Below are 72,089 nucleotides of genomic sequence, written 5' to 3'. Positions count from 1 at the left end.
ATCAACCTTAGGACACAACTTTAGCTTCAAGTCACAATGATATCCTTAGTTTGTGGAGGGAAGCAGCATGTTTGAAAGACATATCTATCTAATTGACAGGCAAAGGGACAAATCAGAGAAAGACTTGATGCAATTTGTCAGACAAAGGATACAACCAACTCTCAAGAGAACAGTCAGGGAAAGAATCTATTTAAGGCAAGTGCAGAGAAGGAATTCAGTCAGTTCTGTTCAGTCGGTTGAGTTAAGGTCAGTCAGTAGACACAGGAGGCAGTGTAGTGGATTTGATATCAGTTCTGCAGCAGAGTGCAGCAGAGACAGTTCAAGTCAGAGACAACAAAGGATCCCAAAGATTAGAACAAATCCACAGAGTTAGTATGAGGTCAAGGAGTACAATTCAGTGAGAACCTGAGAGAAGACAGACTGAATTAATCATATTGCAGAAGAGTCTGAGGCCGGATATCTGACTTGAACTAGCTAGCCACTGTTCCAAAAGAACTAGCAAAGGTGACCTGCTTCAGTAGTAAGCCTCTAGGACAATACTTATGTCAGGCAAATAAACATTGCTGTTCCATGTAGTAGAGTCTTTTGAATTGGGCAGAAGAGTGAAAGCAATTAGCACAAGTTTAATTTTTTTAAAATCCACACAGGAATATAACTTACTCATGACAAACGCAGCAAGATTTATTTCTTGGAACAGAGCTCATTATTTAACAAGCCTATAAAACTCAGGTTCACTTACATGTGTTTGGCTGATATAATATCAATACAAAGAAAATCACATGCAATAGATGATCATTTAATATTTTTATTGAAATAGATTTTTTCATAAAATGTATTCTAACCATGTTTTCACCCTCATATCTCCCAATAACTCCATACCTCCAAACCCACCCAAGTCCATACTTTTTCATACTAGTAAAAAAGGAACAGGATGATAAAATACAGGCCAGAATATAATGAACAACATACACAAAACCCATAAAAACAGAAACTTCGAAACAATAATAATCACAGAAAATACCTATGTGATAGAAAATCCAAACAAAGCATTATGAGACAAACATCTTCCAAAAATACCATTTTGTGTTGCCATCTACTGATGGGAATGGAGCTTGCCCTTAAGTGTTATTTGAATATGCAGTGATGCTCTGTTAGAAAAGATAAATTGTTCATTGTGAGTGGATACTGATTGCAGCTAGCTTTTTTACTTAGGATGGGAGCTCATTCTACTGTCATCCTCAGTAACAGAAACCAGTTTGATGTGCACTTGTGCAAGACCTGATTATGATGCCACAATCTCTTTGAATCCATATGTGTGTCTGTTATGTCTTAATTATACTTTTTCATTGTCATATATTTCTCACTGTTTCTTTGAATTTTCTGCTTTCTTACCAATTTCAGTCCCTGAATTCTGAGTGAATGGTTTTGATGAAGGCATATCAATTGGAACTGAGTATTCGAAGGTCTCTAACTCTCAGTTATGAGATTGTCAAGTTTTAAGTCTCTGTATTAATTCTCATCTTCTAAAGGAGGAAGATTTTCTGATGATGGCTGATAAAGTAGCTCATCTATAAGTATAGTAGAATCTAGTTAGGAGTCTGTCTGTTGTTACATTCTCATAGCAGAAAAATAGTTTACCCATAAATCCAAGGCCTTTCTAGTCTTATGTTCTTAGCCTCACAAAAGGTGTCAAGAATGTCTTTCTAATCAGAGAATGGGCTTTAACTCTGGTCCATTAGTGTTTGGATTCTTCTGCAATTTTTTACCACTATTGTACCAGTCCATGATGCAGATAGTTCATAATTTTAAACCAAAGGATTTATAGCCAAGTTGGTGTTTAGTTTTCTCCTCTGGTAGTGCCAAAACACCTTCCAATACAAGGAACAATAATCATATGGTTTGTTCTTTATACAATTGAGAAATGGTAATCATAATACCACCCTACAAGTCTTAAATTTGGAACCTGGGGAAAAAAGAATAAAAATTAAATGGATGTAAGTTAAGAAAATTTTGTATTTAACTGTGACTTTTTTACCTTATTGAAAAGGAAAGGCTTGTTTCAAAGTAAAGAATATCACAGTTGCAAAGCTAAGATGCATATGTATACTAGAGAGCCCAAATAAGATCTAGTTCATAATTCCTTGAGAATAAGAGAAGCATTTCTAGAACAGTAAATCTCATGTCCCTGAAGTAAGTGGAATGGTGAAAGAATCCAGTATGAGAGTTTTTAAATGTTTAAAGAAAGGGCTGAAGGAATGATTAAATAATTGTCTAATCAGTTGATAGACAGGTATTTTACATTATTTTAATCTCTACCCACTGCCAAAGCTGTCTATTCACTTGACCCAGGGAAAAGCTGGCTGTTATTTTATACATGTTTGCAAAAGAATAATGCATAAGCAGTCAGATAATACTATTTCTTACATTACTTAGGTTGGCATCTGACATCTCTCTCAAGATGATATTTTTCCCCTAAGACAAGCCAGAAACAAAACATATTATATAATTTGCTTTAGAAATACCCAAAACAACAACAACAAAACCCTGAATACAAAAATCTTCTTAAATGAAAAAAAATCACTGTGATAAGTCACTGAATACAGTCTCAACACTGTACCAACACTCCTAAGATGTAGTCTAGCATAAACCCTATTGCGTTCAATCACTTGTCCACCTCAAAATATCTACTTTAAGGACTCAAGTTCAGACTTGAAACTCTTTACCAGTTTTGACTCTTTCCTGAATCCTTCCAAAATCACCCTCAGACTACTGGACAGATAGTTTTACTGGTTTTATCTTTGTCTTTTATTAGGTTTCTAATGACAATCTGTAAGTTGAGCACAGTTTTTTTTTTTTGTTTGTTTTTTTTTTGTTTTGTTTTTTTTTTTTTCTTGGTAAACTAATGAATTTTATTAATTACCAGTGGGATTATAACTATTGTTTAAGGGACAGGGATCTTTATTACTGAAATTTTAAAATATGAAGATATCAATTTTCTTTATCACCAGATACCTTTTGATCTTATCACCAGCTGTACTGGTTTCTCTTGGAACAAAATTCATGGTCCAGCACTAATTTTCATGCATGAACTAACTCATACATTCCAGCATAATTGACAACAATAAAATAAAATAGTGCATTAAATTATCCACAATTATGAATATGATCAGCATAGACCAAAGTATTTTTATAAGGGTATTTTATTTATTTACATTTCAAGTGTTATTCCCTTTCTGGAATCCCTTTCAGAAACCCCTTATCCCATCCACCCCCACACCCTGCTTCTATGAGTGTGCTCCCCCCACACCCATTCAAGCTTGTCTCCCTTACCTGGCATTTACTTACACTTGGGTACAGAGCCTTTATAGAACAAAGGGCCTTTTGTCCCATTGATGTCTGACAAGGTAACCCTCTGATACATAGGTGGCAAATATTTAATGAAGATTCAAAGAGGATTCTTTCATTAGAATGTAAGCTATATATTGACTTCTCTAATGGTGCATTTAAAAAAAATATAATAGCCTTTGGGTGAAGACTATTATTTTTATTGCAAAAGTTTGCGATTTTCAAATTTCATGAGAGGTCACCATGGCAAAAGTATTTAAGTATTTGATGTTAAATATTAGAATTAAGGTACTAGATTATTTATTATTTATTTATTTATTTATTTATTTATTTTTTGTCTTCAAAACAAGATTTATTTTTTTTTAACATGAAAATACATGGAAAATACATTGGTCTCTTATCTGTTACAAATAAGACTCAAATTATTAATCATAACAGGAAGTGTTTCTTGAGATATTTCCATCTACACAAAAGACTAACAGCTTATTATTTTTTTAAAAAATTTTAAACATTTTTTGCTTAAAATTATACATTTTTGTCAGTACTGTTTTTTCAGACATTAAAATAAATTTTACATAAAACCATGTGAATATGTTTTTTAGTCAGTACTTGATTTTTTTCAAGGGCTTGACAGTATGCATTGAAAACGTACTAGTTGCAATAAGCGTAAAGTACATGCAAAACAAAACGCAACATGGAAATAGTCAAAGTCATCTTGTTTTGTGAATATATGTATAGTTTTTGTTTTCTTTATTTCTTGGACTTCATACAGTCGGAGAGTTGTTTCTGGGGGAGTGCAAGCCTCTAGGGTTAGCATCCCACTATCAGTGACTGCATATTATGTCTGTTCTTTTGTGACTGGGTTATCTCACTCAGGATGATCTTCTCTAGATGCAGCCATTTTCTTAAGAATTTGGTTAAGTCATTGTTTCTGGTGGCTGAGTAGTATTCCATTGTGTATATGTACCACAATTTTTGTATCCATTCGTCTTCTGAAGGACATCTGGGTTCCTTCCAGCTTCTGGCTATTATAAATAGAGCCGCTATGAACATTGTGGTGCATATATCTTTGTTGTGTATTAAAGTGTCTCTGGGGTATATGCCCAGAAGTGGAATAGCTGGGTCTTCAGGTAGTACTATATCCAATTTTCTGAGGTATCGCCAGACAGATTTCCAGAGTGGTTGTATTAGCTTGCAACCCCACCAACAGTGAAGAAGTGTTCCTATTTCTCCGCAGCCTCGCCAGCATCTGCTGTCATCTGAGTTTTGGATCTTGGCCAATCTGACTGGTGTGAGGTGGAATCTTAGGGTTGTTTTGATTTGCATTTCCCTGATGGCTAAGGATGTCGAGCACTTCCTCAGATGTTTTTCGGCCATTCGGTGTTCCTCAACTGAAAATGATTTGTTTAGCTCTGTACCCCATTTTTTAATAGGGTTATTTGATTCTCTGGTGTCTAGCTTTTTGAGTTCCTTGTACACCTTGGATATTAGGCCTCTATCTGATGTGGTGTTGGTAAAGATCTTTTCCCATTCTGTTGGTTGCCGTTTTGTTTTCTTGACGATGTCCTTAGCCTTACAGAAACTTTGCAATCTCATTTATTAATCTTTGACCTTAGAGCTTGAGCCATTGGTGTTTTGTTCAGGAAATTTTCTCCTGTGCCTATGTGTTCTAAGGTTTTCCCTACTTTCTCATCTAATAGTTCCAGTGTATCTGGTTTAATGTGGAGATCTTTAATCCACTTACACTTGAGCTTTGTACAAGGAGATAAGAACGGGTCTATTTTCATTCTTTTGCATGTTGAGTGCCAGTTGGACCAGCACCATTTGTTGAATAGGCTGTCCTTTTTCCATTGAATGTTTACTGCTCCTTTGTCAAAAATCAGGTGACCATATACATGAGGGCTCATTTCTGGATCTTCTATTCTATGCCATTGATCCACTTGCCTATTTCTGTACCAGTACCATGCAGTTTTCAGCACAATTGCCTTGTAATATAGCTTGACGTCAGGTATAGTTATTCCCGCAGATGTTTTTTTGTTGTTGAGGATGGATTTCGCTATTCTAGGTCTTTTGTTATTCCATATGAAATTGCACATTGATCTTTCCAATTCCATGAAGAACTGGGTTGGAATTTTGATGGGGATTGCATTGAATCTGTAGATTGCTTTTGGTTGGATGGCCATTTTTAAGATGTTGATCTTTCCAAAAAATCACTGTGATAAGTCACTGAATACAGTCTCAACACTGTACCAACACTCCTAAGATGTAGTCTAGCATAAACCCTATTGCGTTCAATCACTTGTCCACCTCAAAATATCTACTTTAAGGACTCAAGTTCAGGCTTGAAACTCTTTACCAGTTTTGACTCTTTCCTGAATCCTTCCAAAATCACCCTCAGACTACTGGACAGATAGTTTTACTGGTTTTATCTTTGTCTTTTATTAGGTTTCTAATGACAATCTGTAAGTTGAGCACAGTTTTAAACTGTGCCTTTTACTTTCCTTTTAGCTCTACTGTAAGGTCTGATACCTTCTAATCAAATTTCTTATGCCATTATTTATAACAGATGAGGGCATATTTAATAGTCAGTAGGCTAGCTGCTGGTGTTATCATAGTTTATTTTACATTCACAAGTGTAGATATCTTAGTGCTGATTAGTCTACTGTGATTATGAATAAAGCCTTCCAATAGACCTCTCAAAAAAGAAGGATTGTTCAGTATTATAAAGGCTGAAAGGTAAATGTGGAATTTAATGTGCAAAAGAACAAAATTCTAAATGATGTACTACATGCATTATAAACACTGAGAAGCAGAGCGACTAAACTATTATTAGTTATCATGAATAATTCACCAACGAAAGAGTCATCAACACTAGCAAGAAGTAAATTTGTGATTTTAATTAATGTTTAACAAACCAGAACTCTTCTGACTTATGGAGCATGATAAATGACAAGGATAAAAGCACAATGTTTTTAATCGTTTGACACTATTATTAAAAACCACATTCTTGAAAAGCTTTTTTTTTCATAGCTTACTCATCTCATTTGAAAAATTGAGATAAGCAAAATGCATCCCAGCACTTTTGAAAATTGAACATTTCAAGTATTATGTATGGAACATTACGCACTTCATAGCAGATATTTTTCAATAAAATATGAAAAACAATGTAGTATTTCATATAATATTCAAAATTTACAGCATTTGGGTAGAAATATTTTCAAATATAAATAAATAGAAAAGATAGAAATATCAAGTCAGTTTGCTCTGCACTTAAAATGTAATTTCCTAAGGCCAAAAAGTGGTAAAATTTCCAATCAAGCATGACCTAGAAGAACTGTATCAACAGACACACATTATAATTTATAAATATATTAATTAAAACATATAAATATAATTTATTAATATGAGGAGTGCTTGTGGAATAAATCTGTAGGTAACTGTATTGTTCATTTACTCACATTGATCTTTCACAGAGCATGGGCCACTCAGTCTTTGCTGTTTTATCACTTGCTCAGTAAACATCACCTGTTTCTATCATTTTACCTACTACATGTCAACACTGCCCAAGTCTAGTTAGCATTGGCACATCCAATTTTTAAAAAATAACAGGAAGTAATGTGTACCTTTTGGATAGAATTCAACATTAATTTGTTTCTGTGTTCTTGAAAATGCCTTAATGGTTACTTGGTGAGTCAAGAGCTGATAGCTATCAAACAATTTAAATAAACTTAGAATATACAAAAGTGAGAAACACACAGAAAATTAGTTCTAATATTTTATATTATAAATATATAGAGTATACACATTTTTAAAATCTCCATATTGGCAACCTATATTTGCATGCTATCTACATGAATTCAAATGAGATGATTTTAAACATATTTTAATATATCATACAAACTATGACATTTAAGCTCAAGAAGATATAGTTTGTTTATATTAAGAGGAATGTTTAAATGTACTCAGTTTTGGTTCAGTCTTTAGCTAGTTCTCAAGAACAAAGAGAAGACAAATGTTTAAGTTGGAAATGATAGTTGCCGTTTCGGGATTATGATCCCAGTGGTGACACATGGAGATTAAGATGAACAGTGGCACTGTTTTCAGCATTCTTTGCTGTGAAGCACAAGTTCTGTTAAAGTTTGTGTGTACACCTTTTTCAGGAGTTAAATATGGTTAGAGAAGTCTGCTCACAGAATCATCTTTAGAGGGTCTCAGTGCTCCTTATCGTCATCAGTTTTGAGGCTCTCTGTAAACCCCCAAGCTCTTCTGAAGTGACTTGACAATATAATCCTTTATCAGAGGAACAGCTGTCAGGCTCTGTCAGATGCAATCCAATACCACAAGATATTACTGTTTCAGAAATTCTGTCCCATTGCTGAAGTGTCTTAAAGAAGAATAAAATTAACACTGGATGCTGAATTTCTCAATGACTGCTTCTAGTCTGCATGTTATATAAGTAATTATTAAGTATAATCTTAAAATCACTGAAGACTTATCATTCCCTTGATTTTTTTTCTCCTTTATTAATCAAGATTTGTAATAAATATCATTACTCATATTTATATAGCGATTCACTGCATATTCTAGAATCAAATAAGTCAGAAATTATATAATGATATCTAGAAATGCCTAGCTGTTTATATGTTCCAAATATTCATTGCTACAACCCTAATAGTCAAAATAATATTACTTAGATATAGTTATTATATTTTTAATCCAATGTTTTTTAACCTGTGTATAGTAACTTCTTTAGGAGTTAGATAGGTACACATCATGTATTTACATAAAATTCATAACAATAAAAATGTAGTCACAAAGTAAAAGCAAAATAATGTTTATTATTAAGGTCAATACAAGATGAAGAACTGAATTAAAAAGTCACAGCATCAGGAGGGTTGAGAATCACTGGTTTGAACAGTTTTCTACTTTTGGTATTTTGTTATAGTAGCTCAAAAGTTTCAATCAATTGTTTAATATTGAGTCATTTTCACACTCACTTCTTTCCTTAATTGGCACAAATTTATTCCCAGGAATGAATTTCCTAGATAAAATGTAGAGTTCCAAGCAGAAAATGGTCACCCACTCCTTTAATCTCAGAAGTTAAGAGGCGAAAGCAGGCAAAATACTGAGTATAAGGCTAATCTGGTCTACAGAGTGACTTCTAGGACAACTAGGACTACAAAATATATTTCAAAGAGATAAAAATAACAAAAATGCTCAACATTTCCCCCTTCATAGTAGGACTGAAGCATCCACACTGTGGTCTTCCTTTTTGGTCTTCATATTATCTTTGAGTTGTGAGCTTCATGCTTAATTTCCACATATCAATGAGTACATACCTTTTTTGTCCTTATGTGACTGGGTCACCTCACTCAGGATGGTATTTTCAGAGTTTCCATTCTGCAAAACTCGTGATATAATGGTTCTTAATAGCTGAATAGTATTCCATTGTACAAATGAACTACATTTTCTCTATCTGTTTTTCTCTTGTGAGACATCTGGGTTGGTTCTAAATTCAGGTTATCAAAAATAAGGCTGCTACGACCACAGTAGAGCATGTGTTCTTCTGGTATGATAAGACATTTTTGAGTATATGCCCAAGAAGGTATAGCTGGGCCTTCAGGTAGATCTATTTTTAATATTCTGAAGAACTACCAGATTGATTTCCCAGAGTAGTTATACTTGTTTCCAATCTCACCAGAAATTGAGGAGTGTTCTTTTGTCCATATCCTTGTCAACATGTTTTGAACTCTCACCTGAAGTTTTGATCTTAGTCTTTGTAATTATTGTAAGGTAGACTCTCAGTGTCATTTTAATTTCTATTTTCCTGATCACTAAAGATTTTGAACATTTCTTTAAGACCACAGTAAGACCACCTACTATGAAGGGGGAAAATAATCTTGGGAAGTAGAGGAAAGAAGGGATGAAGCAAGAGAGGGAGAGAGGAAGGGGGAGAGAAGGGGGAAGAATAAAGTGTGAGAGGAGATAGTAGAGAAATACAAATGGTCAGAAGCTTGAACTAAGGTGTATACCAATGGAGGATGGAGAACTGAGGTGGGGGAAGTAGCCAATAGAAATTTCCATATGCCAGGAAATAAGAGGTTCCCAGGACCAAATGGGAATGAGATTAGCTGAAATACCCAACAAATGGAGATAGAATTTCTAAAGACCATATTTAGTGGTTAACCAAGGCTCCTGTTTCAAGAATGGGCCTACACATGGATCTCAGAAAAAAAAATTTAACCCAGAATTGCTCTTGACTAAAGGAAATACAGAGACAAAGAGTGGAGCATAAACTAAAGGAAAAGCCATCATGACACTGACCCCTTAGGGATCCATCCCATCTGCAGATACAAAACCCAGACAAGATTGCTGATATCAAGAAGCACCTGTTGACAGGAGCCAGGTACAGTTGTCCCCTGAGAGGCTTTGCCAGAACCTGACCAATACAGATGTGGATGCTCACAGCCAACCATAGCACTGAGCATGAAAATACAGTGGAGGAGTTAAGGAGAAAACTGAAGGAGCTGAGGGGTTTGCAACACCATGGGAAAAACAATATTAACCAACTGGACACTCCAGTGAGTCCACGGACTAAACTACCAACCAAAGAATCCACATGACTCCAGCTGCATATGTAGCTGAGGATTTCCTTATAAACAGGAAAGGAGGTCCTTGGTCCTGTGAAGACTTGATGACCCAATTTTGGGGAATGCTAGGGCAGTGAGTCAGGAATGGGTAGATTGGTAGGTGGGGGAGCACCCTAATAAGAGCAGTGGGAGGGAGGTTGGGATTCGGGGTTTGTGGAGGGCGAACTAGGAAGGGAGACAACATTTAAAATATATAAATAAACTAACACACACACACACACACACACACACACACACACACACACACACACATACACACACACACAATGGTGTTGTGTGTGCACAGCCAGGCTAGCATTTACAGGGATTCTTTCTCAACACTCAGTTCTAAAAGTTTCATGTGAACTTGGAACTTCATGAAAGACAGAAACAAGGCCCAAAAGATTAACAAAGCTCTTCTATGCTTCATGTACTGCACATAACAAACTAGTAATAAATTATGACACTGATAAAACTATGTAGGTTTCTTAATAATTTTTGTTGAGAAATGAAAATTACTGTTTCAACAATAATATGTGATATTTGTCATTATGGTTGTAAGCACAAAATGTGTTATCCATTTTACAAGTAAGTAGTAAGGGAAATATATTTCAATCCGAATGTAATGACTCAACTGAATTTGGATACTAATATTAAAAAAAATCACAAAAGAAATTAGGTAGAATTAAAAGTCTCTCCTATCTTCCCTCCTTCCCTCCCCCCCCCCCACAAAATCACACACACACACATATTTGTTATTTGTTACATGTATTGTTTAAAATTACAGAAGGAACAGAAGTTACTCTGACAAAGGCTACCAGTTACAAGAGGTACAGATGTAGGCAGGTGATGCTTGAGATGAGTCTGCTGCAATGATGGCTGGGAATCTATGCACAGAAGTGGAACAGGAGGGCATGTCTTGAGATACATGATATTCTTTGCAGTCATTTTCAGTTTCACTTTGGAAAGATAATATGTCTGGAAACAATTAAATTGGAAGTCAATTTTCATTTCAAATTTATGTTAGAAGTTCAATCAACTTAAAAAGATTAACAATTAAACAAATTTAACAACATGTGTGATATTTAAATCAAGCCCCCTTTCTACCCACCCTAAGCCAGGAAGCAAAATAAACAAGGTTTTCTTTTTTTTTTCTTTTTTTAAATTTTGATAACAGTCACTGCAGTTCCTTTGTCAAAGAAGTAACTTTTTTCACTTCTGTTTGAATCTGTCTTACCTTCTGATTTGCTTTCAGCATTAAATCTTATAAGAGATGAAGCTAACAAGGGTAGAGACATTACAATTGTCCTGTTTTGTTCTTGAGGCTGTCAGAATTGTTCAGTCGTTTAAGGTGTTAAGTCCTCTGGTAGTTTGTTGTATAATAAAAGGTCAACAGATAGCTTTAAGGCTTGTAGAATACCAGTCTACAAGAGCTTGGTGCGAACTGCTTTTTGAGTAGATTCTAATAACGAATCATAATAATAATGATAAACAACAATAATGATAGGTGATTGGGTTTTTTAATGAATGGAATAATGGCAATTTTATTGACAAAATGTTTAAGCTAAAAAAATGTTTTCTTAAACATTCTTTGGAGGAAGACAAGAAATTCTCTAAGGAATATGCTGAATTCAGTTGTTCTATGTCTTTTCCTAGCAAGAATTCACAGGCAAATAAAAGCTAAGGAAAGAACTGCTGAGTATAATTCTATGCAATAAAAAAGGAGGAAAACTGCATGTAATTAGGTCAGCAGGATAAGTCGTGTTACATGCAATCACTGCTTACACATGGGAAGATTATTTACCTTCACGTTCAAATTTAATTATGTGACTTGATATGGGTGGTAATTTTTGAAGGATGTGATTGGTTTATGAATCCAGAAGATGCTGTAAGAGCCCACACAGGGGTCATGCATTTATTTTTCTTGTGTCACTCTTCTGTTACACAAAAATTGCCATATATGATCTCATAATTTAGGAGACTGGAGGAAGCAGAGTGATTTTGAAGAACATGGTTTCAGATTCTTCAATGGTCATGTAATATATGAAAACTAAATGCTGATATCTGATGCTATTATATTTGAGCATTTGCTTCTTTTTCATTATTGCAAAAGAACATAAACAACTTGGATGTGTCCACAAAAGGAATAATAACTGGAAACATTTTATGGAATTACGTTATGAATATTTCCTACCATTTATTTTCTCTCGCACAATCACTTACTTTACAATAAACTAATTATACTTAAAAAACAAAACAACTGAGAAACAATGAAGTTATCTTTTAAAAATTAGTTTACAGATGTTTCATTTTTAGTTCTGTTTCCCACCATGATAATTAGTTAGTAGCTAAACTAACATAAATTTCAGATGTTTATTAGTGGAGTGTGTTTTGATTGATTACCTAGTTAAATGCAGAACAGGATAACATATATATCAACATTAGTAAACCAAAACCACAACAACTCAAAGAAACAGCTAAGTTTTGGAACTTATTGATAATTGGAAGATTCACTCAGGTACTTGTAACAGTAAATATTAAAAAATGTATAAAGTCACCATGCCATGCTATTGCCAGCTATACTCTTTACCCTGAGTCAATCTCACCACTGTGGCTAGTTCCAGCAGCAACTGCCCTTTTAGTTTCCAGGACAGGTCACTATCACACCAGCCCCGTGCAAGGACCACCCATCTCCTGGTTAACTGTCACAAATTCCTGCAATCTGGCAAAATCAAATTCCTAGAAGTTTGGAATTTATCAATCAGAATTATATCAGTAAATTCTCACCCCACAAAATGTGGACACATTAAACTCTGAGTCAATTGATACTGATATAAATTGTCCACCTAGGTAAGAAAAAGTTCCCATCTCCCATAGTTACCTGTGGCTATATAAAGCCACACAGATCTGAGTCGTCCTTCTCATCCTTCATGTTGGTTGTTCTCCCTTCTCTCCTATCTCTCTCACCTCTCAAAAACCCTCAACCTGCCGTCAATTTTTTACTGTTCAATTACAGTCTTTGCCTTATCCTGTGCCTGCCCTCACATGCATATAGACATCAATCTACAGATACTTTGTGATTTTACAATATAAAAGGGAGGTAACATAATTTAAACACGTCATGATTCAAAGAAAAACTTTTTCTTCATAAGCCTTTGAAAGATAACCGTTAAGCCAAGGAACTAACACCAAGACATATTTACATATGTCTAAGACAATGGACATGATGTGTCAGTTTGATGAGATGGTCTATACAAACAGTGGGATTTACTGTGCACCTGCCTTTCTATGCTTGGTGTCTCTTGCTATGCTTGACTACTTTGGCATGAACAGTGATATACATAATGAGCCAAGGTCAATCATATAGAGAGGCAAGTGACACCAAGGTTTGGTAATACCATCTTTATGTTTTCATACTATATAGCAATGATAGAATAATTAATGCATCCTTATAGAATTCAACCCAAACCAATTTGTACAAAATCCCTATGAACTCCATTCTATGTATTTTATTCCAATAATGATCTTAAAACAAATTCACTTAAGTAAAATTAAGTATGAATGTGATAGCTTTTTGTGTTTTCTTTAAAACCTTTTGTAGAATATTGTAGCATGTTATTTACCTATGATACCTTCAAAGGTGACATACAGGAAATATTATGTTTTAATCATTACATCCTGTTATAAACATTATATTCTGGACTGCATAGCTATTGTATGAGCAATATAACAGTTTTCTTTACATTAGCTTGGTTTAGTTAGTTGTCACTTGTAACTATTGTAAGAACTAAGAAAAAAGTAATTTATATTTTCATTTGTAAAGTCAGAGATTTTAAATTGTACAAGTTAGGCAAACACATCAGTACAGTAATGAATAATTTAACGAACTGAAAACTCTGTAGAAATTGTTAATCAGCATCATCTTAGCTTAAAATAAAGTTCTAGTTAAAATAATGAAGTAAGGAAAAGAGAGCCGAGGGAAAAACTTATTAGTGTCATAGATATTTTTGATGTTATCAAGTCTATTTTTTCTCTTAAATATTATAACATAATATAGGCATTTGTAAATTATTATCCAGATTTTAATGGAACTCTCTGGCTAACTTATAATAATTTAAAGATAAGTTAGAACTTAGTATTGAGAGATCGTTTATATTAATACCCATTAAATGCTGAAACTATAGAAAGAATGCAGAATAAGAAAAAAATTGAAAGGAAAGTTAAACTACTAAAAATTATATAAAATAAAAATAAAAGAATATTATAATTCTTTGAAATTAGTATTCCAGTGGAGGTTTGGGTTATTTTTTTCTTCTTAAAAATCACACAGAATTTTGAGTTGCATTGTTAAATCTATTATATTAGCAATATATGATTTGTTAAAAAATGTATGCACTTATTTTAGGGAACTTATTTCCTTTTTATTATTATTTCTGAAAACAAATTCTCTTCTGCAATATACCCTGAATATAGATTTTCCTCTTTCTAATCTTCTTATAATACTCTACTTCTCTACCACAGATTTCCAGTTCATTTGTCTTCAAAAAAAGAACAAGATGTCAAGAATATAAGTTAAATACAACAACATAAGTTAAAATAAGACAAACAAAACAAAACCCTCATAACAAGGCTGCACAAACCAACCCAATACTAGGAAAATAATACCAACAGCTTCAAGAATCAGACACACACTAATTTCCATTGTTAGTAGTCCCACAACACACACACACACACACACACACACACACACACACACACACACACACACACACACCTGTTCCTATTGTTAGGAGGCCCACAAAAGTACCAAGCTAACATCTAATTTAAGTATATGCAATTTCTGTCCCCTGCCTAACTACCCCAACTTTAACTTTATTCTTTTTTTATTTAGTTAAATACAATAATGCTTTTCATTTCATTAATATCACTATATTAATTACTATGTACAATAAATTTGCACTACTAAATACAGTTAATTTAAAATGTTTCAAATATTTGGTTGAATAATCAATTATAAAATCTCTTTATTATTTTGTATTATTTAAATAACCTTTTACATTTAAATATATTTTCTGTCCCTCATTTAAGTCCATGCAATTTCTGTCCTCTGTCTAACTACCCAACTTTAACATTTTTCTCACTAATTGATTGAAATGAGTAATCTCACAAAAATATCACTATAAATATTTTGTATTGTTATTCTGAGCTTTGTTGTATAAGTTTTGAATGGTAAATATATTTTCTAATGAAGATTTTAGTATGTTCATTCAGAAAATGAAGTTATATTGGTAGAGTTAGAGCTAGGATTATATATCTCCACTGACCATACTAGTGGTCATCAAAATTGTGTGTGTAATTAAAAAAAAAAAACACATCATTTCTTTTGTCTATGAATGCAGTCTGTGCTCTGGCCCCTCCTGGCTTTGCTCTGAGATAGGCTGTCTCCATCCCCACTCCCAGCTTGCCCAGAAGCTGCTGCACTCCACTGGCTCACTCTAGGCTATTTTACTCCTCACACTTAGCATCCCCATTCACTAATCAGTCTTCTCCCACTAGCCACTGTTGCTCTGTTGCTCTGGGGACCAAAAAACATTTAGACAGCAGACATCTTGTTACTTCAGAATTTACCTACTAGAATAACTGTTGGGCACAGAATCTCCTGCCATAACCTTATCAATTAGACTGTATCAAGAAGCCACTGGTTCTAGCTTCCCCAAGGTACTTCATTTTTTTATCTTATCTGCATTTACCTTTTAAATCAGAATGTGATTGGGCACTATTATTTCCATTCACAAACCTTGCTGAGTTACAAGATCTAAGGAAACTTAGGGTTCTGTTCTAGGTACTTTGGAAAACAAGCCACTAGGAGAATTCCTCTGCCAAGTTGTTTTAACTTGTGTTTACTTCTAAGACTAGTGCATGCCGAATTAACTACAGGAAATGAAAACAAATTTAAGATGAAATTTAAGCCATCTTAATTTGGCTGACTAAGGAATCCAGTTCAACAGCTAAACACTTCATACCGCAATGTTAGCATTAATAGTAGGTTATATTATGTCTTAAAACAAGTTCTATCAGCCTCTTGAGTCAACCTATAGTATCACAGTATCAAATATAAAACATTTTATCTTCCCTTTAATTTTTATGCCACACAGTTGTTTTTAATATTAACAAAAATAAACAGGATCATGAAAGATATATTATCCAAAGAAGTGAATGTAAGCATCAAACACCGTCCTGGTGAAGCTTTGTCTGCTTCTTGCATGTGTGATGTGTTGTCATTGTCTTCTTCCAGGTATGGCATTTCTTCATTTACAGAAGCACTGGTATTTTCCACAGTAAAATCATTCTCATCGATGTCTAGACCGAGATTGATCATCCTGTAGATTCTGTTAGCATAGGCCTGGGGATCTTCCAAACTGAAGCCATAGGACAGGAGTGCAGTTTCTTACAGCAAGATGAGGAGATCCTTCTCAGACTTGTCATTCTAGTCAACCTCTGTTTTTGCCTTGAAGTTTCAATGATGGAGTAATCAAGGTTTATCTCCTGGTGTTTCTTTGCTGCCATGTAACCCATTGTTGAGTTGTCCCTGATGGCTTGAGCTTCCATGATTATCTCCATCCATATGTACTTGTGCCAATACAGCATAGGGATGTCACCAATTGGTTTGACACAACCTTCTTTTTGATCTATTTCTCCAAAATATCATTCATAATTTTGTAGAGATTCTAAAATTTTGTCCTTTTCTCTTCCTGTTTCTTTTTTTCCTCTTCATCTTATAGAAGTTCTAGTCCTTGGTAACTGACACCAAGGTCTTGCCCTCAAATTTCTTCAGCTGTTGCAAACAATACTTATCAATGGGCTCAATCATATAGGTTACTTCTCAGCCATGCTTTCAGATAAATTCCGCAAAGGCTGAGTTAGCAACCTGGTCGTTGGTCTCACCTGTGATAAAATAGATGTGCTTCTGGTTTTCTTTTCTTCGGTTGCAGAAGTCCTTCAGAGAAACCATCTCATCCCTAGAAGCATATGTGTAGTACCTCAATAGCTCTGAAAGCTTCTTTTAATTTTGAGAGTCTTCATAAATTCCAAGTTTTATATTTTTTTGAGAACTGCTCATAAAACTTGTAGTTCTCTTTATCTTCTGCCAGTTCAGTAAATAGTCCTAAGCATTTCTCAACCAAATTCTTTCTGATAACATTGAGAATTTTGCATTGTTGCAGCATATTTAGAGGGAGAGCCTCAGAATCTACCACCCCTCTAATAAAATTCAGATACTCCTCACAGTTATCCATGATGAAAACTCTATAAAAATACAAACTTATGTTTTTGTTTTTCTTTCTGTCTTCAAACAGATCAAAAGGAGCATGTCTTGGGACAAAAAAAAAATTGAACTGGAATTCCAACTGTCCTTCAACAGAAAAATGCTATGCTGCCTAATGTTCTTTCCAGTCTTTGGTTAAGCCCTTGTAAAACTCTCCATAGACTTTATTCGTAATGTCATCAGAATTTCTGGTCCAAATTGGCTTTGTTTTGTTGAGTTCTTTTTGATCAATGTACTTTTCCTTTATCATGTGCTTTTTCTTCTTGTCACTATTATTCTTCTCTTCTTCATCAGAACCAACATCTTTTATTTCAAGCTTGTCATTGAACTCCTTTTCTTCTTTTTCTTTCTCTTCCTTTTCTTTTGCCTCATCATTACTGACTGCTTTATGGTGTTCCTTCTCCACCAAAAGTGTAATGGGATAGCCAATAAACTAAAAATGTTTCTCCACAACTGCCTTTATTCTTCTTTCCTCCAAATGCTCAGTTTGGTTTTCTTCCCGATGCAAAATAAGCTTTGTTCCAGGACCCATTGGTTCACCTGTGTCAGTCCTCACTGTGTAGATCACCCAGCTTAGGATTCCCAGGCATACTGCATAAAGATACTTGAACCCAAATGCAAAGCCTTCATGAAGGGGCCTGACTTGGCAATAGTGTCAAGGTTATTGATCAAGACAGTCTTGGTCATTCCAATTTCAGTATCCACAGTAGTGAGTTCTATCTTGTTTTGTTTTGTTTTTTTCTTTCTTTTTTGTTTTTGTTTTGTTTTGTTTTGTTTTTTGGGGGATGAGATTATTGTGCAGCACCTTCCCTAAGTCTAGTTTACTAAGGTCTATCAAGCTCTCCCATCTGAGTCTATCCAGGGCAACAGATGAATTAGAAATGAGATTCCCTCAGAAAAACTTCTTTGTTTAAGTAGAAACATAACCTGAAAGGCAAAACTCTTGCCCTCTTCCATTGGTGGGTTTTGGTATGGGTTTCCTCAGGCATCTTGACTGAATGAGCATGCATGATATTCATGAATCTCATTCCAAAGTCTGGTCAAAAAGTCCTGCCAAAAAACCCTGCCAAAAAGTCCTTTTTCTTTTCCTGCATATATCTTTCCTCCTGGGACTCCAAAGTCCTACCTTTCTCTTCTGCCTAGTGCTTGGCTCCTGGCCTCCTTTATTGACCAAATTACGAACCAATTAAAAAACCAGACCTTAGTATCAGCAACTTCTCCTACATAAAAACAATAAAATAATTGCCCAGTGTGTATGCAAAACATTAAAACCTTCAGTATTTGAGACATGCTTATTTCCAAGATAAAAGGAGAACGTTGTCATGAGAATCACATATATGTAAAGGCCACTTAACGGTGATAATGAAACTAAGGGGTAGATCTCAAGGCTATACAACTCTTTTAAAATGTATCCATTCTAAATGAAACAGTAAAACTAACTCAAAATATATGAAAATATAAAAAAAATGTGAAATATTTTAAGTTCTCAGGCAATAGATAAAATAGAAACAAAATACTAAAAAATACTGGATTGACCAAAATAATGTAGAAAAATGAGTAAAAGAATAAGTATAAAATTAATCAAATAAATACAGAGGATAGATTTAATCAAGATATTTTTAAAAAGTTAAGTTTTTATATTCTAAATGTCCTATTTAAAGTAGAGTTGTTATGACTTATTTCACAACAAATTTATCAGATCTTTCTGAGATTATTCTAATAATGAAGAATGAATAAAACAAGCATGGGACTTCTGTTTTTGTGAAGTTATTAGAAATTGCAGGCAGAGAGCCAAGGAGGTAAATTCTATTAGATTAATATATGGAATGTATTCTAAGGTTTTCCCTACTTTCTCATCTAATAGTTTCAGTGTATCTGGTTTAATGTGGAGATCTTTGATCCACTTACACTTGAGCTTTGTACAAGGAGATAAGAACGGGTCTATTTTCATTCTTTTGCATGCTGAGTGCCAGTTGGACCAGCACCATTTGTTCAATAGGCTGTCCTTTTTCCATTGAATGTTTACTGCTCCTTTGTCAAAAATCAGGTGACCATATATATGAGGGCTCATTTCTGGATCTTCTATTCTATTCCATTGATCCACATGCCTATTTCTGTACCAGTACCATGCAGTTTTAAGCACAATTGCCTTGTAATATAGCTTGAGGTCAGGGATAGTGATTCCCGCAGATGTTTTTTTGTTGTTGAGGATGGATTTCGCTATTCTAGGTCTTTTGTCATTCCATATGAAATTGCACATTGATCTTTCCAATTCCATGAAGAACTGGGTTGAAATTTTGATGAGGATTGCATTGAATGTGTAGATTGCTTTTGGTAGGATGGCCATTTTTAAGATGTTGATTTTTCCCATCCATGAGCATGGGAGATCTTTCCATTTTCTGAGATCCTCCTCAATTTCTTTCTTTAGAGGTTTGAAGTTCTTGTCATACAGGTCCTTCACTTGCTTAGTTAGAGTCACACCAAGGTATTTCATAGTTTTTGTAATGATTGTGAAGGGTACGTTTTCCTTAATTTCTTTCTCCACATGTTTGTCCTTTGAGTACAGGAAGGCTACTGTTTTGTTTGAGTTAATTTTGTATCCAGCCACTTTGCTGAACTTGTTTATCAGCTGTAGGAGTTCTCTGGTGGAATTTTTGGGGTCACTCAAGTACACTATCATGTCATCAGCAAAGAGTGATGGTTTTATCTCTTCCTTTCCGATTTGTATCCCCTTGATCTCCTTTTGCTGTCTAATTGCTCCAGCCAGGACTTCCAGTACTATGTTGAATAGGTAGGGGGAGAGTGGGCAGCCTTGTCGAGTCCCTGATTTTAGTGGGATTGCTTCAAGTTTCTCGCCATTAAGTTTGATGTTGGCTGTTGGTTTGCTGTATATTGCTTTTATTATGTTTAAGTATGGGCCTTGGATTCCTGTTCTTTCCAGGACTTTTAACATGAAGGGGTGTTGGATTTTGTCGAATGCTTTCTCAGCGTCTAGTGAGACGACCATGTGATTTTGGTCTTTGAGTTTGTTTATATGGTGGATTACGTTGATGGATTTCCTTATGTTAAACCATCCCTGCATCCCAGCAATGAAGCCTACTTGGTCATGATGAATGATCGTTTTGAGGTGTTCTTGGATACGGTTTGTAAGGATTTTGTTGAGTATTTTTGCATCGATGTTCATAAGTGAGATTGGTCTGAAGTTCTTTTTTCTTGTAGAGTCTTTGTGTGGTTTAGGTATGAGGGTTATTGTAGCCTCAAAAAATGAGTTGGGTAATACTCCATCTGATTCTATCTTTTGGAATAGTTTGGCAAGTATTGGTGTTATATCCTCAATAAAAGTCTGATAAAATTCTGCACTGAACCCGTCTGGACCTGGGCTTTTTTTGGTTGGGAGGCTTTTGATGACTTCTTCTATTTCTTTAGGTGTTATAGGGTTATTTAGATGGTTTACTTGGTCCTGGTTTAACTTTCGGACCTTGTATCTATCTAGGAATTCATCAATTTCCTCCAGATTTTCCAATTTTGTGGAGTATAAGTTTTTGTAGTAGGATCTGATGATTTCTTGAATTTCCTCAGTTTCAGTTGTTATGTCCCCACTTTCCTTTATGATTACTGACAAAAATATATAATTTTAAGCAAAAAATGTTTAAAATTTGTACATTTATCTTTGTTTTGTAAAATAAAGTCGTTTTTAAAAAAAAGAGACATACTCACTAAAATGTGAGAGGTTTGAGTCCTGGTTCAAATAAAACAGTTACAAAGTTAAAAAAAAATATATATATATATATGGAATGTAAGTACCAGCTCCTTGCTTCCAAAAACAGTCACCTGACAATGTGAGAAAATAATGTATGAGACACTTAACAAAAATCTCCCAGCTTAGTTAAGTTTTATAAGCTTACTTATAGTTCTGCCAATTGAACTGAGTAATGATTTTTATATTTTTATCATGATAACTGCATAAAACTGTTAATTAATATAAACACCAAATTTAAGGTAACCTCTATCTGTGTTTGGGAACCTATATTTTATTATAGGTAAGCTAATGTATATTCAATGTAAAGGACAATTCATTATTATTAGGATCAGTATGTTATCTCTTACAAATTATTAATTCCTAATTAGTAATTAATGAATAAGTAAAACTGCCACTAACCTAAATTGATACACCACCACACCACATGTTAACATGTATCTTCTTACATGACTGTTAATTTTATACTAATTTTATCAGTATGAAAGAAGTTAGCTTCTTTACACAACTTTCAATTGTTCTGAAACAAAAAACTATTCTGTGTTTAAAAGGGAACTGATTGGAAAGTCAGGAAATATGCACAGTAGAGGTAAGACAATGAGTTTCGAGTAGGCTGTTTCACTTCAGTGTCTTCTAGTCAATTTCAATATCTGTTCTTAGGCAAGTTGTCTTAGATACTAACAGAATATTTAAAACACAAAGAGAACCCTTTTTACTTGTCCAATTTGTTAATATGGCTTACATTAATTTTCCCCATGTATAAATTTCCACAATATGAATTTAGAAGTTAGACTGTCTGTGACAGCTTTTTAAAGTCTTAGAATTTCACTAAAGAAATCCTATGCAGTGTTATATAATTGGAATGCAAAAAAATACAGGATTTGGAGGAATTATGTATTTTTTAGGCTTGCCACATATTTTTCAGAAAGTAAAAGGTGTTGAATCTTAAATCCCTCACACTTTATTACTAGGGTTGAACAAATTAACTCAGTGAATTGACCCTTCTAAAAATGAATTTCTCTCTAAGATCTATAAATGTTCATTCAATTTTTCCCTCACCACCTTTTCTTACATTCTCAGACACTCTTGAACTCACACATTCAAAGCAACAATCAAATCATAACAAGGAAAATCACAGAAAAAAATGTTTTCTTTTTGCTTCACAAGTTTCTCATTCTTTCAGAAAATATTTATTTTCTTATTTATTATTTTGATATGGATCCCATGGAAGAATCCTATTTAGAATGGGATCCTGAAAGATGTTCTTTCCTATATTCATTTGTTACTATAGATTCCCATAAAATATATTTTTGAAAAATAAATCTTTTTGAAATTATTAAGATTTATTTCTAAGCTGTTTAATGAAAACAGAGTGTGTGGGAGGGCAACTTTTTAATTTCAAGTTTTTAATTAAAAGTAGATTCTTCTCCCATGCAATATACCCTTGCCAAAATTTCCCTTCCCTCCACTTCTTCCCAGTCCTCTCCACTGGTCTCTTCACCAGATCTGCTCCCTCTCCATATCCCCTTCAGAGAAATGCAGGCCTCAAGAGACCACAACCAAACACTATATAAGATGATACAAGAAGAGACAAAATGAATCCCTCATATTGATCCTGGACAATGCTACTCATTGTAGGAGAAGAATCTCAGGAGTGAAGAGTCAGCAAAACAAGCCTCTCAGTGATAAGAGGCAGGGAGGAAGGAGAGGGTGTGCAGCGGAGCACCCTCACAGAAGCAAGGGAAGGGGGGTGAAGATAGGGGGCTTCTGGAGTGGAAACCTGGAAAGGAAATAACATCTGAAATCTAAATAAAATGTGTCCAATTAAAAATGAGAAAAAAAAACACACAAGAATACCACAAAAATGCTAGGCTAAAAGCTGTAACCCATACAGAGGACCTGGATCCCTTGCATACGCCATACTTGTCCTTCAATCTCTAGGAAACCATATGATTACAGTTAATTTGATTCTGCAGGCTATATTCTCCTAGGATTCTCCATCCCCTGTGACTCCTACAATCTTTCCTTCCCCTTCTCCTCAAGGTTCACCAATCTTTCAAGTGAGAGTTCCGATAGTGACCTCCAATTTATACTCAGTCTCTGTATAATATCTGAACCTGCTCCTACCTGCTGCCAGAAGAAGTCTGTCTGATGATAACTTCATAAGGCCACCAAACTATGTATACCATATAAGAATATTATTATTACTCATTTTATTGAATTTTTTCAGTCATATTTTGTTCTACTCAAGGTCTCTATGCCATTCAACTTCAGATTGATGGTCATCCACTCAGTACTTGCCATGGTCTCTGTCTCTGTCTCCCTTCCCCTCTCTTTCACACATATACACACACCTACACACACACACACACACACACACACACACACACACACAGCATGGGGCCCAAGTTAAAACTGGCATTGTTTGGCCATCCATGCAAGTTCTATACCACCATTGTCCCAATACATCCTGCATACAGTATAAATTGTAGGTTGGGTTTTGCAGCTGGGTAAATGTCTCACTTTCTCCTTCAGTAGACTGAAGAGTTTCTTATAATTCTAAAGAGACTGGAACATCAGGCTGAATGTTTAATGCAGGCACCAGCTAGATCTCCCTACTTCAATGAGTCCTCAGCAATGTGGCCCTGATGACAATTGGGTTGCTTTTGAGGAAGCAACCCTTTATTGAAGCATCAGCTGGGATGTTTAGATATCTTTACAGGAAACGTTCACCCAACAACTGAGCTAAATGCAACCCAGTCCCAACACTGGAGGACTTCTCTGCCTATGAAAGTAAGCTACTTTAGACTCCGTGTCCTCTGTTACTTGTATTACTGAGAAGTTAGTGTCATCATCACTGATTCTAGGAAGTTTACACAGAAATATGTTTCATACTGCCATCCAAAGGCTCCTAAATTCTAGCTGTGTCTCCCCAAACTTTCCCCCTCCATCCATTATCTCCAACCAGACCTTCCTATCTCTTCTCCATAGTCTGGTCACAGTATGCTTTACCCTAGAACCCTCCTCTTTACCTACCTTCTCTGGGTCTATGGATTTTAGCTTATTATTTACTTAACATCCAATGCTTAACAAGAAATTTCAAATAAATTCACATTTTTGAAGTTTTAAATGACTATAGACACCTTTCTGACAATCTATGCTAGCTAAACTTTTATCATAATTTGGTAGAACGTATCTTGGTGAAGTGTAAAACCAGACTCCTTATCCAGATGTGGCATCTATAAGTGTTCAAAGAAAGGATATATCCATTCCGGTGCTTAATCAGTGAGTTCACAGGGAGTGTTTATAAGAGCATGAGTCAGAGACTGCTTAGAGGAGAAGGAATGGCTAACAGAGCTTTGAATCACACAGAAACCCATTGTAGCATCATTGATGACAATCCACAAGAGACACACCTAGAGGTCTAAGTAAAATGACAGGCAGCAGAAACATGTCTCCTCATCCCAGTTGTTGTTGCTGATTTTGTAAACTTGTGGAGGGGCCTTAAAATCCAATTATCCTTTTAACTCTAATAAGCACAGCTCTTCTTTCCAGAAGGCAATGTTTCCTACCTACAGAAATAGTTGCATAATACACAGAAGCAGCCACAGAACTGTTTCACACTTAAGTTGTGAGATATAAAAAACATGTGAACTACTGAATATATATCATTCTGAAAGACTAGAATTGCTGAAGGTACATAAAAGCAGAAACACAAGGGAAGTTTATCTTTCACTTTTACTTAATGTGTGAAGCTTATCATCTTAATGATCTCTCTCTCCCTCTCTCTCTCTCTCTCTCTCTCTCTCTGTCTCTCTCTCTCTGTCTCTCTCCCTCTCTCTCTCTCTCTCTCTCTCTCTGTCTCTCTCTCTCTCTCTCTCTCTCTCTCTCTCTGTATATATATATATATATATATATATATATATATATATATATATATATATATATATATATATATAATTAACACTCGACTGTAGGTAATCTGTGATAATTATAATAAAGAAATTCAAGGTGTCAGACTGAATGGTTATTTTTAGATCTGAAAATATACCTGTATAGATCAAAATATTATCTATGTATTTTTTAAGCAGAACAGTAGAAATACTTTATTTAAATTTTTCATGATGAATTTATATATGATTTTATCACATTGCAAGGGGTCTCTACACTTAGAAACTGTTAAGTGCTGACTAGTTTAGAAGTCTCAAGGTTACACAAGTATAAAATCTTTATGATATGGTTGCATATGATTTGTACTTAGGTCAATGTATGGTATTTATGATTTGTTTCTAAGATGATTGAAAGAATGGTTGCCAATTAATACTTATCACAATTTCTCATGTGAACTATATTGAACATATGACAGGAAAATTGGGATGTTTTAAAAGTAAATAGTATAGAAGAGTGTCTGACATTAGTTATTTTTAAAGCAATTTATACTTTCCAAGTACATGAATATGGATAATTATAATGTAAATTCATAAAACCACACACCTGAAGTCAATTACAGAGGTAGCTTCAAATATAGTTATTAATACAAAACAGTCACAAGAATCAATCTGTAAGCTTCTGTTCAGAGAATTCAAAATTATTTTAAAGTACCTAAGTCTCCATAACTTAATTAATTTTACTGATGTTTTTAAAGATATTCTATATTGAGACAAATGATGAGGAATAAAAAATTAAATTATAAAACCTCACAAATGAATACTTTGATTTCTGCCATCATGAATGAGCTTATTACTTGTCTAATCAGTAAAGTAGCATTGTAGTAAGAGGCAATCATGCACTTCTTCAAGCTAAGAAATTTAAAATGCATACAAATTTCCTTTTTATGAATATATAAAATCCATTAATTAATTTTTTTTGTATTCAGATATTACCAGATATTTTATTTGTTTGGATTGCTTACCAAATTGGACTTGGGCTTAATTATCTTGTTATTTTATTATTGTTGAAGTTGTTCTTTTTTTACCAGATTGGGGTAGACATGAGCTCCATGTTTTGCAAAAATAAGACTCACACCAACAAGTATTGAGACACAACTTAAGAATATTTGATACAATATGTTCAGGAACAGGCTGGTATAGCTTATAACAGTCCCTTTCTGGATTTTGATTAATCCATCATATGCACTGCAATGACTTAAAACAAAATTACATAATATATATGTGAAAAATATAAAGGTAAATTTATTTTTTTATTTTATTGTTTTATTTCTCAATTAATATGTAGATTTTCCTGATAAAATGATAAAAAACACATCATATCTCAGTATTTCCAAATTTCACATAACTGCACTTCTTTAATAATATTAAATGTGTAGCCATTCCAATATCAAATAAAATCGATTTTCATAAAAAAGTTATCAAAAAAAGATAATAAGGAAGGACATTCCATACACTTCAATGGAAAACTCTACCAAGATGATATCTAAATTTTGAGTATCTTTGTTCCAAATGCAAAAACACAACATTCATAAAAGAAACCTTACAAAATTCAAAGCACACATTGTTTTCTTTTTATTAACTTTTTTTTAATTTTAAAGGTTTGATAGTGAGCATTAAGATCTTGCTAGTTACAATAAGCATAAAGTACATGTAAAACAGGATGTAAACTGGAATTAGTCAAAGTTTTCTTGGTGTGTAAGGATTAAGCATAATGTTTTTCTTCTCTTTTTTTTTTTCTTGAACTTCCTATAGTCTGTGAGGTGTTTCTGGGGTGTTCAGAGCTTTCAGAGGTTAGTTTCCAATTATCAGTGACTGCATATTATGTCTCTTTTTTTGTAACTGGGTTACCTCACTCAGTATAACATTCTCTAGATGTATCCATTTTCTAAAGAATTTCATAAACTCATTGTTTCTGATAGCTGAGTAGTATTCCATTGTGTAAATGTACCACAATTTTTGTGTCCATTCATCTACTGAAGGACATCTGGGTTCTTTCCAGCTTCTGGCTATTATAAATAGAGCTGGTATGAACATTGTGGTGCATGTGTCTTTGTTGTATGTTGGAGCTTCTTTGGGGTATATGCCCAGAAGTGAAATAACTGGGTCTTCAGGTAGTATTATGTCCAATTTTCTGAGAAATCTCCATATTGATTTCCAGAATTGTTGTATCAGTTTACAACCCCACCAACAGTGAAGTAGTGTTCCTCTTTCTCCACATCCTCACTAGCATCTGCTCTCAACTGAATGTTTGATCTTGCACAATCTGACTGGTGTGAGGTGGAATCTCAGGGTTGTTTTGATTTGTGTTTCACTGATGGTTAATAAGTTGAGCACTTCCTTAGATGCTTCTCAGCCATTTGATATTCCTCAATTCAAAACTTTTTGTTTAGCTCTGTACCCCATTTTTTAATAGGGTTGTTTGGTTCTCTGGTGTCTAGCTTCTTGAGTTCTTTGTATATCTTTGATATTAGGTGTCTATCTGATGTGGGGTTGGTAAAGTTCTTTTCCCACTCTGCTGGTTTTCGTTTTCTTTTCTTGACAATGTCCTTAGCCTTACACAAACTTTGCAATTTCATTAAGTCCCATTTGTCAATCTTTGACCTTAGAGCACGAGCCGTTGGTGTTTTGTTCAGGAAATTTTCTCCTGTGCCTATGTGTTCTAAGGTTTTCCCTACTTCCTCATCTAATAGTTTCAGTGTACCTGGTTTAATGTCGAGATCTTTGATCCACTTGCACTTGAGCTTTGTACAAGACGATAATAAAGGGTCTATTTTCATTCTTCTGCATGCTAAGTTCCAGTTGGACCAACACCATTTGTTGAAAAGGCAGTTCTTTTTCCATTGAATGTTTACAACTCCTTTGTCAAAAATCAGGTGAACATATATGTGAGGGCTCATTTCTGGATCTTCTATTCTATTCTATTGTTCCAGGTACCTATTTCTGTACCAGTACCATGCAGTTTTTTTGACAATTACCTTGTAATTTAGCTTGAGGTCAGTGATTCCCACGGATGTTTTCTCGTTGTTGAGGACTGATTTTGCTATTCTAGGTCTTTTTTTTTTATTCCAGATGAAATCAATGCACACATTGTACCTCACATAATAAAACTGGAAGACTTCAACACCCCAATATTTTCAATGGACAAATCATGAAAACTGATACTAAACAGTGATACACTAAAATTAGCAGAAGTTAAGAACCAAATGGCTATAGTAGATATCTATGAAACATTTCATCCTAACACAATAAAATACAGCTTCTCAGCATCTCATGGTACCTTCTCCATTATTAACCATATAATTAACCATATAATTGGTCACAAAACAAGCCTCGCTAGATACAAGATGAATAAAATAAACCCATGAATCCTATCATATCACCATGGACTATGACAGGTCTTCAATAACAACAAAAATGACAGAAAACCACATACACATGGAAGCTGAACAATGCTTTACTCAATGATAAATTGGTCAAGGAAGAAATTAAAGACTTTTTACAATGTAATGAAAAGAAAGGCACAACATACCCAAACTTATGGGACACAATGAAAGCAGTCCTAAGAGGAAAACACATAGGTTTGAATGACTCCAAAAAGACACTGGAGAAAGCATATACTGGCAACTTCAAATCTCACCTAAAAGCTCTAGAAGAAAAAGAATAAAATGCAAGCAAGAGGAGTATATAGCAGGAAACAATCATTGCTGGGTTTAAACCAACCAAGTAGAAACAAAAAGAACTATACAAACAATCAACAAAATCAGTTGTCACTTTGAGGGAATCAAAAAGATAAGTAAACCCTTTGCCATACTAACCAGAGGGCACAGAGACAGTATTCAAATTAACAAAATCAGAAATGAAAGGGGATATATAACAACAGAAACTGAGGAAATTCATATAAACCTCAGATCCTACTACAAAAGCCTATAGTCAACAAAACTGGCAAATCTGTATAAAATGGAAAGTTTTCTAAACAAATACTAGGTACCAAAATTAAATCAGAATCAGACAAACCATTTAAATAGTACCATAACCCCTAAAAAATTAGAAGCAGTCATCAAAATTTTCCAAATCAAAAAAGCTCAGGACCAGAAGGGTTTAGTGCAGATTTCTGTCAAACCTTCAAAGAAGACCTAATACAAATGCTTTCCAAACTATTCTACAAAATAGTGACAGAAGGAACCCTACCCAACTCATTCTGCGAAGCCACAAGTGCTTTCAATCCTAAATCACACAGAGACCCAAAAAAGGAAACAAAATTTTAGACCAGTTTGTCTTATAAATATTGATGCAAAAATATGTAATAAAATTCTCACAAACCGAATCCAAGAACATATCAAAACGATCATTTATCACAATCAAATAGGCCACGTGCCAAGGATGCAGAGATCGTACAATGTACAGAAATCCATCAATTTAATCCATTATATAAACAAACTCAAAGGGGGAAAAACATGATCATCTCATTAGATCCTGAAAAAGCATTTGATAAAAATTAAACACCTTTTTATGTTAAAGGTTTTGGAAAGATAGAAATTCAAATCCCATGCATAAACATAGTAAAACAATATAGAAAAAAATCAGTAGCTAACATCAAACTAAATGGAGAGAATTTTGAATCAATCCCAATAAAATCAGGAATAGACAAGGTTGCCCACTGTCCCCCTACCTGTTCAATATAGTACTCTAAGTCCTAGCCAGAACAATCAGATAACAAAAAGACATCAATGAAATACAAATTGGAAAATGCAAAAAAATGTATTTATTACAGTAAAAAATAAATTAAATAAATACCAATGTAAATGAACTCTACATTAACATAACATGTTAAAGCACCTTTCATGAAAGGACTTAATCAGTTGTGAAATTACATATCATTGATGTTAATTGCCTATTTCAAATTAAATAAGCGATCAAGAAGCAATTTGTTTAAATTCAAGAATTGCTAGTTTGCCTAGCTATTAGTTTAAATTTATAATATCTAAGTTAGCTGATTTATCCTGCATGGACTTGTGAAATTCCAAATTGGAAATAACACATTAAAAAAAAGCTTTCATGCGAAAGATCAATTCCAGACCCTAAGAGTTTTCAAAGCTCAGCAATTGAAGACCTTTCCTGATAGCACACAGAGTATTGAATTCTACTGTCCTTTGTTTCATTTCCTACTCTCAGTGCCTGGAGTAACTGCGTAGCATTAGGTACGTAAGCTGTTTATGATAATCTTAATTTATACCACACTTATAAAAAGTAGCCAGGCATTTTAAAAAAGAAATTTAAAATTGACCAAACTTTATCTCAAATCATCTTACACAAAATTGCATTTGAATATATAAAGTTTCATTATAAACATTAATTACCAAATACAGAATTTAATGATATAGAATAAAAATAAAAATGTCTGTTTAGCTGTTTGCTGAGTTTTAATAATATACAATAAATATTCCAAACATTTAATGATTAGTGTCAGGAAAATATATTTTAATTCTGTATTACTGTTAATGATTTAGGTATTTATAATATCTTTAAATTTTATATATTTATCTGTACAGAATGGAAATGATTTATTTAGAATGTTTTTTTTTTTTTGGATAAGGAGACTGGATAATATGTTTGCTGTGTTGTTGTGTTTGAGAAGTCCTTACATTCTATACATACATGAAATTACTTTGCAGAAAGTCCCTTAATAATGAGAAGTTTGGCAAACAGCAAAATGCATAATTGGACATGAGGTGTTCAACAAATGATCTCATTTTTTAGCTATGTTTTCATGTCCAATTTTTACAAAGTGGAAAAATAAGCTTTTCTATAACAGTTTAATATAGGAAACATTTCCATGTTGTGTTTTGTTTTGCATGTACTTTACGCTTATTGCAACTAGTACGTTTTCAATGCATACTGTCAAACCCTTGAAAAAAATCAAGTACTGACTAAAAAACATATTCACATGGTTTTATGTAAAATTTATTTTAATGTCTAAAAAAAACAGTACTGACAAAAATGTATAATTTTAAGCAAAAAATGTTTAAAATCTTTACATTTATCTTTGTTTTGCAAAATAAAGTCGTTTAAAAAATATAGGAAACATGAGTAAAGCATCTAAAACCTTTGGACAATATTCAGGAGGATGGTTCATTTAGTCACTCTTAACCATTTCTTTTTTTTTAACCTGTCAAATGGAACAAAATTCAATACACAATTATTTTCTCACTGAGACTGTTTTTTGGCTGAAGTGAGTGAAAATGTATGGAAGAATGAACACTTAGGTAAGGCATTAAAATATCCTAAAGAACACAACAGAATATAGGATATATACTTTCTGTATAATATCAATATTAAAAATCAACAAGTATATTATTGTTATTTGTTAAATTAGTTCACTTAGTTTAGGATACAGGTGACACTAGAAGTATGAAAATACTACAAGAATAAAGATATTTTTTGACATTTTCTCCCTTGAATTGAAGTATGAACACTTTAAGAAAACAGAAAGCTCAGGTGGATGTGGGCTCCTTTGGCTGCTTCACTAGGAGTTGGCTGGAGGAGAAGTAGAGTAGGTAATCAGTATGTACACAAACATTTCTATAATAGGCTGTATCTTAAAGAGCTTGGAAAAAAGCTGTATCAGCAAGAAACACCTGGGAAAATTTCACTTTAATTGTTTCAGTTTCTTATATGAAACTCAACAAAAAAAAGTTGCTAAGAAGCCAAAAAAAAAAAAAAAAAAAAAAAAAAAAAATAGAAAGTCAATAAGGATTATCCCTACAAACTATAGAATCTTATTTAACAAGATATTTTGAGGGTTTTATTTTTTTTTATATAACACCTAAAATAGAGGCAAGTCAAGTAATGTGAATGCAGTTTTAGCCATGTTTGAAATAGTGCCATATTAAAGCTAAAAACTTTAAAACCTCAAAGTATTTTCTCAAGTAATTTCCTTTTATTAATTAGTATGAACAAAATTTAGCATGGTTTATGTATAACATGCCAACTTCTTAATCGTTTACTTAATGAATGTATCAAAAAAGTAAAATAAGGAACCAAAAGAAGACCTAATTCATTTTTCTCTTCTTTAATAAACAAAAATGTTTACATTGCTGATTGAAATAGAAAATTGAATTTATTTGTTCCTATTATCATGTTTAAATAGGTTAATTCTTAACAGTTTGAAGACCTGTAGGGAGAGCTGCTGCATGCAGGCAAGAGGTAAGGGCCCCTCCCCCAAAAATACAGGAGCTGGGAACCTGGAGCAGCCTAGCAGTCTGTGGAAGCATCCCTACCTACTCCACCACTGGAATTTCACACCCTTTCATGCCTACATCATCTGGACATTTTTGTTTCTAATTGGCCTGGATGTGTCTGTCTGGAACCTGCCTCCTGTGTTCCTGCATTGCTGCAGGTCCCCTGGAGACCTGTGGCCCAGGCTATAGCATATGTCCTGGAAAGCCTTGAGAATGTGAGATCTTCAGAGGGTCATGCAAATAGTTGATCTGTTGCCCTAGCTTCAGAGAATTTCCTGAAAGCCTTCAGACAGTTATGTCAGTTGCCCTGGGTGCAGCAGATGTTGAGGAGGTCTGAAAACTTTGGAGTCTTCAGAGGAACAGTCAAGCTGATGATCTGCCTCTGTGGAAAAACATAAGCTAATAGACTGCTTATACAAACAGGATCTAGCATTTTGCTGCATATAAGAAACACATCTTGATAACAAAGACATGTACTAACTACCTAGTCTGAAAGGCTGAAAAAATGTCCTCCAAGTAAATAATTCAAAGAAACAACCAGGAGTTGTCATCCTAATATCCAAAAAAACAAGCTTTTAACCAAAAGTTATCAAGCAAGATGGAGGACAACTTATTTTCATCAAAATAAAAAAAATCTACCAAGAAAAAGTCTCAGTTCTAAACATTGGTGACTCAAAAACATGAAAACCCACATTCCCAAAAGAAAATGATTAAAACTCAAAATATACATTGAACCCTATTCAGTAATTATGGGAGACTTCAAAGCTTCATTCTCACCAATAAACAGGTCATTGAAACAGATAATAAATATAGACACAGTGAAACTAATAGAAGTTATGATCCAAATGGATTTAACAGACATCTATAAAACACTTCATTCTAAAACAGAAGAATATACCTTCTTCTCTGCACCTCATGGTACCTTCTCCAAAACTGACCATATAGTCTGTCAGAGAATCATCCTCAACAGATACAAGAAGATTTGGAATAATATTATGAATTTTATCAGATCACATGGAGTAAGTCTAGGCTTCAAAAACATCAAAAATGATAGAAAATCCAACTATACGTGGACAGCTCTCAACTAATGAAAGGGTGGTCATGAAATAAATTAAAGACTTTCTGGAATTCAATGCAAATGAGAGCACAGCACGCACAAACTTATGGGAAACAAAGAAAGCAGTGCAAAGAGAAAAATTTATAACACTTAGAGCCCATGTAAAGAAATTAGAGAGGTCACACAATAGCAACTTAACAGCACAACTGAAAGCCCAAGAACAAAAAGAAACAAACACATACAAAAGGTGAAGATGGCAGGAAATAGCTAAACCCAGGGAAGAATTAACCAAATAGAACCAAAAAGAAGAGTACAAAGAATAAACAAAACCAAAAACTGGCTCTTTACAAAAATCAATAAGATAAATAAACCCCTAGAAAAAATAATAAATGGGAAAGAGACCAAAAACAAAACAAATCAAAAAAAAAAAAAAAAAAAAAGAAAAAAACAAAAACAAAAACAAAACAAAAAACTTAAACCACAAAAAGACTCAAGAAAGATATCAGACCAATTTCATTTATAAATATGGATAAAATTCTCACGAACCAAATCCAAGAACACAACAAAAGCATCATTTACCAAAATCATGTAGGCTTCATCTCAGGGATGCAAGGTTGATTCAGTATATGAGAACATATTAATTCAATCCATTATATAAAAAAACTCAAAGAAAAGAAACACATGATCATGTCATTAGATGATGAAAAAGCATTTGTCAAAATACAGCACCCTGTCATGTTAAAAGTATTGGACAGATTGGGAATTCAAGGTCATATCTAAACTTAATGAAAGCAATACAGTTCAAGAACAAAAATGTAGAGGACACTGAGGGCAAGCAGGCTCAGTGAAAGGCCCACATTGGGATCCACCTTAAGGAGAGTCTCCAAGGCCTGACACTAGTACAGATGCTGTGTTTTGCTTATAGACAGGAGCAGAGCATTGCTGCCTGCTGAGAGGCCAGCAAATAGCTGAATAAGACAGACACAGACAGCAATTAGTAGAAGCTGGGTCCCATGTGGTTGAATTATGGAAAGCATGAATGAAGCTGAGGAGGAGGGCAGTCAAATAGGAAGATCAGTAGTTTCAAATAATTTGAACCCAAGATCTCTCAGACACGGATACACCAACCAGACAGCATACACCAACTCATATGAAGCCCCGGACATATACAGCAGAGGGACTTCCTTTTATTCCCTCAGTGAGAGAAGATGCACCTATCCATTGAGAGGCTTGAGGTCTTGTGGGGTGGAGATGGAGGGGTGGTACATTCCCTGGGAGAAGGGGTTGTGAAGAAATTGTATGAGGAACTGTCTGAGAGAGAACAGGGAGTGGATAACAACTAAACTGTAACAATAAAGATAAATTTTAAAAGGATAATATTGAGTAATATGCTTATATTTGAGTTTAAAAAATTACTATAACATAGCATATAGAGCATGTTTTTATATTTCTTTGCAGTTTTTAATTTTCACTTATAAAACATTCTAATGCACTATTATATTAGTGTCATTAGTTTCATAATAAAAACATATATGTTATTAGTTTCTTAATAAACACACACATATCATATATATATATATATAAAATATTATGCAGACTGAGAACCTTGTGCTTGTGTAGTGAAGAATTGATTTACATATTGCAAATATATATAATATACTTATATTTCTATACATATAATAACTGTCAATAAAATATATTCATGAACTCAAAATATGAGAAATTTGGGTATATCTGAAGGTTTAGATGGGGGAAAGGAATAGTAAATAATAAAATCATATTATAACCTCAAAAACAAGTATCATAATAATTTTTCTATGTAAATTATCTACTATTGTTGTTGTAATTTAATCAACACTAATTACCATAGAATTCAACAATGATACCTCAGATATCCCTCTCATTAAATCCCTGCTCTTACCAGTCATTCCAGTTCCTCAAATCCATTGACATATATTTGTTAACACCTAAAATCTACTCTCTGATGGCAGCTTAGTATAGACCTAACTCTGTCTACTATCAATTCTCCTTCCTTAGCTACTTATATTAACTTAGAAAACTTTATCATGTTAATTATTATGTTAATTTTTCCAGTACAGCAAATACTCAACCACTTCATATATAAAAAACATACTAAGAATATATGAAATATCTGTAATATTTAAAATGATAGTAAAAAATGGTAAATTCCCATTGTAAAACATCATCAGAGAATGAATTCTTATAGAGCCAAATTTTTATATAACATAGATGAGAATGTATATGTATATATTTATATATAATTTCCTTTTCAGAAAGACACATATGTATGATTTCTTCTTCATCATTTCTAGACTTTATATACATTCATATACACAAATATTAAATATTTAATTACTACATAATATATATATATTATTAAAGTAAAATCAAAATAGTCTAGAAGAACCAAGAACTTATAAGTGTTGAAAAGAGGAGAGTTTATATGTGAAGAGGAATGTAACCAAACCATTATTAATTTGTGTGAAACTATTTTATGTAATAATATGCTGTAAAAATGTATATGATATTTAAAATGCAAAAATAGCTCTTTAATGATTCAAATAAATTGCACATTAAGTAGGACCCATCATATATACACATTAGTATTAAGTAAGAAAAATATAATTGACCATTGTTTGAATCTTCTTGACTCAATTATTCCCTATGTCATTCTTTGTACCTAATGCAAATGATTTATGTTACTATTTAAATTAGATGCTGTTTCAGATTCCTTAGAAAACCTTTTTAACTGTATATACTGCCTTTATAGAAGATGGTAGTTGAAACATATGGTTGTTTACAATTTCATAAGAGCAGAATCCTCCTGTCAATGAGTAAAAGTTATAAATTTATAGGCCCCTCAATGAAATAAATTCATATTTGTATTTTCATAAAAACTTATTAAAAATCAATGTATATATTAAGCCATAATTGAAATAATATAAACATAAGTTCAATACAGTAGCTTAAAAACTCTACTGAACATGAGAAAGGTAAGTAAAACACTTAGATGATATTAGGAATATTGTTATTTTCTATTTTTTTTTAATTTTCCTTAAGATATTACACAGCTAGTTTTAATTATACTTATCTGTAACCTACTTCTTCCAAGACCTCTTAATTTACTTCTCCTAGCTTTTTGTATTTTTCACCCTCTCCTTCAAGACCAGTTTTGCTGACCAAATTTTCTTCAGCGGGTGGTTTGAACTGGGATATAATCTATTTACCAAGGGCTATACTCTTCGAGAAAACTCAATGACCAGCTTCCATTTCATGCTGGGATGCCTTCTACCTTAAATCTTCATGTTGCAAAAAGTATGAGATCATATGTGCAGCTGGTCTACTCTGTCCAGAAGACACTGTCTCCTTGTAGTTGCCCATCACCTCTGTTTATCATGGTCTTTCTACCCCTCTGCCACAATGATCCCTGTTCTTGAGGAGCATTGTGTTTTGTCTGGATAATCCATGCAGGGCTGAGCATTTACAAGTGTCTTTTTCTCTGTACCTTGATGTAGTTCACCATCTACTACAGTTAGTAGCTTCTCAAAAGACAGATCTGAAAGATGAATTATTGCGCTGCCAATGACAAACAATCTGGAGTCAGTTAAATAGTATGTTTTGCAATGTAACAGAGAATTTAAAAAAAAATGAAACATAAATGGATATGAAATAAATTTTAGAAGTTTATCTTCATTAGTCATCAGGGAAATGTAAATTACTGCTACTTTCAGATTTTTTCTCACCCTAGTTAGAATGATAAAAACTTCAAAATTGGGTGTTTCTTTTTTAAATATACCCCAATGTGTTCCAAAAATTATTTCTCACACACAGAAAAATAAAAAACTGGGGCAAAATAATCTAAGAACTTAAGTCATTTAATCTAGAAGGAACTATGAAGCAATATGCTGGCAGCTAAATTGTATTTGGTGACAGAGGATCATGTTTATTCATATGCTGAAGACCTTCTAGGAAATCAGACCTGTTCAAAATGAAGGTAAATTGCTAAATAAATAATTCAGAAGATAATTTATATGCTGAGCAATTTTCTGGGTATTTTTCACTGCTTTTGTTGGTTTGGTTTGGCTTTGTCGTTTTGGAGCATCTTGTACTGTTTCTTTTAATGCCTTTCTTGTACTATTGTTTTATTACACATTGCTTTCCAGAAACAATCAATGAATGTACAACTCATCTTGCATTGGTTTCTTCTTAAGCTTTATTAATCTATTTATTTAAAAATTTGGTTATATTTTTAGAATTAGACTTTTGCTATAACTAACACTTACATGTTTATCAAGTCCTTTTAGAAGGCTTTGAAGCTAATTGTTAACATATTCTTGGACCATAAATTTTGGTTTACACCCCATAATCATAAAATATTTTTAATGCCTGGCTATTATGAGAAAACGTAATCTTAGAAAAGTTACAGGGTAACTGCTTAGAAGTGATATGCCCAACTGTGACAAAACCTGTAGAGTTTGTCATCTTTTAATTAATTTTTTCCATTTTTCTTGCAATATGATGGCACAATTTAAGTGAGGAAGAATTTAGATTGGCTAATGGCTTCTAAGTGTTTATTTCATGTTATGTAGCTTCTTTCTGAGTCCATCATAGCAGTGGGGACATGAGTGAAAGCCACACATTCACTAGATCACTGATGAGATAACAGAAAAAAGCAATATTTGTGCTCTTCTGTCCTTTTAGCTTTTTTTCCCACTGACATTATTAGAAGAGAAATTAGGGAAAACCTTAGAACACGTAGGCAGAGGAGGAAATTTCCTGAACAGAACACCAATGTCTCGTGCTCTAAGTTCAAATATTGATAAATGGGACTTAAGGAGATTGCAAAGTTTCTGTAAGGCTAAGGACACTGTCAAGAAAACAAAATGACAGCCAACAGATTGGGGAAAAGATCTTTACCAACCCCACATCAGACAGAAGCCTAATATCCGAGGTATACAAAGAACTCAAGAAGTTAGACACCAGAGAATCAAACAACAGTATTATAAAATGGGGTACAGAGCTAAAGAAAAAGTTCTCAGTTGAGGAATATTGAATGGCTGAGAAACATCTAAGGAAATGCTCGACTTCATTAGCTATCAGGGAAATGCAAATCAAAACAACCTGAGATTCCACTTCACACCAACCAGAATGGCTAAGATCAAAAATTCAGAAGACAGCAGAAACTGTGATGATTCAGAGAAAGAGGAACACTTCTCCACTCTTGGTGGGGTTGTAAACTGGTACAACCACCCTGGTAATCAGTTTGGCGATTTCTCAGAAAATTGGATATAGTACTTCCTGAAGACCCAGTTATTCCACTTCTGGACATATACCCAAGAGATGCTCCAACATACATCAAAGATACATGCACCACAATGTTCATAGCAACCCTATTTATAATAGCCAGAACTGGAAAGAACCCAGATGTCCTTGAGTAGATGAATGGATTAAAAAAAAAATTGTGGTATATTTACACAATGGAGTACTACTCAGCTACCAGAAACAATGACTTTATGAAATTCTTCAAAATGGATACATCTAGAGAATATCATCCTAAGTGAGATATCCCATTCACAAAACAACATATATAATATGCAGTCACGGATAATTGGATACTAACTCCAGAAATTTCTGAACACCCGAGAAACAACTCACAGACTATATGAAGTTCAAGAAAAAACAAAGGCCAAAATACGAAAATGAAAAACCGTTATGCTTAATCTTTACACACCAAGAGACCTTTGATATTTCCAGGTTACATCTTGTTTTACATGTACTTTATGCTGATTGTAACTAGTAAAATTTTAATGCATACTATCAGACTTTTGAAAAAAATCAAGTACTGTCACACTCCCACGCTTCCCGCCGCTAGGAAGAGGCGTGCAACAAACAAACAGCTTCTTCTGCGGATAACCTTTATTGAACAGCACTTTGAGCAGGGGGCTTCTTGAGCAGGAAACTTCTCTCTGAGCCGGGGATTCCCTACCGAGTTCTACTGTCTAGGCGACCTCTCACGCGCAGTTCCCCACGAGCGATCTCTCTGTCCAGTCTCTGTCCAAGCGGGACCTCCCGCAATCTTTTTTACCGAGTCTCTCTCCACGTGGGATCTCCCACAACCTCCCCTATCGGGCTTCTCTCCACATGGTATCTTATATTCTGTTGTCTCTTCATCTGAGGAAGCTTAAAGCATCAGTATTAATTGACCTGGTTAAGACTGAGGGGATTGTAAACATGTCCCATTTGCTATTATACCAGAATACTAGATGTCCAGGAATGGAACTGGGGTTTACAAAGAATGTAAGCAACTTTCAAATAAAGAGAATTTTGACAATAGACTTCTGCTTCAACTCAACTGAGTTAAGCATTGCTGGATTGCTAGTAAGGCACTCTTTATATATTTTGTGGATGAATATTTCCAAAAGAGATTAAAACTTAAATAAGTAAGATGAGAAAATATTTGTTCTTCACAAGCATGAGGGACACCAATCAATCACTTGAAGACATATTTCAAATATAATACAAGGGAAAAGTGAAGGTATCACTTTTATATTTATCTTCGATAATCGCCTAAGAGAGAGAGATCTTTGGTTCTTGGACATTTGGACACTTACATGATCCTGTGTTTTAGGTCTTCACTCTCAACTGAGTTTTAGCATCAATGTTTCTTTTGTTCTTGGTGTTCAGTTTGTAAAGTGTTGATACTGGCGTTTCTTTTAAATTATTTATCATATGTGATTCTCTTTCTCTTTCTCTCTCTCTCCCTCTCTCTCTCTCTCTCTCTCTCCCCTGTGTGTGTGTGTGTGTATGTATTCTCCTGGGTGTGTATGTGAGTGAGTGTGTTTCTGTGTGTGTGTGGTTCATAACAAATGGGAAGAAGCCTATGGAAATCTGAACAGGGTGTTGGATTTCCTGGAATGGGCATGACATGCTGCTGCTATTCATCATGTATGTGCGGGAAACAAACCTAGATTTTCTGCATTAAAAGTAAGTAATCTCTGTAGCTTAATTACTTGATCTCTGTAATTGCATGAGACAATTTCTGTAATAATTTGACTCCCTCTGATTTTGTTGTAGCTACATCCTTGCAAAATCGAGACTCATTGAGAAGTCTTATAATTAGGATTATCTTTATTTTTTGAAAAAGAAAAAAAATTAGAGAAGGCCTCTTGAGAGAAATCATCTGTCTTACATGTTGCTGGCTCTTGAAAATGGGAGTAAAGTTTTTAATTTCATAATCCTTTCATCTGCTGCAAAATTAGAAGTAATGATAACATCTATGCAGTTGGTTAAAGATTTATAAATTAATATAGAGGCAGCCACAAATTTAATATTCCATAGAATTATATAATATTACTATCAAATTTGATAGATCACCATTTTTCAGAATTTTGAAATATAGCACATAGGTTTCCATATCTTTAGAAATCACTGTATTCTAACTGAGGGCTACAGAATATATGTTACTGTTAACATTGTGTCACAGTTGTTAAAATGTATGTGTTTCACCATTAAATATAAGATAGAAGCTTATTTTTGTGCTATTGAAACGTATGTAAATTTACATTGTAATGACCTCAAGTCAAAAGTTTTAACAATATATAAAAACCTCAATCTAAAAATAGAAATATTCAACAGTACAAAGGAGGTATTTAGCATGATAACTTAAGCATTCAGTCATAGTCCTAACATAGTATTTCTGTGGTTGATTTACTGTACATGAAAATGAGTAGATACACTATTTTACATTTTGAACTGAAAATATTTGGTATGATTCTAATTTTACAATTAAATGCTAAAAATAAATTCTCACTGCATTAAGTACTATAACATAATAGTTATAAGAATACCTAAAAATGCACATGAAAAATTAACAATTCACTTTCCAATTTCCTATAATTCTGAAAATATTTTATATATAATTCTTCTACAATACAAAAAAAATTTCACTTAATAGCTATGCTCCCAATGCAGTTTAGCTTTCTTTTCAACAAGAGTTTCACCTGCATCTCAGGATTTAGATGAGTGAAAAGATCTGATTAAAAATTTGGTTTAAGGGAAACAGTTAATTTGTTCTTTGTTTTGAGAAAGAACATTAGAGGTGACCAGACATCAAGTTTAAGACAGATGATTAACATTTTGGAAAATGAACTAGAGCATCAGTTTAGATGGTTAATAAGGAGAGTGGAGGCCCCAGCAAGTGGGGAGATATGGTGGAGTGTGTGGTTGGGATATCATCATGGAAACATGGGAGAGAAGAATGAAATGTAGAAAGGTCAGAGGGTGGACCAGGACGGGGGACAAAATCTAGAGTGTAAAAAAAATAAATGATAATTTTTTTAAAAAGGTGACTGACAGATGCTTCTTAAACACAATGACCCAGAAACACAATGACCCAGAGTTAACACAGTACGTTGTAATCCTCAGAATACACCATTTATGATAGTCAAGGAAATATAACACCATGTAATATAGTAAATAAAAGATTAAAAGTCATAGATTATTTTTCAATCATATCTTATTTCTAGCTTTATAATTTTAACTGCAACATCAGAAGGCAAAAGAGAAGGGAGATTGTGATTATAGAATTGCAACACATTAGGGAAAAAGAATATAAGAAGTCAATTATACCATTATTTTCATAAAAAGTATTATCATTTTACTCTTTTCTAGTCAGAATCTTGGATACATTTATGAAATATCCAGTGTCCCAATAGCCTCTATGGTTGTATTCTTTACTGATCATGGCCCCGGAATTATATTTTTCTGGCTCAGTAAAACATGACTTGCAGCAGTAATAAGCAGTAAGACATGCCCTCTAATGCTGAAAAAAACTAAAACAGAAACATTCATCATTATTCTGAAGAACCCTGAAAAATGAATATATTGTTATAATCAAGTAGTGATATTATTTATACTGAACTGAGTTTATTTAATGTAGCTTATAATATGCATGTGTATTTATGGCAGGGCACTTAATTTATTACCTATCAGGAGTCTTGTCCCTTATAAAAGCTTTTTCAGACTAGGTTTCCTTCTCTTAGAAGCACTTAACGGTCTGTGGCTCTATGTGTAGGAGTAGGGCCTTGTAAGATTTTCCCCACCTACACTAGACTATCATATGGTACTGTCCTTCTGTAGGTTTCTTTAGGGAACCTTATACTTAGGATTTCTTGAGTGTAGCTCTCTGCCAGAGAAACATGACATTGGCCACAGGACAGCATCTTCTATTTTAAGATTGTGTGTCTATGGCCATCAGGGAAATTAATGTAAAAATGTCTTGCATTTCTTGTCAGTGTAGTTCTGTCTTTGAAGAATGAACTAACTGCTTATGGCTTCTTGCCTTTATTTATTTATGTTTCGAATAGATGAGAAATGTACCAGTTTTCTTACTGGTAACATAAGACACTCATACAAATTTTAAGTGAGACAAGATTATTTACGGTCATAGTTCAAAAGTACAGTTCTTTATGATGAGAAGTCCCAAAGCAGAAACTTTAGGCAATCTGCCAGAAGCATGCTCAGAGGCTAACATAAACTAAATCATTCCTTTCAGATGTTCCATGAGGATTGTCTGTTAGGTGGCTGTACAGCCCGTGATGTTGACAACCAATGTAAAAAATGATAAGTGCTGTTAGCTTCTCCTTAAAGCTATGTAAGAGTTTGCCAGTGACCCTGTGAATTTCTGGGCCTTTCAATTGGGAAAGGGGGGCTTTAATTGCTACTTCACTTTCTCTATGTGTTGCCCTAAGGACTTGTGTTTATACATTCTTAGTTAAATGTTGGTAGGTCACAGTGGTGAGGGATTTATCTATCTCCAGTTCTTTCCAGTATTATGAAATTTCATTTTATTCCCTAATAATTATTTGGACTTTAGTAGTTATCACTTATGATATTCACATGTTCATTTTAATTTCATTAATTTTGCCATTCATTTATTTTTGTTAATTTGCTTGGTCAGTTTTATAATCTTTTCAGTGATAACAGAGGTAGGATTGTTTTAGATTGATTATAGAAAAATATTTTTTCAGGTTCTATTTTCTTATTTCATTTCCTTAAACTCTTTTCTTTCATTCTACTGTTTTTGAGTTTGTCTCATTTGTATTTTTTTCTAAAATTTTTAGGTACATTCTTAGATGACTTGTTTAATATTTTTTCTGATATTCTGATATGAGCACTGCTATTCATAAAATCTTTCTTTACAACATCCCAGAACTTCTGATATATCATTTTTATATGACTAGGATCTTAAGAATTTTTTTCTTTTTTCAATGATCCACTTACATTTCTTTGTATATACCACCAAAAATGTTTACGTGTATGAGTGCACATAATAATAATGAAATTTAAATTCAAGTTACTAAATATTTTAAATGTACTTTTCACAAATAATAAATGTGAAATATATCAATTTTCTTAAATTAAACTTTATAAAACATATTGATGTATAAACTATGATACTAAAGTATTGTGTATGTTTTAAATATTATATCAGTTAAAATTAAGCTTAATTAAAAATATATATAAACAGTTGCTTTTGGTTATATATTTTTCTCTAAATTGCACCAAAATTGGAATGGGCTTGTTTGATAAAAACAAACCATATATGTGTATTGCAAAGAACTCTGGAAGTTATAAGCTAAAATTATTTACAGTAAAGCTAGAGAACTATGAGCATTGCATTACCTTCTTCATTCTAAGATATGATTATTTCCCCCCACTTGTTCCCACCATTCTCTCTCTGGTCCACTTTTACTCGTTGTCAGCAGTAAGCTGTACTGCTTACCCTGAGTGACGATTTTCTGTATTTTAATAGGGCTGTGATTAGATGTTCTCCCTCTTGGTCACCTAATACATATATACCTAGTGCTTAATTTCCTTTCATTTTACATAAGGCTATTATCTTGGAAGAAATGCACTAAGCACACATTTTAAAAGTTTATGAGCCAAACAATAAATTATTACCCATTGCACCAGTGTTAATACTATGAAATATCCTAAATGAAGTTATGATCTTCACTTTACACAAATAATCATTTGTGAAATAGAGTGTTTTAGTTCTTAAGCATAAAGGAAAGTTTTTCTCTCTAAAAGTAACTGAATTTCCACCTGACCAAAGGAGGGCAATGAATTTGAAAGTGCAGTGAAATGTTAGGAAATTTTTTATGGTAAATAACCTAAGTGAGTTAAGAGCAATGTAATTAAATGAAGAGCTAGTAATTCAGTATTTTATAAAGATAAATCTTAATCTTTTTTCATTTCTATCTGTTCATTACTGTTTTGAAATGCATTTCATAACAGACTCCGGTAAGCAAAGTGGAAATAGAATTATAGATTTTTGACACCGAGTTAAATCACAATAAAAGCAGGACTGCCAATGAACAAGTTTTCCATTCATTGCTCTGCATTTAAGAATCAATCCAATGGCATTTTAGCTGAAATGGATATGAGCATTTCTTTGTTTTTCAGAACAGAAAGCTGATTATATAAAGTGACTTTGGACAGCAAAACATAAAATGTTGAATTTTGAAGGAGAGATTTTAGGTAATAGGAATATAATTTTCTTATGGCCTATATAAGTGTTTTTATTACTGAAACACTGAACCTTTACAAGTGCATCAGAATCACTGAAATGTAATAAAAGTATATTGAGAGCACAAAACCAAGTATGGAGAGAATTTTAGAGGTGGCTTGAATTTTACAATGTTTTATACTTGTAAAATTATATGCTTTGATGTGAGGTTAAAATGCATGTGCTTATCTTTTTAAAAATGTATAATGCCAATAATTGTAATCACATAAGGGTTTTTCATTTTTGGAAAAAATAGTCTAACAATTCGTTAATTGTTTTCTGTGAACCTCTGTGACACACTTACTGGGAAATTCGCCTTTGAACTGCTTTGTCATAGGACTTTGATCCAAATATAATTACTTTGACCAAAATTGTCCTTTAATGTAAATCTGAATAGGAAATTACCATCAGGTGTCCTATAGAACGTGTAATAGAAATGTGAATCTAAGTTGTCAGAAAAGTCTATAAAAAGCAACTTAAAAGGACAAGGTGCCCTGGTTTGAAGTAGAAAGTCTAACAATTTGACCTGTCATCAGCAACTCCTGAACAACTTTAAAATATTGTAAAGTAAAATCCTCAAGAAATTATCATTTGCCCTTGCATTCTAAATATAGCTAATGCAGAAGTTTGGGGAATGTGATGTCTATAGTAAACATCTGTAAGATAAATTCTTCTAGTGCAATGCAACTTTGTGGGAAAAGAGAATGTAAGAAATGCCATTTTAAAACTGTTTATATATGTGTGTTTTACAATGCCTTAATGTTTTATAATTTGTTCCTTTGTGTTTGTTTTATTCATTGGTTTTACGAAGTTTATAATTTTCATTCTGTTGATACCACAATATCCCAGATGATTTTTTTCCACAATCTGACTCTCACCCTAGACTTATTTTCCCCTTTTGTATGGTTGTGGCCTCCCAAGATTAGGGTAGTGATTGGTAAACGAACAAACAAACAAACAAACAAAAATTAAGTACTTCCTTCATGGAGTTTATAATTTAGCTAGAAATATGTACAATAAACATAGCTGTAAGTTGTTGAATAATTTGAAGTTTTCAAATTTGGTACAAAGGAAATTAAAATAAGATAATAAATTAGAATAACATGCAGTCTTGCTATCTCATTTCCTCAAAGTAATCTATTTATATAGTGTTGATCCAGAGTTTTGACATGTATTTGCCTTACCCTAAGAGCTATAAAGCACCTGTAATCTCAGGATTTCATACTTAATGCCATAAGCCTTGGTTTGGAAGACAGGGCAGAATGGAAGCTTATGGAAAATTAATATGTCTATGATTTCTATTTCCTTCAAATTATAAACATAATAATTTTTATGTTTGCTTGTTTCATGTTTTGTATATGTGTGCTGATGCTGTATACTGAGATTCTGTGATCTCAGTTAATATCATGTAATAATTCCATCCAGGAAGAAGAAACACTGCAAGTATAAGATCTCATGTTGTGGTTCTTGAGGCATTAGCATTTGAGTTTATTTCAGGACAAGAAGTAATGAAATAGTTTCAATCCTCTACAGGTATTTATCCAGCTGGATTGACATCACTTATTGAAGATGCTTTTCAAAAGTGAGAAATATATATATTTATATATTTTATATATAAATCAAATCAATATTTTATATTTATGTAATAATAATTGTATAAAAAGTTAATATAAATTAATTTATATATGAATTAAATAAATATATATGGACAATAATTTTACCAACTATAATGACAATTCATTATATTCATAGATCAATGTTCATCTCTATGCTTATCTGAGAAATTCTATTTAAATTGAATGATGATTATCACAGAGACACAAAACTAGTCATTGAACATAAAAAAATCAAAAATACTCTGCCCCAAATAGAACACATATGCTATATCTTCTCTTTCTAGTTCTTAATGATCACTAAGGAAGATAGGCAAGAAATCATGTAAAAATCATAGGTCTTGGCTGAGTGTTAGGAAACAAAATCCCTGTGTACAACCCAGCAGGGAGGCTTCACATGCAAATGCATTGCTTGTTAGAATATGCACAAGACCAGTGTGATTCTGCATCAGACACTCAGTATGGAGATAGTGGTTAGGTTTTCATGCCACCCTGATGTGTGGAGCTGTTGACAGTTGTTAGCTGTTGGTGGAGGAGGGAGAGAAATAGACAGAGTGAGGGGGATATCTGCATCATCATTCTCTAGTGGCAGACTACACATCCACACTGTTTAGGCAACACACATTGTTCTTAATGGAGGGGGAAACAGATACAAAGTTGGGTAATTCAAAGAAGTTTTAAATTTAGTAAAAACTTCTCAAGGGGTTGAATATGACAAAAACACATTATATGAAATGTTAAAGAACTCAAAATAAAATATGGTTAAGAGAACATCTTCTGTGCTTTAACATGCAAAGAAACATAAAGGAAATGAGACGGATGAAGGACAGTTTGACCAAGAACTGTGAAATGTGATAGTTACTCAAGGATAAACTCTCCTTCAATAAATTATCTTTCTTATGTTTTTGGGTATGTGAGAAGCACATAAGAGAATTAAATATTCTACAAGGATCAAGTCTTTGTAAGATTTAAGAAAGAGTATTGCTTCCTTAGTCTGACATTATCAAACCATGTTTTAAAACAAATGTAGTGCTCCACAGAGACTTCTGAAAACTTTGTAATCTGCAAAGTGGGTATAGCAATCTGTGATCATTTAAATCTGCATGAACTTAAGCTCGTTTTTTTTTCACTTGTTTCTTTACAAATTGAGATGTAGGGGATATTTTTAGTAGCCTGATATTTAAGACTAAGATTTAGAATTATGTACATTGCATAATTTATGTTTTATTATTAAAAGATCTATATTTCCTATATGATATTTATTAATAAGTAATAATTTGAGGATGTTCTTATATATCAATTAAAATTTTGTCACATATGCATAATTAGGGCTATGTTAAATTTGGAAAAAATCATATTCAGATTAAATTGACATCATTATGCATAATTTAAAATCAAAACTGATTTTATTTTCACACATTCTATTATTGCAAAACAATTTAAAATGCATTACAAGTGAAATACTAAGTTTTTATATTGAAAATAAACTATTATTGAGAAATAGCAATTGAAAAAATCTTGCCTCTCTTTTCTCTGCTTTCGAATAGAACCCAATTAAATCTTACCGAACAGATTGGGAGAAAACATTAAGCAGGCACATTCCTAAAAATCTGCAGCTCAAACCATGCTTTTTATTGTGATAATTACAACTGGGAATATCAATGCAATGGTTTGCTGGAGGCTAAAGAATATGACCAGATTCCTTTTCCACTTGCTTACTAATAAGATTGCTGTTTGACTCTCTTCTTTGCAGTAGTTTCACTAATAACAAACTATATTATTTGTCTCATAATGCTTTTGATGTTGAAGGCTACATTTTCCACTAGAAAAAAGTTTCCAAATTAATAAAAACAAATGACTACAGAAAAAAGGGAAAGCTTGATGTTAAAAGCAGAGGCAAAGCCTCCATTCTATATCCCTTGAAAGTACCAAATTATTTCTTAGATAAATACGTATATTAACTTTTAATATACACATAGCTATTGTTTCCAAATATCAGCTCATATATATGATAAATAAAGACCAGATTTAAGAAATTTATGTAGTCACTAACTCTGAAATATGTTTTATTCCATTGCATTATTAACTCTTAATATTCTTTACTCCCTTGTTTAATATATTTACCTTTAAAACAAAGGGCAATAAAAATAAATGAAAGTTTATTTGTAATTGTTAACAAAGTATATATCATACTTCCTTAAATGTGTCTGACATTATAACTTTTCCTTTTGTCTCTGTGATCACCTATAAACCATTTTCAGGTATAAACATAATTTTATTGGATGCAAAATCACCCATGTTTAAGACTGTCCTAAAATTATTCACTACCAGGATGGATAAAGATTTGGGATACACTTAATTTATAATTTGGTTATTCCAAGGGACAGAAGAGAACAACAAAACAAAACAGAAGTTTTAAGACAATAGAATAACTCAGTGTTTACGCCTACTCAGGCTGGAATCTTACCTTTTCATGAATATTTATGGAATGATGTTCAATGTGGAAGAGAAGAAACCTTTAAGCTATTAAATAAATTATGTTGCCATTTTATAAATTAAGGAAACACTGAAATATTTTGCTTATATTTATTAACATAAAATCCAGAAATAAGCATAGCCAACTATGGAAAGATAAATATTTGTATAGGTTAATATTCTTGAAGTTCACATCAATTCAAAGATAAGAGTTTCCATGAAATGGAATACCACTTCTGTTACATTATCATGTTTATGATTCTAAGACTAAGAAGTATACCTTTCTGAACCTTTGCAGCACATTTTAGTATTTCTTTAATTGTATCATTTGGCACAAACTAATCAAACTAATTTCTATTGTAACATTAGGAAACACAGCACAATAAAATGCCTTAGTGTTACAATTTTAGCCCCAATTAAGCCTCATCTAGCATGGTCATTTCTCACCTATTTGGAGTAATGTGGTTTGAGCCTGCAATTCAAACAAATAAGCAGCATGTAGCATCACAGCATTTATGATACAAGCATTGGTGTGACAGTGTTGACACCCAGGGAGTTAGCAAAAGTGGCCACCAGTCAGGCAGTTTGACAGCTGCAAAGGAGGTAGCTGACCTCCTCAAGAGAACAACCAGGGTGGGGAAGACAGTGGGAGGCATATGGCAATAATGAGCAGAGGGCTGTGACTGGAGAATCACAGAATGGCCCCCAAGAAAAGGAGAAAAGGCAGCTTTAGGTTGTTGCATGGGTTGATGGTTGAAAATTTTAGCTCAATGGACTTCACGTGCCTCAAGCCTAAAGCACAGGGAAGGACAAATAATGTGCTTTGGAGACAGAATATGTGAGGCCTGCCCAGAAGCTTCAAAGGCAGGTACAGCCAAGGAAAGAAGAAACATATATTTTAGACCTGCATCAGTATTTAAACAAGTAAGAAGCCAAGAATCCTGATACCTAATGCTACTGGCAAAACACTTCATGATAAGAAGGCTCCCCAAGACCAAGAGCTACCTGCTTCTCACAGTTTCTGTCTGATGGTGTAAAAGGCGTACAGCCTGCTGACATATTACAAGGTAAAGTTAGTCAAAACCAAAAAGAGACTTCCTTTTATTATGCACTATTTTTTCCATTGGTGCGTGTTATTCATATTTAGAGAAATTTCAAAGGTTTTGTTTCTTGCTGTATTGATTAGACATATTCAAGTATATTTAACAGCATGTTTAGTTGTGCCTAAACTAATTTTCATTTATGATATTATCCTAAGTTCTTGAGTTTCTCTAAATCTCTTTGTTTTTACAGTTTATTGACAAACTCCTTCAACTGATTCCAAACAGTTATGCTGATACTCTCCAAAAGAAAATGCCCATAAAGAAGAACCAGGCAAAATTCTTAGTACTTCTCTTCCTATGGAGCCATGAACATCAATATACTCAAAGAATATTGTGTGAACCACAAAGTTTGGGACAGCAAAAACATCATTCCATCGAGCAGTTATACCTAGAATTTTAATACCAACCCTACCAAATGAGCCCCATTGGATTGATTCATAGCTCATCCCAGTTTTTCTCAAGATCGCATCAGAAATAAAAAACATTTCCAAAGACTCAGAGATGGCTTCCTCTCTACCTGAGAAGTTACCTCTAATTGATAGCCACTTACAAATAAAAATTTGTCCTTCTCCAAGAGAGGTTTACAGGGGAAGCCACTCTTGGTTAGGCTGCATGCCCAGGAGTGGATGACCATCAGAAAATAAACTCAATGGCATCACTGAAAGTTTCTTGACTAATAATAATGCCATTTCTTGGCTTTCTCTTAAAAAGAAAAAAACTAGTATCTTATTATTTCATAATGTATATAGATATCAGTGTGTATTTTAGTTATTTAATTAACTATTATAATACTTCATTTCTTTCTCTTTTTGTTCTATAGGTACTTTGACTATAAATTGTTGATTCTAGTTTCCTGCTCTTATTACATTTCAGAATGTGAGAGGCATTAGGTAACTCTTTCTTATGCCTACTTTGGGATTTTTCCATAAGGTTGCTTTATCCTCCCTTGACTTAGTCAGGCTTTCTATTCCTGCAGAAAACATCATGACCAAGAAGCAAGTTGGGGAGGAAAGGGTTTATTAAGCTTACAGCTCCATATGCTAATTTTCACCAAAGGAAGTCAGGACTGGAACTCAAGCAGACCAGGAAGCAGGAGCTGATGCAGAAGCCATGGAGGGATGTTGATTACTGGCTTGCTTCCCCTTGTTTGCTCAGCTTCCTTTCTTATAGAACCCAGGTCTACCAGCCCAGGGATGGCACCACCCAAAATGGGCTGAGCCCTGCCCCCTTGATCACTAGTTGAGAAAATTCCTTACACCTGGATCTCATGGAAATATCTCCTCAACTGAGGCTCCTTTCCCATCATAACTCCAGCTTGTGCAAAGTTGACATGAAACCAGTCATTACATCTCTCATTGTTTAGTTTTGGTTTTATCTTACTATGCTGTTTTATATTTTATTTTACTATTATCTCTTTGATAACTGATTATTATCTACTAGAAGAATGAAAGGAGGTAAATTTTGATGAAATTATTTGCAGTCTTAGGGTTTGGGAAAACTATAACCAGGACACATTATGAAAGAAAAAAATATTTTCACTTATAAAGGCAGGAATATTAAATAAATTGTGAAACAAGTATACTGAAATAATTTTATTTTATGTCTAAAACATTATATAACAAATTTTATTTAAGTCCATGTGTTTATGACAATAAAATCAAATTATTTTGAGGCCAAATAATGGTCAAATTTTTCATCTTACATTTGATTTTTGCTCTGGTTCTAACTGGAAAATTATATTCCCCTAAATTTGAAAAGATAATTTAATGATTAGGGGTGTATCTTTAAATGTGAATATAAAGCAAATAGCCATCTCTTTTATTTCACATAATTTAAGCAATAAGAAAGTGGTTTTAGTGGGATAATTAAAGACAAACCTATTGAAAATAAGATAAATATATCAAATTGACTTGTTAGTATTTCCTTTTCTTGAGTATTAGGATGGCCCTGAAAAATGTAAAGGGCTTGAAAGATTTCTGCTATGCCCCTGCACATGAAAGGGACTTAATACCTGTGAGGGACTCTTCAATGATCATTGTCTTGGAGAATTATGATGTATTAGAAAGACAGAAGTGAAGAGATGGTGTAATAAAGAAGAGACATGCCAAATTTAAACTAGCAGATTTCAACAATTGAACGCAGTGCTGATAAATTCTTGTCAGCATTTGTAATTCCTCAGGGATTTTACAAAAAAAAAAAAAAAAAGAAAGAAAGAAAAAGCCTTTATATATTTCTAAAGGCTTTTAGCACAATTCAAGTAAATCTTTTGGGGGCACAAGGAAAAAGAGATACATAAGTATGCAGACTTTGATCCCAAATCTTCCTTGAGCAAAATAATTGGAGAGGAAATCATCTTGTAAATGTCCCATCAAGCAGAATAAAGAATAAAAGTGAATCAAATTAACTCTTGCTTCAGTGATCATATCTGTGATAGTACGTTTTATTAGTAAGTGAAACTACTGTGTCTTCTTCACTCTCTTAATAATTTCAGAACTTTCCACTATTTTGGAGTGTGTGTGTGAGTGTGTGTGTGTGTGTGTGTGTGTGTGTGTGTGTGTGTGTGTGTGTGTGTGTGTGTGTGTAATAGTATATACTCCATGTATATAACATCCAGAACTATTAAAATACCATAGTATACTTCATATAAATTAAAAATTAAGGACACTACACATATATAATATCCAGGAATATTAAAGTACCTTGGTATACCTCATCAAAATTGAAAATTAAGGGTGGGAAGATGGCTCAGCAGTAAAGAGAAATTAATGCTTTTAGAGAGAAATAGAATTTGGATCCTATGTTTCTAACTCCCCAATCAGATGGTTTGCAATTATCTAGAATATGAAACTTTGCTAGCTTTCGCAAACACCAACACACATGTGATATACACAAAAAAACACTCATATACAAAATACAATATATTCGTTTTTATAAGTGTCTATTGTGTTACTCTTGCCTTCAACTGCTCTAACATAGACGGCTATTTCTTAGAAAAAAAGAAGTTAAGTAAATTGAAAGGCTGGTAATATTAAAAAAGTATATCTTCAAGAAATAGTATAAATAAATTTTAAATTAAATATTAAAAGTAGAGATGTATTGTGACTACCAAAAAAATTGAATATCATTATTGCCAAATGAAAGTTATGGACTTTTTAAAAAATGATAACATAGTTTGCCTCATATTGGCTGTTTAACACTTTCTCAGAATTTGGGTCATCTGCTTAAATGAGTTTTAGCCTCCATTCACTAAGTAACACAGGACTACTTTCTTGATACAATGAAGAAAACAGGTGTTCCTTAGTGTCCAACTTACATTAAAGAGTTGTATATTCTTAGCATACAAGGTCATTGACTTTAGCCTTATCCAAATTTCACCAAAGGTTGTAATCACCTCATGTGTGTGATAGAATAATTCAGATCCTATAGAAAGTTAATTTTAAATCTTCAGTCTTTCCCCAATAATTTATTGTGTTTTCCTTACAGTGTCTCACTGTAAGCCAATGACTTCAACATTCTTATAGCCTTAAGCTTTCAATGATATATTCTTTCTCTATTTCTTTCAGGTGTGAATGTTCTACAGCAAGACAATGCCATCATTAAGGATATGGAAGCTATTTATCACCAAGAAGTCTAAATACACCCTTTAGTCTCTTTGAAGAGGTAACACTGTATCTTTATTAAAAGGCATCAGCAAACAGAGATGGCATAATCACATCTGCCAAATCTCATCCATTTTTTTTCCAAACTCATATAGTTTCCTATACTGGAATGACATTTGCCTCATAACTGTTCATAAATACTTTGTTCTTTTTTTGTTGCCACAATTCAGTAATTATATCAGACTGAGCACGAAGACCCCAATGGAGGAGTTAGAGAAAGGATTAGGGTAGCTGAAGTGGTTTGGAGCCTCATAGAAAGAAGAGTATCAACCAAGCAGACTCTGCTCCAAGCTCCCAGTGACTAATCCACCAACCAAAGAGTACACATCTAGGGATTCATGGCTCCAGCAGTGTATGTAGCAGAGGATGGCAGTGTCTGGAATCAATAGGAGGAGAAGCTCTTGGTCCTGTGAAAGCTTGTTTCCATAATGTAGGGGAATGCCAGAGTAGTGAGTTTGGGTGTGGGTGGGTGGGAGGGGAGTATCCTTATAGAAAGTGGGTAACATTTGAAATGTAAATACATAAAATAGTCAATAAAAATTTCCCAAAGTTAAAAAACTGAAGTTAAACTAAATAAAAATATTGTAAAATATAACTCATACTACTAATTGCTTTATACAACTTAGTTAATACTGAAAGTAACTAAGGAGTCTAATAATGAGAATACAGAGACACAGAAGAAGGTTGAAACACACTTTCACATTGGATTTATTACAGAAGCTAAGCAAGAGTCAAAAAGCTAAGCCAGATGAAACTCATATTCAATAGTAAACACATACTTATTTCAGTCCATAGACACCATCTTTTCCTGGGCATTTTAAAACTTTTAACATGAGTGAAAATAAAGAGTAATTTTATTAGAAATGGTTGGTGATCACATCTTGTGACTGTCACAGGGAGTGAAATAGTTTTGATGGGTTGTGGTGTAAAAATAGAAGAATAAATTCTTAGTCTTTGGATGACTTAGTTTTATAAAAATAGGTTTTGAAATTCCTGAAAGAAAGAACTGAAGGTGCAATATGTCATTTTATGTGCTAAGTACTTATGGCAAAATTTGATAAGAAGAGAGCAAATAGCAAATCACCGAACAATGTAAGGGTAATTAGGCTCTCTGGGTGCATAGATAGCAGTGGTTTATACACAATTTACAATACATTATTTTTTTTTCCGAACCATCAGTAAGATATTAGAGTTAGGAAATAGTGTCCTTGAGATACCTCTGGTTTTTATAACTAGAATATTGGTTACTCCATTTCCGGAAACAAAGAAAACTTGGATTATAACAGAAAAATTTGTCCTAATTTTGCATATTCTATGTTTAGAAATCTATGTGTTATCCAAGTGGAAATATCAAAATCTCAGTAAAAATACCTTGGCTTAAGCGCTTGTGAAAACGCATGGATGGCATTCCTGAGCATTTTCCTCTGGCAATAACAGAAATGAAGGTTGACCTATGATTTGAGGATGTGTATGATTATAGAAGAGATGTTTGGGGAGAAAGGCATTCGTAGCAGAGGAGACATTTGAATAGAAAGTTGCAAGGACACAGGGGCCAGCTATGACCAGCATTGTCAACTGCTAACAGTCTTTCAAACACAAGTCCTTTAAAACTGAGAGAAGATTTGCAAAAAACTTCCTGTACATTTCACTAGAGTTTTAAACATTCCATAGACAAAATGATATTGATATTTCCATAATATTATAGAACATATCAGTCATTCTTCCTGATTATATCCAGAAAATATAGCAAAAGAGCTATCTAGAATGACTACATAGCTGTTACTTTTACAACTTTTGCTTAAAACACAAGAAAGAGCTTGTTAAAAGAAAGTTTAAGAGAAACAAAGTCATGTTAGTAACTAGCGATTCTATGTTAATCGACAAACTACATACTTGCTACTTTCATGGACTAATGTAGAATACTTGTTTATCCTCTCAAATTCATTTTTAAGTCCTTATTGTATCTTTTGAAATTATTCCACAAGAGGAAAATTATTCCTGCTATTGGAAACCTAGCCAAGGGCTGAAGTTTAGTGTGACATTTTGAAGCCTGGAAAAGAATGTACAACAATTACTTTTCTAATCACTAATTTATCTATTACACACATCCACTCATACACACACACACACACACACACACACACACACTGTGTGTATACATATATATGTGTACACATATATATGCAAATATATATACACATTTATACATACATACACATATACATATACACATGCATATATACATATATACATATATACACATATACACATACACTTGTGGGTATATATATACATATATACACATACATATATACATATATACACATATACATAAATAGATAGATATATTGATACATAGATAAACATACATACATACATACAAATAAACATATTCATATGTAATATGTACATACATATACACATATTCACATATACGAATATGCACATATACACATATATGTACAAATATCAAAATTATCATTTACCATGATTAAGTAGGCTTCATCTCATGGATGCTGTGATAGATGCTTAACATACTGCTAACATACTGATAATGAACTAACCCTGAAATAATACTTATAAGTCAAAGTCATTAACTTACTTTGGAGCAACTATTGTTACAAAATCTGAATTTATTCTGAAAGGCCAATCCTCCTCCATCTTGGGTCTGGCCTCCATCTACAAAGCACCAGGGAGGGATAGGGGGGGCAAGAAAGCCTCTGAGAATGTGATCTGTTCCTGAACCCAAGCTGGACCCAAGTATCAGGAAGGACCCCATGGCTTGTCCTTGCCCATACTCTAGAGTTACTCCTTAGCTACTCCCTAGCAACAGTCGATCTAAAATCAGTCTAGCTATTTCAGATATACTTTCAGATAGTTTGTGATTGCTCATGGTTTTGCTTCAAATAATAAATAGTCATTTAATGAGATGTTTGCCACACTTGAATCCTTTTTGTTAGCTTTCCATTTGCTATAAAATCTTGTCCCAGTGAGGGCTCAGGGCTGTTTCACTGACCTGTCCAGCTGCATCAGGATCAGTGGTGGCAAGTCAGCCGTAGCTCAAACTTGTAACAATGAGACCCTGGAGCACTGGCATCAGAATCTGCTCTTTTGTGGCCTTTTGTGGTTCAGGAAAAGGCACAATGATGCTACATATAAAAGAAAGTGAATCAAATCTAATTTTAAGATTGTTCATTCTCTTGTTTCTGCATTTTCTCCTTAAAACAATAATGCTCCATCTCACACTTTTTCTGAAAATGGAATATTATTGATATTTCAAAAGTCAAGCATTACACATAAAAATAAGATCAATACAAGGTACTCCCAATTTAGGAAGTCTTTTCACTTTAAATATTTTTGTAACTTATCCTTGCCAAGTAATTTGGTTTATTCTTTAGTGTCTAATGTATATTATAATAAAGTAGTTATTTTTTAGAAAATGAAGTTTTCTAATAACTTGTAACGCACCACAAAATCAATCTGTAATATACAAGATAATGTTATTGATTGTATAGTGAGTGATTCACAATTTACAAAGCACATTAACAAACAGTACCTCATTTTCACTTTTTATAAATACACAGCAAAGAGCCATTGCTATCATTATTTATGAATAGAAAACAGAGCATTACCATGATTCAATTATGTATCTGAGATAACAATAACAGAATGCCAAGACAGAAATTTCATTTAGGCCATTAATTCTTTATACACAACTCTCTTCTCTATAGTAACAAGCCTTCATATCCCAAGTCAGGTGCTTGAAGATGATGCCTTCAACTAGCATAATTAAAACCATTGAATGAATTTTGTCCAACACACATGCAAATAGGATATTTTGCCTGTTTGATGGTTGGGTCAAATAGTAGATGAGCAGAAGGCAAATAGTCAAGTATTCAGAGGCATGATGAAATGGAAGCCAATATTACTGCAGATGGGTCTGTGTGGTCAAGCTACGTCAAGCCAGTAGCTCCCACTCACTGATCCCACAATGTGCCCCCAGGAAGTCCAGGAGAGGCCAGTAAAATAAACACCAGTGACTCAGCTCTAAAGCTTCTGTATAGCATAACTTTCTGCTAAATAGTATCTCATGGCATACGAGGGTTGCAACCAGCTTCCTTTATGTTTCTGTGATTTAACACCTGAGGAAAAGCTACTTAAAGAAGAAGAAGTTTTATTTGGCTTTAACTTTCACTTCATGATTCATCGCTGAGGGAAATCAGACAGAAATATAATGCAGGACACCGAAGCAGAAAATGGGAAGGAACATTACTTGCTGTCTTGCTCTTTTTCTCTCAAAAACGTGCACTTAACTATTATCCCTATACAGCCCAGGACCACCTGCCTAGTTATGGTTCTGCCTATGGTCAAAGACTCTACTGAATCAATGGATATTAAATAAAATCCTTTGTATATATGCAGAGACTACACTTTAGAAACCAATCCCTCTATTAAAACAAATTTTATGTTCTTATAGGCTTTGCCAAGTTGACTGTGTGTGCTGCATATCACATGTACTTTATAAGAATTTCATCAAAGACTATATGACACAGTTATACTCCTGACATGAAATGGTTAATAGAAAAGAGATGCACATTAGTAGACTCTGATATCAGTGTAATATCTCAGACTTCTTATCCTAAAGGAAGCCTTTGTTACTTTGTAATATCTTTTACAGGCAGTTTAACGATATATCATATTTATGTGACAATAAAAGTACTGTAATCCTAGAATGTTATTAATATTTCCGTGCAATGAGGACAGAAATATGTCTAAGACTAAAACTACCTAAAGCAGGTTGTATCTTGAAAAAAATCCCAACAAAACCAGAAAAACTACTTTCTAGGCTATGAATAACTAATTGATCATGCAATGTCCAAGATAGACATCAAGAAAAATTCTGGGAAGTTTTTTGTAGACTCATGTAAGAGTTACAATACAATCTAGCTATAGAACTCAGGCCCACTGTCTTGGGCACCACTAACATTATCAAGTATGTGGTGAAGAGATCAGAGAGAAAGAAGCAGAACAACACATGTGCTGTGCAGAGGGGCAGAATTCTATGGACAGTGAAGAAAAGGGTGATCCAGGAGACCTGGTTGGACACCTGAGATCCTGGTGATGTTCAGCCCAGGTCATGCCTAAGGACCTTGTCTCTGTCCGTGGTCCTGCTGCAGCCTGGATCTGTACTGGTATCCTTTACCCGTTTTACCCTCCTAGTCCATGTGGATGCATGTTGTCTGGGCTGTTGCTTGAGGCCATGTAGATGTTATAATGTCTGGTTGCTGTGCTGAGCTTGCCTAACCCTTCACCAGCAATGGGAGAGACGACTCCACCCCTCACTGACCCCCATGAGAGCTGGCAAGGCCCCTTTCCTGCAAGCCTAAGGCAATGGAAACAGAAAGTCGCATAGGAAAGCTGGCCCTGTTGCCATGAGAGAGCTGGCTTTAACATGGATGTGGGACAACTGTCCCAAGTGTCATTGGCATGGGCAAGCTGGAGGAACCATAACTGTAGGATATCCACGACTGGGACAACAACAGGATAGGCTAGACAAGATTCTGTGAGAGCCAAGTTTTGATGCTCCAGCGGAATCCAGAGGCCTTGAACGAGATCATTGAGTCATTTCTGCAATGAACGTTTAGAAGTAAAGCTGTTTGTATATATATGGTGTGACACACCGCAGTTCCCAATGCAACTACTAAGAACGAAAATATAATGGAGAGACAAGAAAGATGGAATAGTGAAGTGGCAGAACTAGAGAGAAGACAGCTTAGAAGGGTATGCAAAATCTCTGCAGTTTAATAGAGGAGCATATGAAGGTAAGTGGCATTGGTGAGATGTTCTTCTTCTTCTTCTTCTTCTTCTTCTTCTTCTTCTTCTTATTATTATTATTATTATTATTATTATTATTATTATTGAAATAGGAGGTTAGAGAGGTGGAAGTCAGACATAGAAGGACTGGTAGGTAATTGTGATTTGGGTGATTGAGGTGAATTTCCCAAATAATCAACAAACGTATATTAAAAATAATTCAGTTGTAATGAGTAAGGTCACATGAACAAAAATGACAGTAAAAGTTTTTACTCAGAAAACTGTCTGTTTTGAGGAACATCAGGTCACATGCTCTGAAGGTCTTCAGTAGCACAGACACCAGAAGCCTTTAGGGTAAAATCGTTATTTTAGGAGTAATTTCTATGAAACCCTCACAACATTTTAAAAAAAGGTGACACGTATTTAATATTATTAATCACAAATCTTTCTTTCCTTGGCATACTTACTATCACAAAACTTATTCGCTTTTATTTCTTTTGATTGAAAACATTCTAACAAGTATGAGGATGATACATCAATACAGCTTTAATATGAATTTCCCCAGCAATTAATGCTCCTATGATTTTTAATGTATCATTTAGACATCTGTATGGACTTTTGATAAGTTTTTATTCATGAAATGTTTTGTTCAATTTTTTCTGTGAGTGGGATTATTTATTTTATTGTACTGAGTTATCTATTTCAGTTCCTTAAGCACATTGGGCACTAAACTTTTGCCCAGCATTTAATACGTAATATTTCCTTACATTATTGAGATTGTGATTTTATTATTTCCTTTGTAGAACTTTTGTTGGTTCATATCATCACAATTGTTTTGGTTTTCTCCTTATCCAATTCTTAGAAATAATATTCAAATAGCCTTACCAAAATAAATGTTTTGGAACTTTCTTCTGGGTTTTCTACTGTTCGTTTTGTATCGTTTTGCTATGAAATATAATTATGTAGTTCACTCTCTGTGAATTATTATAAGTGCTGTAAAGTAAGGATCAAATGACCTTTCACATATTCACAATCAATACTTCCAGAATGACCTATTGAAGAGGCACATTCCTATGTGTACTCAGTTCTCAATCCATTGTTGAAGAGCATGTAAATCATCAACATTACCAAAAACAAAAAAACAAACATAGAGCTATAAATTGAATCACTTACCCTGCTTCTACCTATGTACCCTAAACATGTAAAATCAATATGTCAACAGAATAGTTGCACCATAGTTGTCCATTACAGCTGTTCAAAACTGTCTATAAATGCCAATCATATGTAAATTATAAAGAAAATGGATATTATGTATACATTGTAATAATACTTAGAATTATCAATTATCAAAAAGGAAGATCATTTTATATCAGTTCTAAGGATGAATGAGAGATATTATATTAAAGATATTTAAGCTAGGTACAAGAAGAAAACAACTATATGTTTTTACTTATGAATCAACACTGCATATGTAGATTCTTTGTAAAAGATAATAGGATAATTATTTTCTCAGTCTGCTAGGGTTTGGGTTTGGACAGAGAAGAACAAAAACTTAGAATAAGTCTTATCAATCTATTATGTAGCATGATAACTATGCTAAAAGTAATGAACTAAATGTTTCAATAAAACTAAATGTATTAGTCAAGGTTCTCTAGAGTCACAAAACTTATGGGTAGACTATATAACAAGGAATTTGTTGGTGACTTATGGTCTGTATTCCAATTCCCTAACAATGGTCAGCAGCAGCTGTGAAGTCCACGATTCTAGCAGATGCTCAGTCCCACAAGGCAAACAGGCAAAGAACAAGCCTTCCTTCTTCCAATATCCTCATGTAGGTCTCCAACTGAAGGCGTGTCCCACATTAAAGTTGTGCACCACCACACCTGAATCTGGGACTTGCTTTGTCCCTGATGACCATGAGCTCAGAGATCTCCTTGCCTTGGTGTCCTAAGATCCATAGCCTCTGGGCCTCATGATCAGAATCACAGTTGAGCCTCCCAATTCTGGATTTCGGTTCATTCCAGATTAGTCAAGTTGACAACCAGAAATAGCCACTACAATCCTCTGCTTGTCAACACAAATAATGTCTCATGTCCACATGAAAAAATAACAAGGTCATGAACACGTCTAACATGATATAACTATTCCTCATACAATCGCAAACACATTTTTCAATTACAATGGGGCAATGTCGCTTGGGAACATTCTTTTAATATCTCAAATTAATACCTAATGATGTTAAAATTCAAAATATCTAAGTAAAAATACATCGAACTGTTCCTCTTTAATACATCTTGTACTCGATATAAATATGCTTCTCATAATATTAAGTAGTTAGATGAAGTATGTCTAAGTAAGTGACATATGTACTGAATCCATAAATAATACTTGAATTCAAAAAAACCATGTGTGATTATGATTTCTCAGCTAGCAGTATTTAATTTGAAGGACAAAACAATAGACAAATCACAGAGCCTTGATAGTTGAGGCCTCAGATCTCTTCTTTTACTATAATAGTTGAAATTAGATCAAAAGAAGCCCTGCATCTTGTACTATAATGATGAAATAAGTAAGTTTTCTGTATTGTGCATTAGTTGGCATTTGGGAATGGTTAAATATATGAGATGAAACAACTTAAAAGGAAAAGGGTCCAGTTGCCGAGTTGTCTGGTAAAAATAAAGTGTATCCTTTTATTGCCATGTCACTCAATAGGACATCTGAATAAACCCCAGCAATTTAAAGTTATTTCAATGACAGAATAAAAATAAGTTGATTTAACTGTCATGCCTACCTCTCAGAATGAATGCTTGCATTTTTCTAGCACCATTTACCTGTAATATATTTAGATAATGATAAGTAAGTCTTCTGAATTGAAAAAAAGTATAAGAACCCTTAAAAGTAATTTTAAATTCAAGAAAATAAAATTAAATATTTAATTAAAATGAAATATTTATTTAAGTGAGTTACTCATTACTAAACAAAGTATTTTAAATTCTTTTTAAAGTTTTGGACTCTGAACTAGTCCATGGTTTTCTTTTAGAACTGACAATTTGTTGAAAATTTGTGATATGCATGTTTTTACTTTCAATCTCATCACTTGTGGAGCAGCATATATTAAAAAATAAAACAAAAGGGAGAAAAGATAGATCCTAAATTTAAGAAAAGGACATCACAATGTAATTTTGGAAAGTGGAATACTTTATTTTTACAGTTTTAAATACTAAAGTATGTCCCTGGATATTCCAACAACCTGTTTCAAAGACCATTTTTATCTGCTATGGTTTTGTCATTTTTTTTTAATTTCTTAAAGTTTCTTAGCTTTTACTCATTATCTTTATTTGATACTCTTTCTTCAAGCAGTAATTTCTAGGTGGCTAAATCATTATCATAAGCCTTCATATCTTTTTTCTCCTCATTACTTTTTTCTTTCCTGTTGCCCTTTTCTGTATTCATTTTTTTGCTTCTACTTTTAAGAAGTTTCATTTCTTTTCTGTTTTTTGGGGGAAAAGAAGAGCACAAGCCATTTGAGGACAGAGTACCAAGAAGAAAACCTTTAACCTCTTCTCACCTGAAAATAATTGAAAATCTTCAAAAAATGACAGATTTGAATTATATTCCATATTGAGGTTTATGTTAAGGTCAAGCATCATGGATGAAATTTTTCTTGCTTAAAGCAGGAGATTGAAAATGCCAATGTACCACATGTCCTTGTTATGAATGTGATCTTATCTTGATTGCTTTTAGGATGTCTAAATGAACTAAGCCTCTAATAAATTGTGCTACATGTGATTCACTTTGGTTGTATGATGCCATTTCTATTTCACGGCATCATATGTTTTAAAATCTTATTAATACCATTTCTTCATGAGATAAACAATAGATTTCATGCTTATCCAGAAACAGTTTTGCTAATGTGAATGTGAGAAGCAATACGAGCTCCATTTTCTACTCTTTTGCATTTAAATACTGTTTCTTCTCTCTGCATCTATTCACAAGTATCAATTCAGAAAGAGGTCCAGAGTCACCAACCACCTACATTTGATTTTACTTTGATTTTTATATGCAAATGAAAAAAAACTTCATCACACATTGGTTTAATAGCATTGGTGCCCCTCTACCATGCAGTGTAAGATTTTGATACTATTACAGAGTAGTACACATACTACTAAATTGAATCATTAAAGCACCAAATATATTAAGGGTGTTAAATATATATATATATATATATATATATATATATATATATATATACTAACTCCAAAAATATAACTCCAGTAGCTTAATTATTACATTAGAATACACAGCACCTATAAAAACAAAGCCAGTACATTTTGAAGAAACTAGAATAAATCCATATGCATACAAGGGAAACTTATTTGATACCACACAATAATCATAGTTACTTCGTTTCTGTGACTTTTTCTTCTTACATTAGTTAACCCTAAACCACTGTGGGAAAATGCTTGAGACAAACAACACAAAAATAAGACAGATTTACTTTGGCGCACTGTTTGAGAGGATTCTACTATTGATCACTGACTTTCGCTGCCTCAGGTCAGTGGTGGCAACATGACAAAATGGCAGGCTTTTGTACAGACCTGATCATCGCATTGCATCTGAGAGAATAGACAGGAGGATCTAGAGTTGCACTATCCACTTCAAGAACACACAACCAAAAACATCACTTCTCCATGCACCCCACTGTGATGGTCACATACTCTAACTGGAATGGTGAACCCCGATTTAAATGTTTTCTATTAACTTTTCAGGGTAATAGTGTTCTTTTTTTCTTGCAATAGAAAGTAACTAAGTTTCTTAATAGATATTTAATAATGTTATGATGACATAAGAATTGATGTTCGTAAAAATATACTGTGCAGTTTTAAAAATCAAAGTCCAATATACACATAGGTGAGGAAATACATTAAGATCTTGCAAAACCACAAATCAGCTGATGTAGAAATGGCCTCAGATAAATATGTTTTAAACAATTCATTCATAACTTAATATACTCTATGTGCCACAGCACAGGACTCTTTTTCTATCAACTTCACTCTGTTTCCTTCTACTTTTTATTTTCCTTGTGTGTTACTATGTACAGACCTTTTGGTTATTGTATACTTTTAGAATGAAAACAGAAGTGACATACTTATGTGCATTGTCACTGGGTTAGAAAGTACGAAAATAAGATTTACAGATTTTCTAATTAAATATGGATTAGAAGCAGTGCCATTACTTGTCTTCAATCTTCGGTTTGGTTTCATGGTTTACAAGATTCAGGAAAAAAAAAAAAAAAAACTTAGGTTTTTTTACAAGAGATATGTATGCCTCAAACAGTTGGAAATGTACATAAAAATGAATATAATTTTGCATATATATGAATAAAAAGTCAATTTTAAGTATCATAGTGGTGTATCACATTATATTGTTCTTACATCAGTAACAAATTTTCAGGATTTAGCATTACATAAATTTATTTTTTATTAAGCATATACACTTCAAATTAAAGGCCTTGAATATGATTCATACCACGCACAAAACATCTGTGATTACTGCCTCTATACAGCTGGTGGACTAAGGAACATGCTACTTTTAAAAGGGCAAATATGGAATAAAGCTGGTAAAGTGTATCATCACATTCTATAGCTCAGGAAAGTGCTGAAATGGTATGATATTTCAAAGATGCAACAATTAGGAAAATCGACTTCCAATACATTTTGTTAGGCTGAAAAACCTGCATTCCCTCATAATCAAATTCACTCATTTGACATTTACACAAATGCAGAGGCAGCCCTCACTTTATGAGGAAAAGCAGCACCAGACTTGTTTCTGTCATTCTTGCTCCAGAATCTGGGGTAGGCAAACAGGCTTAGACTGGCACCAAGATTTATCACAACTTTCTCATGGCCCAGAGCTGCCTCAATCTGATGTTTCCCAAGGCTAGTCAACATTTTGTACAGTGGCACATAGAGTTAATGTAATTATTTAATCTATAATACCAGGGAAATCTTCTATTACCAGGGAAGGCCTCCAGTGGAGGGACTGGAACACCAACCTAGCCTTAAAACCTTCTACCTAGAGACTGTCCTGTCTATAGGGTATGATAGGACAGGATCCTAACAGAATCATCATCAAAGAGACCGGAGAGACTTCATCTAGCAACTGCTGGAATCAGATGCAGAGTCCTGAGGCCAAACACTAGGTAGAGCTTGAGAAATCCTCTGGAGGAGTAGGAGGGGTACTGGAAGAACCAGAGTTTTAGGAACATGGCAAAAATAAGAAAACACAGCCTACAGAATCTACTGACTGGAACTAATGGCAATTTGCAAAAAACAAGGAGCATGTAGGTGTATGGCCTATGTTCCTTCTATATATGTTACAGCCAAGCAGCTTGGTTTTCTTCTGGAAATCCTAACAGTAGGAGTAGTGGCATTTCCTGACACTTTTACCTAACTATGGGCCCCATTTCCTCCATACTAGGTTGCTTTTTGTAGCCTTGATGTGATTGTATATGGCTGACCTTAGTGTAGCCTATCCTGCCTTGCTTGGTTAATGTTTCCCCCAGGTAAGAAGAGTGTGTTTATCTGTGGGAGAGGGGAGTTGAGGGAGGAGCTGTGGAGAGTGGGGAGGGAGAGAGGAGGAAAACTGAGGTCAGAATGAAATAAATAAAGGAAGAATAAAAATTATTTTAAGAAATATTGTCTTTTATTTTCCCCATATCTGTATTATAGTCAGTGGCTACATTCAGGTCTGTAAGATTCACAGTAACACAAAATATTATACAAGACAGAATAAATTTTAATAAAAATTCTATTTAAAATTGTAGAAGGATGAGTATGTGTTTCCAAATAAAGTACTCTCAATAGGAAATTTTCATTAATTGAGTTAAAAAGATATTTAAATATAATACTATTGTTGTTAATATGACCCTCATGACATCAAAATTTAAACTATTTCTAAATATTTATTTAGTTGGAGAGATGATTCCATCTTAGTAGTTATAATGGCTTGCTGCTCTCTCAGAGGAACAGTTTGTATCCCAGCATGCACCAGGGAGCTCATTAGCACCTGCATCTCTAGCTACAGGGAATCCCACTCTTTCTTCCAGACTTTTATTGTCTTCCAGATTTGTTTGTCAATGTAGTGGGGTCACCTTGAAATCATATACACATAGGCATCAAAAACCAACTAATAAGACTATCTATATGTGTTTGTGTGTCTATATATATGTATGCATGTATATTTGTGCATAAACATACACATTCATATGTGTGTATGTAACAAGAGTAATTGTCTTAGAGTTTCCATTGCTGCAAAGAGACACCATGATTAAGGCAATTCATCTAAAGGACAACGTTTTATTGGGGCTGGCTTAATGGTTCAGAAGTTCAATCCTTATCATCCTGGAAGGAAGCAGGGCAACATCCAGGCAGACATGGTGCTAGAGGATGTTGCCTGCGCCCTGGACAGCCCTTCCACCACCACCCTGAACCTGCTCTTGGGAGTAGTTGGTGAGTTGGTGCAAAGTCAATGACACAGACACCAGGAGCAGGTGAGAAATGCTGGCAGTGAGCTCATCTGAGCACTATTGCAAGATTTTTTAATTCCCTCCATCTATGCTCCCATTGGTTACAAGAAAGCATTTATTCTAAACTGAAGTTCCTGATTGGCTAACATTGTTTGCACTAGCAATCCTTCTTCTCTCAGGCAGTCCTCAGTTAGGTTCTCCTGCAGGAACATTGATGGCTCAGGTAGTCATCAATTAGGTCTTCCTGTAGGAGATGCTCTTGTAGTTGCAGTGCCAGGTGGTTACATAGAGCACACCCACTTCTGTCTGCTGTTCTTGCTACAAGAGGCATTGAGAATTCTACATGTTCCTTCAAAGGAAGAAGAACACTGTATTGTGGCAGGTAGAAGAAGGATCTTAAAACCCATGGGCACAGTAATATACTTTCACTAACAAAGTTACACCTACTCCAATAATGGCATACTTCCAAATAGTGCCATTCCCTGAGGCAAGCAAATTCAAACCACCACAGTAATAAAATAAAAAAAGGCTCTCAAGTGAGAGTGTGGAACCATATAGGAAGTTTCATTGAACTAGAATGGGCCAGAAAAGGACAGTGAGCAACAAAAATAAATAAACTATTTTTCAATTAGAATCATATATATTTTTAAACTATAATAACTAAAATAAATTTTCTACAGTTAGGTTTACTTTCATGGAGAATTTGTCAGTCTGTTACCTGTGGCCTGTAAGAGTCAGTACACTGTTTGGGGACTATCTCCTTGTACTCTGGAAGACTTCCATTTCTCTCTGGGAGACAACACACTTCATATTGTGAGGAAATCAACATCTTTCATTTCATCCTTTTGATGGTGATATCATCCCAATTAATCTATATTTTTATGTATCTTCTTTAGGTGGTCAAGATTCATCTTTAGATTAAAACTGTTTCTGCAGATTCTATGGGTCACATTTGGTGGGTCTCGGAGTTAGGACATAGTCACCAGGTTAATTGATGATCATTTCACATGTCAGCAGCCTTGGTTATTCTTATCTGCATTTTTGTCAGTATTTACCCTACTCTCTCTCTCTCTCTCTTTCTCTCTCTCTCTCTCTCTCTCTCTCTCTCTCTCTCTCTCTCCATATATATATATATATATATATATATATATATATAGATAGATAGATATAGATATAGACGATATAGATAGATATAGATAGATATAGATATAGATATAGATATAGATACAGATACAGATACAGATATAAATATAGATATAGATGAAATAGATAGAGACAGAGAAAGAGATAGAGATAGAGATAGAGATAGAGATAGAGATAGAGATAGAGATAAAGATAGAGATAGAGATAGAGATAGAGATAGATAGAGATAGATAGATATAGATATAGATATAGATATAGATATAGATATAGATATAGATATAGATATAGATATAGATATAGATATAGAAATTGATATAGATATAGATATAGAAATTGATATAGATAGATATAGATATAAATATCTTCTTTTAGAAAACTGCCAGACAGTTCCTAAATTTATTTATTTATTTTCCTAACAGGCTAAAATTCTATTACAAATTTCATAGTCTGATTTTTCTATTGATGACCCTATCATGATGAAATGCCAATGTATAACAAATCCCTGATTTCTAAATAATTGCAATTATCAGTGTACTCAGAATTGTGAGCTGTCGCGCGCCCCACTTCCCGCCGGCAGGAAAAGGCGTGCAACAACAGGATTCTTCTGCGAACAACCTTTCTTGTATGTTGAAGAGGAAGACACCGGGCAGGAAAAGGCACCCTAATTTATACCCCCCAAGGGTGGTGTGTCGCTGTGTGATTGGCTGCCCACCAGTGGTCTGATCGTGACGCCCCGAGATGGGCAGTGACTTGGCTCGCACCAGTCTTTGCACATGTGCCCAGTGGTTGTTTACAACACTTTAGCTGATTCATGGCACCTGAAACCAGCACCATCTTGTAAGGGCGCAGCCTTCGGCCCTCAACAGTGAGCACCTCAGAAATACAGTATACACTCAAGAAGCTTGCCTTCTCAGTGCACCCACACTAATACACACACACACACACACACACTCACACGCGCACACACACACACACACACTCACACACACACACACACACACACACACACACACACACACATATATAATTTTTGATATGCACTGCCACTGGACATGGAGCACTTTTTGCAATCTACTGCTGGTTTTAGTAAAATAATCAAAAGAGATTATTTTAGAGTATGCATATGTACAATATATATATAAAGTGATGATCCAAAATAAACATGGTTGGCTTTCTCTAATAAAATCTGTTCTCCAAACTTGACCTATGTGTTCCAACTCCGATTAAGTATTAATGACATTTTAGAACAATTTATAGTTTAAATATCAGAGTATGCATCTGATATCTGAGACGACCCTATTAATTTACTTGCAGTGTTTTATGATTAATTATAGTCAAAGGGTGCAAAGCAAAAATCAGTGAAATAAAAATACATCTAGAAAAATTTTACTCCTGGTGATCTTACACATATATTTTCACCCAATTCAATTACTTTCCAACAATTCCTGACTCCCAACCATTAGTATGCATCTTGGATGTTCATTTTCTATCACAGTACCTTTTGAGGAATACATTCCAGTACTATACTACATTTTTGGTCTTGAATGTCTTTTGGTAAATAGCTTTTTTGTTTATATGTAACTTTTTTCTTTCCCGTGCTCTATTTCTTCTGTATCCATTATTTCTTTTGATATGAGACTTTAATGTTTTTCATCTTGGGAAACAAAGAGTAAAACCTGCTTATTGTCTAGCCACTAGAAAATGAAAATTCCCTGGACACCAATTGGAAATTTCCAGAGTTTATGTGTGTAAACATAAATATTGAGAAGACAATTTTATAACATGTTTATGCAACAAAATATCAATACCCGGTTTTACCCCGGGATGATGTATGGGCTTGCTAGGCATGGGGTTGTGACAAGAATTCATGGCTCTATGCATGAAACTCCATCCTGCGCAGCGGTCCTCAAATAGAATTAGAAAGTACTTAGTTACCCCATAACAATCATGTCAGTAATCCTCCAGTGGACACACTTGGTCTGGCAGCTTGATGTTGCAACACAGAGTCCAACCCTGAGAGAGAAACTGATGTCTTTTCAAGCTGATTGTATCATACCCTCTGGCACTACCTAACCTAGCCAACAGTGAGGAGGTTTCCCCGTTTTCTAGACAGATTTCTCTATTGCCACAAAGTAAAATGTGTAGCATCTTCAGCAATAGGTTCTTAACTTATAGTTCTGTTGGTCAACCAGGAGCCACAGTAATGGCCTGTGCTGTTTTGAAGGCCTCTGTGGTTTCCCTGAGTAATAGCTCCTAGGGAAGTATTTTACAAGTTTTGGGTGAGATGAGTCTAAACTCTATTCTTTTCAGACAGTATCAAGCCAATGATAGGCTTCACCATTCTCTTAAAATTGCTTCCATTTTCCCTCTTCTCTCTCGTCATTTCCTAATATTTTCTTTCTCTGGCTGCCAATAAAACGTCATGTGAGCTCTGGATATGCATCCTTTCTACTCCATTCAGTTGAAAAGGATCCTTTCATATTTATACATAAAATGTTACCTTTTCTTTTCTATGTGCTGAACATGATTCACAATTGATTAAAAAATATAAATAGTGATGGGGAACTTAGAAAGCAATTAAAACACATGAGATGAAAGGGCATGTTCCCATGGGTTTGCTGTTGTTGTTGTTGATTTAATCTGTCTTATAATCAAATTTCCCCCTCAAAATTCATTCAGTAACTGCCTCAGGAATTGGTCCTTTTCCATTACTGGTTTATTGTACAAACACCTGATGAATCAGATTCTGCTTGTCAGGTTCTGTGTGTACAGTTTACAGGTAAAGGCACATTTAACTGTATATAAAATATTCCTTTCTCTTTTCTTCTTATTGCCAGTATGGAGGCTGGAGTGATCACACAGTTTCTGCTACTGCACAACCTTAAGGGGCATGGTATGCAGAATGGTAGCCACCATTGTATGGCAGTGATTACCCTACCTCAGTGACTAAACAAACTGACTCAGGAATCAACATTTTAAAGACTGCATAGGATTTTAATGTGTTGTCAAGATTAGATACTGTTGTGAAATGAAAGCATGAAGAAACTGCAGTTTCCAGAAAATATTTGAATGAGAGATAGATTGGAACCAAGTCTGGATGAAAAACAGTCATCAGGATATTAAAAGGGGACAGCTTTTGTGACTAAAGTGGAATGCAACCTGCTCCTGTGATCTGTTTATTCCACCTTCCCTTGTGTTTTAAGATGGACATGACTGGAAAAGTAGAATTGAAAACATGGAACACTAACCGCAAAGACCCTGGCTTCACTCCCAACACATGCACACACACACACAATTGCAATACAAAAAGAAAACTTCTGACTTTGAAAGCCACTAAATGATCTCTCTGCCCTTAAACTTCCAGTACAATGTGCAAGATTTTTTTTCTGTATTTGTCCTTACATATAGAGTGTCAGAATAGGCAGAGATGATGAATCAAATGTAACGACGAACACTCTGATGTCACTAGGAACATAGGCTGTGCAGAAAGGGCTCCATCCCTCACATAGGTGTCATCTGAGAGCTGGTTCTGGTGGCATGAGTGCTGGAGAGGTGACCTGGCCCTGGCTAGTTGCCTCTTGTCTGTTGGGAGGTGGTGAGGAGGAGAGACACCCTCTCCTCTCTCTTTTCCCCTGCCAGTTTCCCCGGGATCATGAGACTGGGAGAACTGGCCATGCCCTTCCCTTGCTGCAGCACCCCAGAGACCAAGCCTTGCAGGTCATCTGAGCAACAGGATAGAGGGGAACCTGACTGCTTATAAACCAGGTCCAAGGGAATGGAATTTGAGAGCTTAAGGGACTACGAGCTGAGAGACTTTTCAATCCAGATCCAGGACTTGGGACTGGCCCACCCCAAAATTTACCC

This window comes from Micromys minutus, assembly GCF_963924665.1.
Source record: "Micromys minutus genome assembly, chromosome: 6".
Lineage (NCBI taxonomy): Eukaryota > Metazoa > Chordata > Mammalia > Rodentia > Muridae > Micromys > Micromys minutus.
Note: the sequence above shows the minus strand (reverse complement) of the source record.